Source organism: Vicugna pacos, chromosome X, assembly GCF_048564905.1.
Source record: "Vicugna pacos chromosome X, VicPac4, whole genome shotgun sequence".
NCBI classification, from domain to species: domain Eukaryota; kingdom Metazoa; phylum Chordata; class Mammalia; order Artiodactyla; family Camelidae; genus Vicugna; species Vicugna pacos.
In genome coordinates, this window is record NC_133023.1 from 56631766 (window position 1) to 56703854 (window position 72089).

The following is a 72089-nucleotide window of genomic DNA, read 5'->3' on the forward strand; positions in this document are numbered from 1 at the left end:
GAAGACTGTATTCCAGCAATAGGGGAGCAGACTCTGCCCCTGTCCAGACTGAGACAACCACAGAACAAAAAAGGAAGCCCTACTCAACAAGAACAATCAAGGTAGGCTGTGATGACCATAACACCAACCGCACTCCCAATCAAAGGGATAACAGCTAACACACATGGAATAAAGATGTGGCTACCATCCATACTAAGAACAGCCATTGCAACAAAACTATTAGATGCACACAGTCTACACAGGAATGTTTCCACTTTAAATAAAAACAAAGAAACAAACATGAAAAACAGCCCTTCAAGACTACAGTAGATATAGACTGGGATTTTAAAATTGTAGAATAGACAAACAAGATTACACTGTATAGCACAGGGAAATATACACAAAATGTTATAACTCACAGAGAAAAAAATGTGACAATGAGTGTGTATATGTCCATGAATGACTGAAAAATTGTGCTAAACACTGGAATTTGACACAACATTGTAAAATGATTATAAATCAATAAAAAATGTTTTAAAAAAAGACTACAGTAGATAACTGATACTCCTAAATCCATAGAGCCAGAGAAATATAAGTAAAATGAAGAAGCAGAGGAATCATTCCCAATTAAAAGAACAAGAGAAGTCCCCTGAAAAAATAATGAGATTGATCTTGACAGTCTACTAGATCATGACTTCAAAAAGGGGGTGATGAAAGCACTGAAGGAAATAAGAGAGGCTATGAATAGAGATGAGAATACTATAAAAAGGAAATAGAAACTATAAAGAGGGGCCAATGAAAAACAGAAAACTCAATCACTGAGATAAAAGTGAAGCTAAAGACAGTCAAAAGCAGACCAGATAATAAAGAAGAACAAATAAGTGACTTAGAAGTCAAGATAACAGAAGTCACCCAATCAGAACAGCAGATGGAAAACCAAGTAAAAACCAATGAAAGCAATATAAGGGACCTGTGGGATAATATAAAGCATGCCAACCTATGCATAATAGGGGTCCAAGAAGGAAAAAAAAGAGAAAAGGGGATTGAAAAGGTATTTGAAGAAATCATGACTGAAAACTTTCCACATCTAAAGAAGGAAACAGATATCCAGGTACAGGAAGCACAGAGGGTCCCAAACAAGAAGAATCCAAACAAACCTACACCAAGACATGTTATAATTAAGATGGCCAAAGTTAAAGATAAAGAAATGATTCCAAAGGCAGCAAGACAAAAACAAAGGGTTAGTTATAAGGGAACCCCCATAAGACTCTCGGTTGATTTCTGTACACAACACTGCAGGCCAGAAGAGAGCAGCAAGATATATTCAAAGTCCTGAATCAGAAGAAGCTGCAAACCAGGATACTCTATCCGGCAAGATTATCTTTTAGAGTAGGAGAGATAAATAATTTCATAGACAAGCAAAACTAAAAGAATTCAGCAATAATAAACCTATGCTAAAAGCAATATTGAATGGTATACTCTAAATAGAAAAAAATGGGAAGTTAGAAATGAGGAAACCATAATTGGAAATGTGATAACTATGAGTTGCAAGAGAATAAACATGAAGATTAAAAAATCAAAATCATAGAAAATGGAAGAGGGAAGCAAGAAAATATAGATTTTTTCTCTCTCTTTTCTTTATTTTTTTCTTCATTCATTTTAGGATGTATTTGAGCCTACATGACTACCAGTCTAAAGCAATTAGATATAGTAAGGGGTAAACATACTTGAAAATCAGGGTAACCACAAATCAAAAGCATACAACAGAGTCACACAAACCAAAAGAACCAAGCTAATACAAAAGAAAATTATCAAACCACAAAAAGAAAAACAAAAAGGGAAAGAAAGGAACAAAGAAGAAATACCAAATCAACTGGAAAACAAAGATCAAAATGGCAATGAACACACATCTATCAATAATTACTATCAATGTCAATGGACTAAATGCTCCAATCAAAAGAGCCAGAATGACAGATTGGATAATAAAACAAAAGCCTACAATATGCTGCCTACAAGAGACCAACTTTAGAGTGAAGGACATACATAGATTGAAAGTGAGAGGATGGGAAAAGATATTCCATGCAAATGGAAATAACAAGAAAGCAGGAGTAGCAATACTCACCTCGTACAAAATAGATGTTAAAACAAGGTCATAAAGAAAGATAAAAAAGGACATTATATAATGACCAAAGGAGAAATGCAAGATGAAGATATTACACTCATTAACACATATGCATTCAATATAGGAGCAGCTAAACATATGAAACAAATACTAATAGAAATAAAGGGAGAAATTGATGGGAACACAATAATAGTAGGAGACTTTAACACCTCACTAACATCATTGGACAGGTCTTTCAGACAGAAAATCAATATGGCAAAGGAGATACTAAATTACACAATAACACAGTTGGACTTGGTTGATATTTTTAGGGCAATACATCCCCCCAAAGCAGAATATACATTCCTTTCAAGAGCTCATGGAACGTTCTCTAGGATAGACCACATGCTCAGGCACAAAAGAAGCCTCAACAAGTTTAAGAGGACAGAAGTTATTTCAAGCATCGTTTCTGACCACAATGGCATGAAACTAGAAATCAACCACAAAAAAAAAAGAGAAAAAAATAACAGAATGGAGACAAAACAACATGCTACTAAAAAACCAATGGGTCAATGATGAAATCTAAGAAATTTAAGAGTATCTTGAGATAAACAACAACAAAAAAAAACACAACCACACAAAATCTATGAGATGCAGCAAAAGCAGTATTAGGAGGGAAGATCACAGCGATACAGGCCTTCCTCTAAAAAGAAGGAGAATCTCAAATAAACAACCTAAACTACCACCTAAAAGAATTAGAAAAAGAAGAACTAACGAAACCTAAAGTAGAAGAAAGAAAGAAATAAAAAAAGTTCAGGGAGGAAATAAAAACAGAGATTAAAAAACAATAGAAAAATCAATCAAACCAAGATCTGGTTTTGTGAAAGAGTAAACAAAATTGACAAATCTCTGGCTAGGCTCACCAAGGGAAAAAAAAAAGAGCAACACAGGTAAACAAAATAAGAAATGAAAATGGAGAGATTACAACCAACACCGCAGAAATTTAAAAAATCATAAGAGAATACTATGAACAAATATATGGCAATAAATTGGACAACTTAGAAGAAATGGACAAGTTTCTAGAAACATACAGTCTTCCAAAACTGAATCAAGAAGAAATAGATCACTTGAACAAAGCAATCACTAGAAGTGAAATAGAATCAGCTATAAAAAAGAAAAAAAAAAACCTACCTGCATACAAAAGTCCAGGACTTGATAGCCTTACTGCAGAATTCTATCAAACATACAAAGAAGAGCTCATACTAATCCTTCTCAAACTCTTCCAAAAGATTAAAGAGGGAATCTTTGAGGGAATACCCCCAAACTTATTCTATGAAGCCATCATCACCCTGATACCAAAGACAGACAAAGACACTATCAAAAAAGAAAGCTATAGGCCAATTATCATCGATGAACATAAATGCAAAAATCCTCAACAAAAAATTTGCAAACAGATTCCAACAACACATAAAAAAGATCATATACCATGATCAAGTGGGGTTCATCCCAGGGACACAAAGATGGTTCAACATATGCAGACCAAACCAATCAACATCATAACCCACATCAACAAGAGAAAGGATAAAAATCACATGATCTTCTCCGTAGATGCAGAAAAAGCATTTGATAAAACTCCACATCCATTCATGATAAAAAAAAAAACTCTTACAAAAGTGGGTATATAGGAAACATATCTCAACATAATAAAAGCTGTTTATGACAAACCTACAGCCAGCATAATACTCAATGGTGAAAAGCTGAAAGCCTTTCCCCTAAAATCTGGAACAAGACAAGGATGCCCACTTTCACCATTTCTATTCAATATAGTATTGGAAGTCCTATCCATAGCAATTAGACAAGAAAAAGAAATAAAAGGAATCAAAATTGGAAGAGAAGGGGTAAAAACTGTCATTATATGAGGAGGATATGATACTACACATAAAAAACCATAAATGCTCCACACAAAAACTACTAGAGCTAATAAAAGAATTCAGCAAGGTAGCAGGATACAAGATTAACATACAGAAATCAGTGGCATTTCCTTATGCTAACAATGAAATATCAGAAAAGAAAAGTAAAGAAACAATCCTTTTTAAAATTGCATCCAAAAAAAAATAAACTGAGCAATAAATCTGACCAAGGAATTGAAAGGGTTTTATGTGAAGAAATACAAAACACTGACTAAGGAAATTAAAGATGACTTTTCCATGTCTCCATTTTCATTTTTCTAAAGTTTTCCTCTTTGGTTTCTTCACTGACCTATTGATTGTTTAGTCTCTATGTGTTTGTAGGGGTGTTTTCCTTGTAGTTGACTTCTAATATTATAGCACTGTGGTCAGAAAAGATGCTTGACATGATTTCAATCTTCTTAAATTTATTGAGATGTATTTGTAGCTAGCATGTGATCTATCCTTGAGAATGTTCCATGTGCACTTGAAAAGAACTTGTATTCTGTTGTTTTTCAATCGGAAGTTCTGTATATATCTATTAAGTCTATTTGGTCTAATGTGCCGTTTAAGCCAGTGTTTCTTTTTTGGCTTTCTGTCTGGATGATCTATCCATTACAGTAAATAAGGCATTAAATTTCCATATTATTATTGTATTGCCTTTCTATTTCTCCCTTTATTTCTCTTAATATTTCCTTTATATATGCAGGTGTTCCTATTTTGTGTGCATAAATGTTTCCAAATGCTATATTCTCTTGTACGACTGACCCCTTTATCATTGTGTAATCTTCTTTGTATTTTGTTACAGTGTTTGTTTTAAAATCTATTTTGTCTGATATGAGATTGCTATCTCAGCTATCTTTTTTCCCATTTGCTTGGAATATCTTTTTCTATTTCTTTACTTTCAATCTATGTGTGTCTTTAGATCTGTGATGAGTCTCTTGTAGGAAGCATATACATGGATCTTTTTTCCCATTCAGCAACCTCATATCTTTTAATTGTAACATTTAGTCCATTTACATTTAAAGTGATTATTGATAAATATGTACTTATTACCATTTTGTTAATTGTTTTCTGGTTGTTTTGTGGTTCTTCTCTGTTTCTGTCTTCTTCTCTTCGTTTCTTCCCTTATTGTCTTAGCGTATATGTCTTAGACTTAGTGTCTTCCCTTTAGTGTTATGTTTGTACTCATTTCTCTTTGCTTTTGTGTATCCATTGTAGGTTTTTAGTTTGTGTTTACCATGAGGTTCATATATATCATCCTGTGGATACAGCCATCTATTTTAAGCTAGTAGCCACTTAAGTTTGTATGCATTCTAATAATACTGGATTTTTACTCCCCAACCCATGTTTTATATTTTTCATGGCATATTTTGCATCCTTTGATTTTGTATCTCCCTTAACTAATTATTTTAGTTATAGTTGATTGTACTACTTTTGTCTTTTATTCTTTATACTATTGTTTTAAGTGGCTGATCTACTGCCTTCCCTTTCCTTTATCAGTGAGATATTTTCTTTCATATATTTTATTTCTAGTAGTGGCCTTTTCCTTTACACTTAAAGATATCCCTTTAACTTTTCTTGTAAGGCCAGGTGATAAACTACTCTAGTTTTTGTTTGTCTGGGAAACTCTATCTGTCCTTCAATTCTGAATGATAACCTTTCTGAACAGATTATTATAGGTTGTTAGTTTTTTTTCCTTTCATCACTTTAAATATATCCTGTCACCCTCCTATGACCTGTAAAATTTCTTCTGAAAATTCAGCTAATAGTCTTATTGAGTTTCCCTTGTATGTAATTAGTTCTTTTTCTTTCACTGCTTTTAAGATTCTCTCTTTATCTTTAAATGTTGCCATTTTAATTGTGATATGAATTGGTGTGGATCTCTTTGGATTCATCTTTTGGGGGCTCTCTGTGCTTCCTGTACCTGGATGTCTGTTTCCTTCCCCAAGTTAAGGATGTTTTCATTCACTAGTTCTTCAAATAAGTCCTTTGTCCCTTTCTCTCTCTCTCTTCTCCATCTGGAACTCCTATAATGTAAATGTTAGTAAGCCTGATGTCCTAGAGGTCCCTTAAACTCTCCTCATTTAAAAAAATTCTTTCTTTTTCTTTTCTTCTGTTCTGACTGAGTGATTTCCACTATTCTATCTTCTTGATTGCTTATTCATTCTTCTGTATCACTTAATCTGCTGTTGTATTTTTTATTTCAGTCATTCTAGTCTTAAATTTTAATTGGTTCTGTCCTCTATTTTTAAAGATTTTGTTGAAGTCCTCACTGAGTTCGTCCATTCTTCTGAGTTCAGTGAGCACCTTTATTATTGTTTCTTTGAATACTTTATCAGGTAAATTACTTATCTCCATTTAACTAGGGCTTTTTTCTGGGCTTTTATTTTCTTCCTCTGTTTGGAACATATTCCTCTAACTCTTCATTTTGTTTGACTTTTGATTTTTGCTTCCATGAATTAAGTGAAACAGCTGTCTTGAAGGAGTGGCCTTGTGTGAGAGCATCCCCTGTGTAGACTGCTTACAGCTAAAAGCTTTGGCAGACTGGTAGAACTGGATTGGGCATGAGCCAGGGGAAGTGCCTGGGGAGTGCCACACTGAGGGAGACTTGGCAGGGTGGCTTGATCTGGAGTGAGCCTGGACTGGTGGCAGTCCCTGGAGAGTTCTATGCTTGAGGCCACTTTGATGGGAAGGCTGGAGCTGGAGTGGGTCTGGGCCAGAGTAACACCCTGGGGAGTGACACAGTGGGGCAACCTTGGCAGGACAGCTGGGGCTGGGGAGGGCTTGGGTTGGGGGAAGTCTGAGGAAGTGCTGTACCAAGGCCTCCATAGTGGAACAGCTGAAGCTGGATCAAGCATAGGTCCAGTAGTATCTGGGGGTGTACTTCATCTGAGGCTGCCTTGGTGGGATAGCTGGAGTTTGAGTGAGCATGGGCCCAAGCGAGTGCCTAGGGAACTCAAACAATGGCATTTACTGATACTGATACGAACCCTAGAGAGGGCTCTAGCATTTCCCTGACTATTTGGCAGAAGCTCTAGGATTAGTGAGTAGATTTCCTTCCCTTATAGTCTAGATGCCCTTTAAATTGTTGTTTTTTTCATTGTGTCCCAGGGTGGGTGAGTTTGTGCTTGGATGCCTCAGTAATATACTTCCCTACTACAGATATCCATATCAGGGGTGGATCCCTGTGAATGTCATGTCTCCATCTCTCCTACCCATTTCTGTGTGGTCCTTCTCTGTGCAGTAGCTGTTCAATCAGCCCTCAGTTCTTCTTCAGGATGAATTGCTCTATATGTCAGTATATCTCTGGCATCTCCAGGCAAGGAGGTGAGCTCAGGGTCTTCCTATGCTGTCATTTTGGAATCCTCTTTCAGAAATTTTGCACTTCTTTCATTAAATTGGTTCCTAAATATTTTATTATTTTTGATGCCATTGTAAATAGAATTTTCTAGTGGATTTTATTGCTAGTGTACAGAAATACAATTCATTTTTGTATGTTGATTTTCATAACTTTACTGAAATTGTTTATTACTTGTAATGTGTTTTTATTGGATTCTTTAGGATATTCTAAATATAAAATCATGTCATCTGCAAATACAGATTTACCACTTTTTTCCATTGGGATAACTTTAAATTCTTTTTCTTGCCTATATGCCTTGCCTAGAGCCGACAATAAAGTGTTGAATGAAAGTAGCAAGGGCGTATATCTTTTCGTTAGTTTTTCAGAACACATTTAATCTTTCAGCACTGAATATGATATAAGTTGTGGGTTTTATGTAGACACCCTTTGTCAGGTTGAGGAAGTTCCTCTCTCCTTAGTTTTTTTTTTTTAATCATGGAAGAATGCTGGTTTTATTAAATGCTTTTTCTGCATCAGTTGTGATTATCATGTAGTTTTTTCCCCTTCATTCAATTAGTGTGATGTATTACATTTATTGATTTTTCATGTAATAAACCAACATTACATCATTGAATAAATCCCTGTTGGTCATAGGCTATATTTTGTTAAGGTTATTGGATTCAGTTTGCTAGTACTGTGTCCAAACTGTTTACCTCTAGATTCATGTGGTCTGTAGTTTTTCTTTGCTTGAGAACCCTTTGTCTGGTTTTGGACGTAATAAGGGTAACAATGACCTTGTAGAATGAGTTTGGAAGTGTTAACTCTTCTATATTTTGGAACAGTTTGTAAAGATTGCTACTAATTCCACTTTTTTAACATTTTTTATTGATTTATAATCATTTTACAATGTTGTGTCAAATTCCAGTATAGAGCAAAATTTTTCAGTTATACATGAACATATATATATTCATTGTCACATTTTTTCTCCATGGGCTACCATAAGACCTTGTATATATTTCCCTGTGCTATACAGTATAATCTTGTTTATCTATTCTACAATTTTGAAATACCAGTCTATCCCTTCCCACCCTCCATCCCCTTGGAAACCACAAGTTTGTATTCTATGTCTATTAGTCTATTTCTATTTTGTATTTATGCTTTGTTTGTGGGTGTGTTTTTTTTTTTAGATTCCACATATGAGTGATCTCATATGGTATTTTTCTTTCTCTTTCTGGCTTACTTCACTTAGAACGACATTCTCCAGGAACATCCATGTTGCTGCAAATAACGTTATGTTGTTGGTTTTTATGACTGAGTAGTGTTCCATTGTATAAATACACCACCACTTCTTTATCCAGTCATCCGTTGGTCGACCTTTAGGCTGTTTCCATGTCTTGGCTATTGTAAATAGTGCTGCTATGAACATTGGGGTACAGGTGTCATTTTGAAGTAGGGTTCCTTCTGGATATATACCCAGGAGCGGGATTCCTGGGTCTTATGGTAAATCTGTTCCTAGTGTTCTGAGGAATCTCCATACTGTTTTCCACAGTGGCTGCACCAAACTGCATTCCCACCAGCAGTGTAGGAGGGTTCCCCTTTCTCCACAGCCTCTCCAGCATTCGTCATTTGTGGATTTTTGAATGATGACCATTCTGACTGGTGTGAGGTGATACCTCATTGTAGTTTTTTTAAAACATTTTTTATTGATTTATAATCATTTTACAATGTTGTGTCAAATTCCAGTGTTCAGCACAATTTTTCAGTCATTCATGGACATATACACACTCATTGTCACATTTTTTTCTCTGTGATTTATCATAACATTTTGTGTATATTTCCCTGTGCTATACAGTGTAATCTTGTTTATCTATTCTACAATTTTGAAATCCCAGTCTATCCCTTCCCACCCTCTACCCCCCTGGTAACCACAAGTCTGTATTCTCTGTCCATGAGTCTATTTCTGTCCTGTATTTATGCTTTGTTTTTGTTTGTTTGTTTTTGTTTTTGTTTTTTAGATTCCACATATGAGCGATCTCATATGGTATTTTTCTTTCTCTTTCTGGCTTACTTCACTTAGAATGACATTCTCCAGGAGCATCCATGTTGCTGCAAATGGCATTATGTTGTCGGTTTTTATGGCTGAGTAGTATTCCATTGTATAAATATACCACTTCTTCTTTATCCAGTCACCTGTTTATGGGCATTTAGGCTGTTTCCATGATTTGGCTATTGTAAATAGTGCTGCTATGAACATTGGGGTGCAGGTGTCATCCTGAAGTAGATTTCCTTCTGGATACAAGCCCAGGAGTGGGATTTCTGGGTCATATGGTAAGTGTATTCCTAGTCTTTTGAGGAATCTCCACACTGTTTTCCATAGTGGCTGCACCAAACTGCATTCCCACCAGCAGTGTAGGAGGGTTCCCCTTTCTCCACAGCCTCTCCAGCATTTGTCATTTGTGGATTTTTGAATGATGGCCATTCTGACTGGTGTGAGGTGATACCTCATTGTAGTTTTGAAGCTAGAACACTCCCTTACACCATATACAAAAATCAACTCAAAATGGATCAAAGACTTAAACATAAGACAAGATACAATAAACCTCCTAGAGGAAAACATAGGCAAAACATTATCTGACATACATTTCAAAAATTTTCTCCTAGAAGAAATAAAAGCAAGAATAAACAAATGGGACCTAATGAAACTTACAAGCTTCTGCACAGTGAAGGAAACCAGAAGGAAAACAAGAAGAAAACCTACGGAATGGGAGAAAATTTTTGCAAGTGAAACCGACAAAGGCTTGATCTCCAGAATATATAAGCACCTCATATGACTCAATAAGAAAAAACTAAACAACCCAATCCAAAAATGGGCAGAAGACCTAAACAAGCAATTCTCCAAGGAAGACATACAAATGATCAAAAAGCACATGAAAAAATGCTCAATATCACTAAGTATCAGAGAAATTTTTGCTTTTATTTCTATTGCTTGGGTAGACTGCTCCATGAGAACATTGTTGAGATTTATGTCAGATATTTTTTGCCTATGTTTTCTTCTAAGAGGTTTATAGTGCCTTGTCTTATGTTTAAGTCTTTAAGCCATTTTGAGTTTATTTTTGTATATGGTGTGAGGGAGTGTTCTAAATTAATTGATTGACATACTGCTGTCCAGTTTTCTCAACACTACTTGCTGAAGAGACTGTCTTTCTCCATGGTATTTTCTTGCATTCTTTGTCAAAGATTAATTGACCATAGGTTTTTGGATTTAATTCTGGACTCTATTCTGTTCCATTGATCCATACGTCTGCTTTTGTGCCAATACCACACTATATTGATTACTCTTGCTTTGTAGTATTGTCTGAATTCTGGGAGGGTCGTTTCTCCAGCTTCATTCTTTTTCTTCAGTATTGCTTTGGCAATTTGGGGTCTTTTGTTATTTCATATAAATTTTAAGATTATTTGTCCTAGTTCTGTGAAAAATGTCCTGGGTAATTTGATAAGGATCACATTAAATCTGTAGACTGCTTTGGGCAGTGTGGCCATTTTAATAGTATTTATTCTTTCAATCAAAGAACATGGGATGTGTTTCCATTTCTTTAAGTCATCTTTAATTTTCTTAGTCAATGTTTTGTAGTTCTCCATGTATAAATCTTTCACCTCTTTGGTCAGATTTATCCCTAAGTATTTTATTATTTTGGATGTGATTTTAAAAAGGATTGTTTCTTTTCTTTCTTTTCCTGATATTCCATTGTTAGTGTAAAGAAATGCAACTGATTTCTGTATGTTAATCTTGTATCCTGCTACCTTGCCAAATTCTTTTTATCATTTCTAGTAGTTTTCATGTGGAGTTTTTAGGGTTTTCTATGTATAGCATTTCTACTTTAAATGTTTGGTGGAATTACCAGAGAAGTCATATGGGCATGGGGTTTGTGAATTGTTTTCGATTTCTAATTCAATCTCTTTAGTTTTTTGGGTCTATTTCTGTTTCTCTTTGACTTGGTTTTGATACTTTCTGACTCTCTAGTAATTTGTTCACCTCACATGTTATTAACTTGTTGAAATACAGTTTATAATATTTCCTGATAATTATTTTTATTTCTGTAGTGTTGGTAGTGATGTCTTCAGTTTTATTACTTATTTTCCGCTCTCCTTTCTTAATTGCTAAGTCTAGCTAAATGTTCATCAATTTAGTTGATGTTCTCAAAGAACAAACTTTTGGTGTCATTGATGTTCCCTATTAATTTTTTTTCTATATCATTAATTTTTCCTAAAATCTTTAATATTTTCTTTCTTCTGCTTGCTTTAGGCTATTTTGCTCTTCTCTTTCCAGTATCTTAAGGTGGAATTTAGGTTACTAGCTTTAAATCTTTCTTCTTTCATAATATAGGTGTTTTCAGTTACAAATTTCCCTCTAATCACTGCTTTCACTGAATTTCATTAGTTTTGTTATGTTGTGTACTCATTTTCATTCATCTCAATGTATCTTCTAATTTTTCTTGTGATTTCTCCATTGGCCCACTAATTATTCAGAGTAGTGTTGTTTATTACCCACATAGCTCTGAATTTCCAAAAGTTCTTTCTGTTGTTGATTTCTAATTTCATACCATTGTCGCTGAAGAACATACATTGAATGATTTTAGTTTCTTAAAATTCATTGAGATTTATTTTATGCCCTATATTATGATCTTGGAGACTGTTCCACATGCACTTCAGAAGGGTTTTTGTTTTGTTGTTGAGTTCTATTGTTCTGTAGATATCTATTATGTCTAGTTGATTTACACTGTTGTTTGATTCTTCTATTTCCTTGTTGATATTCAGCCTAATTGTTCTAACCATTTTTTAAAGTGTGGTATTGAAAACCCCAACTATTATCATTAAATTGCTCACTTTTTCCTTCATTGTTATCACTGATTGTTTCATGTATTTTGAAACTCTCTTGTTATGTGCATATACGTTTATAATATCTTCCTGATGTATTGACCTGTTTATCATTATAGAATGTTCCTTTTTATCTTAGTAACAGTCTATTTGTTTGTTTGTTTTAAAGCCACTCCAGGTTTCTTATGATTACTGTTTGCATGATATAACTTTTTCTGCCCTTTATCTTCAGCCTATTTGTATCTTTGAATCTATTTTGTCTACTGTAGACAGCATACAGTAGGTTCTTGTTTTTTCCCAGCCTAACAATCTCTTGATTGGATTGTTTAACTCATTTGCATTTAATGTTATGTTTCATATAGTTGAGTTCACTTCTGCCATTTTACTTTTTGTTTTCTATATGTCCCATTTTGTTTTTTGTTCCTGTTTCTCCTTTACTGCATTATTTTGCATTGGGTAAATAGTTTCTAATGTAACATTTAAAGTCTTTTAACAATTTATGTACTGTACTTTTTACTTGTTTTCTCCAGGTTTGCCTTACGGCTTACAATATGCATCTGAAATTACGGAAATCTATTTTATACTTATATTAACTTATTTCCAGTGAGATACACAAATGATATGCTTATGTAGCTCAACTCTCTTGTCTCTTTTTGCATCCTATTATTGTTATAAATATTGCATCAGTATATTTTACAAAAACAATATTTTGTTATAAGTTGTATCTTCTGTAATTTCATGTCTTTTCAAAAGCTGAGAACAGAAAGGAGAAGAAACATATATTTATACTTTCTTATATCAACTTTCTTATTTATCATTTCTGGTTCTCTTTATTTGTTCCTGTGGATTTGAGTTACAATCTGATATCATTTAATTACTTAAATGCAGCTTAGTTCTTATTCACTTCCCTTATATTGTTATTGCCAAAAATATTTCTATATAGAATCAACAATACAGTTATATAAAAATTGTTTTATACAATTGATGTTAAATCAGTTAAGAGAAGAAACAAGTGGAAATATTTAATTACACTGTCTCTTCAAATTACTAACATAATTACTTTTACTGCACTTTTTAAAATGTGAATTTGAATCATGTCTGGGTTTTCTTGTATTAGTTTCCTACTGCTGCTGTAACAAATCACCACAAATTTAGTGACTTAAAACAATACAAATTTATTCTCATAATTCTGGAGGTCAGAATTCTAAGATCAAGGTTTCAGCAGGGCTCTGTTCCTTCTGGAACTCAGGAGATAATTATTTATTTTATCTTCTTAAGCCTGTTTGTATCCTAGATTCATGACTCCTTCCTCATATTACTGCACCTTCTTTCTTCCACTGTCACATCTCCTATTACCTTTGACTTTCCTGACTTCCTCTTATAAGGACTCTTATGATTATGTCTGGCTTACCCATATATTCCTGAATAATTTCCCCATCTCAAGATCATTAACTTAATCACACTTATAAAGTATCTTTTACCATGTAACCTAACATATTAATAGAGTCTGGGAATTAGGACATGAAAATACTTGGGGAGCCCATTATTCAGCCTATCATATTTGCTTTCAGCATGAAGAGTTTCCTTTATTATTTCTTATAAGGTGGGTCTGCTGTCAGCGAGTTCTCTCAGACTGTTTTCTAGGACTGTCCTTATTTCACCTTCACTTTTAAAAGATAGTTTTGAGAGTTATACGATTATTGTTTGATGGTTTTTCTCTTTCAGGACTGTGAATATGTCATCCCACTGCCTCCTAATCTCCATTGTTTCTGATTACTAGACAGCTGTTATTGTTATCGTGGTTACACATTGTACATAACAAGTTGTTTTTCTCTTGCTCCTTTCAAAATTTTCTCTCCATTTTATGCTTTCAACATTTTTACTGTGATGTGTCTGGATGTATATTTTTGTGTTTATCTTACTTAGAGTGATAAAAATAGTGTCCTATATTTTAATTTTTGATCTATCAGCTTAACAAACCAAACTACTTTTCCATTAATTGTAGGAATATTCAGTGCATTTGTTTATTCAGGTAAATTTTACATAACACAAAATTCACCATTTTTACCATTTTAAAGTCAACAAATCAGTGGTTTTTAGAACATTTACATTGTTGTAGAATTATCAGCACAGTCTAATTTCAGAGCATTTTTATTACAGCCCCCCCAAAATATAACTCATACTCATTAAGCAGTTACTACCTATTTACCCTTTCCTCCAGTCCCCGACAACCATTAATCCTACTTTGTCTTTATTAATTTGACCTATTCTGAACATTTAATGTATGAATGAAACCATACATGGGCTTTTGTGTCTGGCTTCTTTCACTTACCATAAAGTATTTGGGGTTTATTGTTGTTGTACCATATATCAGTATTTCATTTCTTTCATGACAATTATATTCCACTGTATGGATTTATATTTTGTTTATCCATTCATCAGTGGATGGACATATGGATTGTTTTCAACTTTTGCTAATGTGAATACTGCTACTATGAACATTTTTCTACAACTATTTCTTTGAACATCAGTCTTCAATTCAGGGTATATATGTAGGAGTAGAATTTCTGAGTCATCTGATCATGCTATGTTTAACTTTTTGAGGAACAACTAAAATGTTTTCCACAACAGTGGCAATATTTAACATGCCTACCAGCAATTTACAAAGGTATAAATTCTGTCATATTCTTGTCAACATTTTTTTTCTGTTTTCTTTACTATAACCATCCTAGTATGTGTGAAGTACCATCTCATTGTGGTTTTGATTTGCATTTCCCTAGTGCCTAATGATGTGGAGCATGTTTTCATGTGCTTATTGGTCATTTGTGTATCTTCTTTAGAGAAATGTTTATTCAATTCCTTTGCTCGTTTTTTAATTGAGCTGTCTTTTTTTTAAGTTGTGTTTATTATATATACACCAGATACTAAACCCTTGTCAAATGTAGGGTTTACAAATATTTCCACCTTATCTATAGGTTTTATTTTTTCTTGATAGTGTCCATTAATACACATTCTTTTTTTAACTGTTTATTTTTGATATAATTTTTAAAGATTACACTCCATTTACAGTTATTACAAAATATTGGCTATAGTCCCCATGTTGTACAATACATCATTGTAGCCTATCATATACCCAATAATTTGTACCTCCCACTCCCCAACCCCTATATGACCTTACACCCCTCCCCACTGGTAGCCACTGGTTTGTTCTCTATATCTGTGAGTCTGCTTCTATTTTTGTTATATTCACTAGTTTGTTGTATTTTGCTTATTTCACTTAGCGTAACACCCTCCAAGTCCATCCATGTTGCTGCAAATGGCAAAAATTTTGTTCTTTTTTATGGTTGAATAGTATTTCATTGTGTGTGTGTGTATCTCACATATTCTTTCCATTCATCTGTTAATTGACACTTAGTTTGCTTCCATATCTTGGCAATTGTAAATAATACTGCTATGAACATAGAGTTGCATGTATCTTTTGGTATTAGTGTTTTTGGTTTTTTCAGATATATACCCAGGGGTAGAATTGCTGGGTCATATGGTAGTTCTATTTTTAGTTTTTTGACAAACCACCACACTGTTTTCCACAGTGGCTGCACCAATTTACATTCGCACCAACAGTGTGTGAGAGTTCCCTTTTCTCCACATCCTCACCAACATTTGTTATTTGTGTTCTTTTTGATGATGACCGTTCTGACAGGTGTGAGGTGATATATCACTGTGATTTTGATTCACATTTCCCTGATGATTAGTGATGTTAAGCATCTGTTTCCTCTTTGAAAAAATGTCTATTCAGTTTGTCTGACTATTTTTTAATCATGTTGTTTTTTTGTTGTTGAGTTGTATGTGCTGTTTATACATGTTGGATATTAACCCCTTATCAGTCATATCCTTTGCAAATATTTTCTCCCATTCAGTAGGTTGTCTTTGTTTTGTTGATGGTTTCCTTTGTTGCGCAAAAGCAATGGTATATTTTAACAAATAGGATTTTATTTTTGGTGAAATCCAATTCAACAATGTTTTCTTTTATGATTACTGCAGAATGAGTTCTTTGAGGTCTTTATTCCTCTAACATTGTGAATACATTCTCTTATATTTTTATCGATAATCTTATATTTTTAATTTTTATGTTTAGATAATAACCCACCTCAGATTAATGTGTGTGTCATTTAATGTGGGAATCAAAGTACTTCTTTTTCTATTTGGATACAGATTGTTCCAGCAACGTTTGATGAAAAGACTTTCTTTTTCCCATTAAATTACTTTGGTATTATTGACAAAATCATTTGACTGCATATGTGTGGGTCTGTTCATGAACTCATCATTCTGTTCCATTGAGCTCAATTGATATTTTTCTGCTCATGAATATCAAAGTGATTGATTATTTTGATTACTAGGTTTATAGTTAGTTTTAAAGTTAGGTAAAGTACTCTATATTTGTTCCTCTATTTGAAGGTTGTTATGAATATTCTAGGTCTTTTGCATGTCCACATAAATTTTAAAATCATTTTCATTATTTGTACAAAAGAGCCTGTTGGATTTTTGATTGGGATTGCATTTAATCTACAGCTTATTTTAGGGGAATCTGACAATAGTGAGTCTTCCAATTCAAGAATTAATGTATCTTTTACTGATTTAAACTTTCTTTAACCTCTGTCAACAATGTGGTATAATTTTAGGATGTTTTATACATTTTATTATTAAATTTATCCCTAATATTTTATTTTTACAGATATTATTATAAATGGTATTGTACTTTAATTTCATATTATTAAGTACCATTCAATTTTTTTGGTTCTTTTTTTGCAGTAAATTATGTAAATAAGGAAACTCAAAGTGGTACTCTTCAATCAGTTTTTTACAGATGAATATACTGATGCAGCATGAACCTTTATCAAGATAGAGAACATTACTGTCACCCCTACAAGTTCTCTCATGACCCTTCTAATTGCTAAATCTACTCTGATAGAGTAACCACTGGTCTGATTTTTTCCCCCACTATGTATTAGTTTTTGTGTGCATATATGTTTATATTCAAATTCTACACTTTTAAATGGATACAGATGAATGTATGTAACCATACATCAATAAAATTCACAAAACTTACACCGACTTAAAGAAAATTTACATAAGAATGAGTAATATATTATTCCATTGAATTTGGGGAAATGTGACATTGTTCAACAATATTGATTTTTCCAATTCCTGATGACTATATCCTTCTCCACTTATTTTACTGCCTTTAATCAGTATATTTTTAGGTTTCAACATATAGATCTTACACATATTTTCTAAGATTATATCAAAGCAGCTCAAGTTTTTGGTTACTATGCAGTTTCAGTTCATTCAGTACTATTTGCAGACATAAACTTACTATGTGTGAGTCTTGTATCCTATTACCTTGACATATTTTCTTATTAGAGCTAGTAGCTCCATGTAATTTCTATGGGAATTTCTACATTGATGATCATGTCATATGATCATAGAGAATATTTAAATTTTTTCCTTTACTGTATATTCTTTTTATTTTTCTTGCCTTGTTGCACTAGCTGGGATGGCTAGTAAAATGTGCATGAGGACTGATCTGAAATGACATCACTACCATTAATTTTCTTTAAGAGTGATAAAATGAATAAAAGTACCTTTTAAATTTGCCTTCACTATATTCATTTCTAGAGATTTTATTTTCTTTATGTAAATTCAAGGTTCTGCCTGGTATCCTAGCCCTTCTTCCTGAAAAAAAAAATTCATTTACTATTTCTTATAGTGCAGTATTTATGGCAGTGGATTTTCTCAGCTTTTTTTTTTTTTTTTTTAGATTTCTCTATCATGTTTGAAAGACTGTTTCACTGTGTAGAAAATTCTGGCCTGACACGTTCTTTCTTTTTGTGCTTTAAATATTCCACTCCACTGTTTTCCTGGCTTAAATAATGTCTGATTAGTCTGCTATAATTCTTTTGTTTTTCCATATACAATGTCACTTTTTTCCTGAATGCTTTCAAATATTCTCTTAACCTTTGATTTTTAGCAATTTGAATATAATGTGTCTAGACTTTTAAAAAAATCTTCTTGGGTCCTTTGTCTGTTTCTTTCTTTCTTTTTGTTTTAGTCTTTTGGTTCTGTGGGTTAGTGTATTTTATTCTTAAGGGGAAAACTTTTAACCATGTGTTAAGCTGTTTTTGGGTTCATGTTTCTGTGAGTTTTGTTGCTGTTGTTGTTACTACATTTTCTTTTTCTGTTTCAGCTTCTATAATTTTCTGCTTACCTATATTCAAATTACTGAATTTTACTTCTTTTTTGCCTGTGTCTAGTCTATTGATGAGCTCATAAAAGGCATTCTTCACCTCTGTTCCCATCTTTGTTTCTAGTATTATTAGAAACGTTCTAATAGCTTCCAGTTGCCTCCTAAAATTCTCCTTTTGTTTATGTTTCATCTTCCTTGTCTACCAGATCCTTTAACATATTAATTTAATACTTCTTAGATTCTGGGTAATCTCTGAGTCAAGTTCTGTTGGGAGATTTGTCTCTTGAGTTGTTTCTCTTGCTTTTTTTGGGTACATCTTGTAGTTTAAATTGATTGCTGTAAATAGTATATAGAACAATAGAGATAGAAGTAAAGATTATCAAGAAATTGACATAACCCTTCTGTTAGGCCATTGGTGTAATGTGCTGACTCAATTTAATTTGGAGTTGAATTTTTTGTTACTATTTTAGTCACCTTCAGTTCACCACCAGATGCAGATTTCTCTAGCATTACATTGTGCCAAGGGTGGTAATTGGTTTACCAGAAGATTTTTCTCAGTGCTCCTACTCCTTCAGCTTTAAGGCCTTCTCTGTGTGTCTTTCCCAATGTGAGGTCTCTTGCATATATTTTCCCTTCCACCAGTGGTAGACTGTGGTTTCTTGCTGTCCAGTGTTTCCTATTCTGTTGAGGCTAGAGAGTGAGGGGTTTTCCACTTTCCTGGTTCAGCCATAGTGTTAACATTAGCAGATACTGTATCCCTTTTTCTCAAAGGTGGTAACTTGATGGTAATCTCCATTAGTAGGAAAAACCTCTCGTGCTTTGGTCCTAGGAACATTTCTTGGCCCTCCTCAGGAGTAGAGGTTTTTTTTCCTCCTGAACTTGCAATGGGTCTTCACCTGTGACCCGAAAGCAATAGTTTACTCTCCTCCCCCAGTGTCATAAAGACTTTTCTTTCTTGCGGGAAAAAGGATTTTGGTGAGGCTTTCTCATAAACATGTCTGCTATTCTTCTCCAAGCCTTTACCCAAGGGTGATTATTTCCACACATTTGCCCACTCCCCAATTCTTCTCATAAGTTTTCAGTGAAGTCTACAGAGAAGAATCTGCAAGGGTATGAATTTGCCTTGTGCTTGTGGCTTCTAGAGGCTCTGTTTTCATACTAGCACATCCTTCACCTTTAGAAATTTGTTGAAACTTTTAGTCAAATTCTTATAACCTGCTTATGTGGAGGCTTCATCTTTTTCCCATTGTCAGAGGTCAGCCAGTGTTCATGTTGTCTTTTCTTGTAAGCACAAATCTTTCCTCACGAATTGTGGGGCTAGTTTGTTGCCTTGTAATCTCAGCTTTCTAATGGATTCAAGGTATGATTTTATAGTTTAGCTGGCTGTTTCTTATTGTTATTGTGGGAGTGACACCTTTTCAGCTTTCTGTGTCCTATGTGGAATCTAGAAATTCCTGATATCTGTTTGTATTTTGTTTGTTTAGGTTATTTTTTTCTAGTTGTTATGGCGGGAATGATGGTCTTTCACTGTCTCCTACATTATGATTTAAAATCAAATGTCATAATAATCTTTCTAAAGTGTAGATTGAATCTTGACACTCCTTTCTAAACTCTTGCTTCCTATCTTTCAATGGTTTGGCACTGTACAGAAAAATTTTAAAAGTAATACAATACAAACTAATTAATTCATTCTCTCTCTCTCTCTTTATCCTATGAGGTCCTGCATGATCTTGTTATTTCCTACCTTTACAACCTTATCTCATGCCATTATCCTTACTTTCCAAAGTCTAGCTCAGGGGTTGGCAAGTATTTTTTAAAAAGGCCAGATGGTGATTATTCCAATCTTTTGGGCCATATGGTTTCAGCTACAACTATTCAACCATGCTTTTGTAACATCAAGCAGCTATAGCCAATACACAAATAAAATAGCTTGGCTGTATTTGAAAAAAACTTTATATATGGACACTGATATTTGAATTTCATATAGTTTTGACATGTCATGAAATGTTATTTGTTTTTAGTTTTTTTCTTTTAAACTATCTAAAAATGTACAAGTGTACTCTTCAGATTCAAGCCATGCAAAAAATATGTAGCAGATCAGATTTGTAACATGAGCTATAGTTTGCTGATCATAGTTTACTTATGTTACATGGCAAGTACAATCCATTCCCTTTGGACTTATTTCTTTACCCTTAGGTTTGGCTTTAAATATGACTTTTTCACAGATTCCTTCTCTAATCACTCTTTCTAAAGTAAATTCTAAAGTAAATATGCCCCTCTCCCTTATCACTGTGTTCTATTTCCCCTTAATATTCTTATCACAATATATAACTATATTTATGTTTCTTTGGTTATTGTCTGTGTACTCCAATAAATTTTAAGTTCTATTTGGTCAGGGACAATGTCTATTGGAGTTTTAATCACCAGTGCCTAGCACTATCATTTAGTAAGAAACAAATATTTGTTAAATGTACTACTCGGTCTCCTTCTGCCCTTTTGGACTTTGATTGCTTATTTGAAGGTGCTGATTCATCTGTCTGTTTTAATTATGGATTTACTGAAGACACATAGAGGGCTTAATTATGTCAAGCAGTGCCAAATTTATGGCTTGATGAATCTAGATCCATTTGCTTTCCCTTTCCATACCATAGACAAAAACTTGATGGTAGGTCTATGACCTGTAAAAGTTACCATATCTGAGTTCTGGAATTTCTCTGATTTTCTTGGGAAACAAAGTGGAAAACTTAGTAATTGGCCTCAGCAGCACAGCTAAAATCTTATATAACTTGAAGAAAACAGAATGAAGAAGAAAAGACTTTGTTATAAGGTCATAGCTGAAAGTTTATTAAGTTTTTATTAGTAGCTAGCCACCTGTAATGCTGTATAAAGGATTGAGGGGCTTCATCCAGTTGTTTTTAGTTATGGGAAAAAGAATAAGCTACTGTAAGAATGAAAATTAGCATTCAGTGGTTTAAAGAAATATTATTTCTTCCTTACAAGACAGTCTCAATGTAAAAAGTTCAGGTCAGAAGGGCATCTCTGTTTCTTAGAGGCATTCAGTTTTCTTTCCAAGTCATTGTACTTCCATCTCAGAAGGAATGATTTGCCATGTTTAAGGTTGAAGGTGGATAGCCATCATGTCTAGGTTGCAGCTGGTGGGAAGGGATTAGTGAGTGGAGAGGTGATCATACCCTAAGCCAGGTTCATAAATGACATCAATCACTTCCACTCATGTTTCATTGGTTATAATCATCTGGCTACACTTAACTGCAAAGAAGGCTGGAAAATGTACTCTAGCTGAGCAGCCACATGTTAATCAAGGGGAGAATATATTTTGGTGGGCAACTAGCATTCTCTGGGGACAAGACTTAGCAGGAATAAGTGCTAGCATTGTTTAATACCATCTGCCATGGATTGGTTGAAAGAAATAGTGATATATTAGCTGTTCTTGCCTTATGTGTGGAATGTCACATTTACTCTCCTAGAGGGTTATGAAATTTAAGGCTAATTCAACAGGTATTTGTTGAGCATCTTGTACAGGCAAGGCACTATTGTTAGTTTCCATGCAGGTACAAAAATAAAATAAGCATAGTCCCTGTTTTATCATATATTAAAGAATGAGAGACTCAACTCTAGATGATGGAGTATCAGACATCAGCTACCAAGAAAGGGAAATATAGGCTTGAGAAATAAGGTCCTCTTATACCTTGGAAATACCACACAGGCACTATACGGCTCTACCTATATATAAGTTTAGCTTTATGAAAGTGAGAATGTGGTGTTTCAGAGGTATTATTAGGAAATGGACAGAGAGCACTTGGCAGGATAACAGTTGTAAATACTAAGGTAAGAAGGGATCAGTATATAGGCATTTTCTTATTTTTTTTATTCATAGACTATATTTTTTTAGAGAAGTTTCAGGTTTACAGCAGAATTGAGCAGAAAATACAGAGTTTGCACATAGCCCTCCCCACCCACACATATATACTCCCCTCCCCTCAACATCCCTCATCAGTGTGGCATATTTGGTACAATTGGAGAACCAACATGGACACATTATTATCAACCAAAGTCAATAGTTTACATTAGGATTCACTCTTGATGTTGTACATTCCATGGGCTTTGACAAATGCATAATGACATGTAGCCACCACTATAGTATCATACAGAGTAATTTCATTGCCCTAAAAATCCCTTGTGCTCCATCTATTCATTCCTCCCTCCCTCCCTCTCCTCAAACCCCTGGAAACCACAATCTTTTTATTGTTTTTGTAGCTGTGCCTTTTCCAGAATGTCATTTGGTTGGGATCATACAGTTTGTAACCTTTTCAGACTGGTTTTTTTCATTTAGTAATATGTCTTCCAAGTTTCTTCCATGTCTTTCATCGTTTGATAGCTGATTTCTTTTTTGTTTTTAACTGCACGTGTATTTTCTAATTTAAGTATATGTACTGTTCATTGTTTCTAACAATGTTTAGAACTTTAGCATTTTAAAACTACATAGTTATCAAAGGAATAAAACCAACCACAAAAAAATTAATTCAAAAAGATACATACACCCTGCTATTAACAGCAACATTATTTATAATTACCAAGATACAGAAGCATCCTAAGTTCACATCAATAGCTGAATAGATAATGAAGATGCAGTGTGTGTGTGTGTGTGTGTGTGTAATGGAATACAACTCATCCATAAGAAAGAAAGATATTTTGCCATTTGTGGCCCTTCATTCACTTTTTTTTTCATTTCAAAAACCAGAATTTTATAACCAGCATAAACATTTCCATTACATCAAAAACATCAAAATACCTAGAAATAAACTTAACCAAGAAGGTTACCTATACTCGGAAAACCGAAATGACACAAAGAAATGAAAAGCTTTCTTGTGCTCTTGGATTGGAAGAATCAACACTATCAAAACGGCCACACTACCCAAAGCAATCCACAGATCCAATGCAACCCTCGTCAAAATACACACAACATTCCTCACAGAACTAGAACAAACAATTCTAAAATTTATAAGGAACCACAAAAGACCCTGAGCAGCCAAAGCAGTCTTTTGTAGGTCTTTTTCCCCCCCTCTTCTTCTTTTTGTTCTCTTTTCTTATGGTTTGATGACTAGAGAAGTTCCTTTAACATTTGTTGTAAAGCTGGTTTGGTGGTGCTGAACTGTTTTAGTTTTTGTTTATCTGTGAAGCTTTTGATTTCTCCATCAAGCCTGAATGAGAGCTTTGCTGGATAGAGCATTCTTGGTTGTAAGTTTCCCCCTTGTATAACTTTAAATATATTATGCCACTCCCTTCTGGCCTGTAGAATTTCTGCTGAAAAATCAGCTGATAACCTTATGGGAGTTCCCTTGTATGTTATTTGTTGCTTTTCTCTTGCTAATTTCAATATTTTTTCCTTATCCTTAATTGTTGTCAATTTGATGACTATGTGCCTTGGTATGTTCCTCTTTGGGTTGATTCTATGTGGTACTCTCTGTGCTTCCTGGACTTGGGTGACCGTTTCCTTTCCCAATTTGGGGAATTTTTCAGTTATTATTGCTCCAAAAATTTTCTCAGATCCTTTCTCTCCCTTCTCATTATGGGACCCCCTATAATGTGAATATTAGCATGCTGAATGTTGTCCCAGAGTTCTCTTAAACTATTCTCATTTCTTTTTATTCTTTTTCTTTTTTCTGTTCTGCAGTAGTGATTTCCACTAATCTGTCTTCTAGCTCATTGATCTGTTCTTCTGCCTCATTTAGTCTATTCTTGGTTCCTTCTAGTGTGCTATTCATTTCAGTGATTTTATTCTTCAACTCTGTTTGGGTATTCTTTATATTTTCCAACTCTTTGCTAAAAACTTCACTCTGTGTATCTGTACTCCTCTTGAGTTCTCTGAACATCTTGGCCATCATTACTTTAAACTGTTTCTCAGATAAATTACGTATCTACTCATCACTTACTTCTTCCTCTGGGATTTTATCTTGTGCCTTGGCCTGGGAGAGGTTCCTTTGCCACTTCATATTGTCTATCTTTCTATGTGTTTGTGTATTCCTTCCACAGGCTTTGGGATTGCTGTTTTCTTATTTCTAGTATCTGCCCTTGGTGGATGAGGCTGGACTAAAGGCTTATGCAGGTTTCCTGGCAGGAGGAGCTGGTGCCTGCCAGCCGCTGGGTGAAGCTTGGTCCTGGACCATTGGTAGAGCTGTGTCTAGATGCCTTTGTGGCTTAGGAAGTCTGATGATGGTTGGGGCTGTGTAACCACCCTGTATGTTGTTTGGCCTGAGGCTTCCCTACAGGCTCTTTGGTAGGGCTAGGTCTTGGTGCTAATGATCCAATCAAGATGTCAGCCTCCAGGAAAGCTCATGTAGATGGACACTCCCAGAATGTTTGCCATCAGCTTTTATGTCCCCTGGGTGAGTCTCAGCCATCTACCACGTCCCCAGGAGACCCTCCAAATCCAGGAGGCAGGTCTGGCCCAGGTTCCTATGAGATCACTGCCTCTGCCCTTGGACATTGCCCACACGAGTTTCTGTGTATGCTTCCCAAGTGAATGGAGTCTCCTTTTCCCCCAGTCCCATGGGACTCCCGGAGCCAAGCCCCACAGACTTTCAAAACCAGATGTCCTGGGGTCTCCTTCTCTTCCCAATGCCAGAACCTGGGCTAGGGAGCCTGACATGGGGCTTAGAGCTCTCTCTCCTGTGAGAGAGTCTCTGAGAATTTATTCTTCAGCATGTGGTTCACCCACCCAGGGGGTATGGGGCCCAATGATATCGCAAGCCCGCCCCTCCTACCATCCTGCTGTGGTTCCCTCTTTATGTTTCCAGTTGCAGATCTTTTTTGCTAAGTTCCAGTCTTTTTATCGATGGTTGTTTAGCCATCAGTTGTGGTTTCATTGTAGTCATGAGAAGAGGCCAGCTTGTGGTCCTAATACTCAGACATCTTGACTGGAAATCCTAGGCAAGATTTTAGAAACAACTAAATGGCATTGGCATCTGGTTAATCAGCCTATCAAATAAATCTATAGACCCTCCTCTCTACCAAATTAACATCTGTTTTGGGACTCTAAGATATGGGAGCTCTTGCTTGATAACAGGGTCCGTCTGTGCCTTGCTATGCTAAATCCTGTTGCTTCTTCTGTGCCTTCCCTTACAGGCTTGTTTCCTCAAACAATGGCCATTACTCCAGCATGTCTTATTCCAAAGATGGACAGGTTAAAAAAAAATTTTGATGGAGGAAAAAGTGCATAGAGTTTGGCACTGGAAGGGAGTTAAGAGCTGTCTCTGGCTCAGTTAAGAATGGCATGAGACGAGACAAGTGTCTGACTTACCATAACCTTGATATTGACTAGAAGAGGCTATTTTATTTCTTTTTTTTTCCCACCTGATGAATTTGTTAACTACTTAATATAGGCCATCCACACTTTCTTCTGGCAATTGTACTTAGCAATGTAGGGAAAAGAAATCACAGTTGTTTGGGGGCTTTTTTTTTTTTTTTGCTTTGCTTTTTTTTTTTTTCTGCTTTTGCTTATCCTTTCCAGAATAGCTAATGGTATGACTATTGTACCTTTGGGAACTGGTAACCAATTAGTGCCTAATGGGTCTGTTGCTACTAGAGTTGTTTTCTGTGAATCTTGTAGAATTTCAGCAGACTCTCTTCTGCTGAAAATGGGGGGATTTACTATTTATTCTGGGTTCTCGCCAAAGTCAACTTACTATCTATAGTAATCAGTGGTTATTTCCATGTGACTCTAGTTCAATCTCAGTCCCATATCTCCTGTCCTGCTTCTCAACCCTTAGCTGCCCTTGGTCAGAGCCCTCATCTTAGAACCCAACAGTATATTTCTAGTTGTTTTTTCAAAAGACAGGTTGTAACATCTGCATAAAATCTCTTCTCTCAGAGGGGGATTGAGTCAATATTAGTCAGTGACAACTATATTTTTTATTCTGTTCCCTTTGGAGGCAACAGCTTAGAATGGGGAGGACAGCCAGAATTCATTTTTTCCATCTTTTCCCCACTTCTTATAGCTCAAGAGTAACTTATTTCCTGGCTAAGACCATTCTTTCCAATGATTATTCAAGAAAGAAAGGAGTGACAGTGACAAGGTGAATTTAGGATCATAAAATGATATCATCCAAGGTACTCTGACAACTGTCTTTCTCTCATGATCATACTATCTTCCTGCAGACTCAGGTTTCAACTATCCTCCTATGTATACACACAAATACCATGGATTACTTTGCCAGACAAGGCTTCCTTTTCCTCAGGCAATAGAACCTGTGAGTACTCAGGTCATGGTTAGAACAGCACAATGACAGGACTCCAGGCTTCAGCAACTACAAGTAAGGGTTTATTTCAGACTGGCTGCTCCACAGTTCAATCCTTGCTTATCCCCAGACACTACTTGTTCTATTATGTAGTGATACAGTAACAGGCACAAAATGGATATAAAAAGGGAGGTAATAATGGGAAGAGGGAGGCAAAAAGTACTTTGGTAGTTTCTGAAGACTAGTAGTGATAGAAGAAAAATTGTTGCTTTATTTCTTCAGACCCTACTCTTTGAGCTAGGGGAGGTATGAGGCCAGGGTTGGGTGGAGAAGGATGTATGGAATATTTTCCTATCTTCTGTCAAGCTGTTCAGATTGCTTTAAGCACCAAATTTGAGCCACAACCAGCCCCACTTGGGTGGGGCATGAGGCATCATTTGCAGGATCCTTTAATGTCTGGGAGACCAAAGCTTAGATTCTCTTGAAGGAGAGACTTACTCATCCTTTTTTGGCTGTATTTAAGGTTAGAAATTTATTAATATCAGTAACAAAAGATCTCTCATGACCCCTTCACTTTCAATTCTAGGTTCAATCCTCTTCCAATATTGAAAGATTCATCTTAACTAGACGTGCTTCAACCTCATAGTGATTTGAAGGTCGCTGCGTTTGTTTTCTAGTTGATCTGTAACAGGATTTTCTGCATCTGCTTTGAGTTGACCTAAAATGTGTTTCATGCATTGAGGGGATTTTTTTTTTTAAAAATGCAAGTTTCAAATCCTGTTCTTGATAGGAAGGCTGAGATATTTTTCACAATTCTCACTTGAATAGATTTTCTCCCCTTTGGAACCATGTAGCTGCAAACAATAAAAAATGGCGAGTTCTTCCCTTTGAATCCAAGGTGACCACGTGCATTAAAATAGCCTTAAGATTATGGGCAAACTGTGGCTCCTCCAAGGCTTTCTAGCCTATTATTTAGGAAAATGCTCATGTCTTCCAACCCCCAAACCCAATAGGAATTCATTTATAATGAGACTGGGTAAGTCACCAAAGGTTGGTCAAACCCACTTCAACCTTAGTTGTAATGTCTAGCATTCATTTGCTTTCTGTGTAACACTGTTGTGCTTACATGCATTTTCTAATTTAAAACCCAGTACACCTCTTTGAGTTAGGTACTGTCATCATTCCCATTTTATTGATGAGGAGGAGGCAAACTTCTCATGACCACAGGTAGAATAGTAACCTGACAATAGACACAAGGTAATATGTGGGCATGGCTTGGCCTGGAAGAAAACAAACATAACTAGGAGCACAGTGATCACTCTATCCTTGTCACATAGAAAATACAAAAGTTGAAAACTAACATCATATACTTTTTTTCTAAATATTCCTGCTGCCTCTTTAAAACTGCTATGTCTGAACTTCCCTCACTAATTGAGACACAGTGAATTTCCTTTCCATTAGGATTACAACAGAATGTGAACTCTAAAAACCAAAGGTACCACAAAGCCAAAAGTGCAAATATGGCAAGAAGACTGGTGAAGTTAGCCCCTGAAGGAACAGAGCTGCCAAAGGAGTCAGAGCCACAGAAGACATCCAAGAATAACTTCAGGAAGAACTCTTTCCTAACCCATTTCCCTTACCGACTCTCCCCTCCACACCCCACTACCCTGACCCTCACTTCCCTGTCCCACACGCCTGGCCTTGCAGGGAAATAGATGTAAGCAACAAAGGCTACCTAGGCCCATTGCCTTTCAGAAGCAACACACCAGGATATGGGTCAGTTTTAGCAACTCACACTCTACTCATTTATAATCACAAAATATGACATATGGCAAGAGTTCTTCAGGCATCAGTATAAAAAGCACAGGTACTGAATAGTTACTTGGCCTGTAACAGCTTAAGGCTTCCTTCCAAAGACATTACTTGCTAGTTTAATTGCCGACAAAGGAGTAGAAACTCTTGTCTATAAACACTGCATTGAGTCATATGCCTCTTTAGTCACCAATCTAATATTTAACCATTCAGAATTCTAGGAACACCAAAGATCCTTTTACCTACTCAAGGATGGGACCTGTTACCTTCTTTAATTATAGTGATTACCTTCCTAAATACATTCTAATTCCCACAACCTTAATATTTTTGTGCCTTGTTCCTATCCCACCCCTGTTCAATAGTTTTTTGCTTCTCATATTTTTTACTGGGTTTGTTTCTCAGTATCCCTGATCAAAGCAACTGAAGCTGGAAAAAATGAGACCTTAAATCATTAACCTAAGTTGAGTGGCATTGGTGGTATAGTGGTGAGCATAGGTGCCCTCCTAAGTTGGGTGATTAAGATATTAAAAAATAAAAATCTGAGGCAACTAGTATGGTTAAGAAAGGATAGTGAGGTAGAACTTGTTACATCAAATTACAAAGTTTTCAAAACAGTACTTTATTTGACATTAAACAACAAACTCCCCAACTTGTCTCAGCTGTGACATATAGATGCTTTTAGATTGCTTTTTGGTGGTCACCCACGCTGAACAAGATTTTTCATTCTTTAAAACACCCAAGGCTCAGAGATTGTGCGTTTCACATCAGTTCACAATTCCAAGTGTGTCTTCCATTCATCGGAGCATTTTGGCATAGAGTCCCTTTGAAGCAGAAGGGTAGAGATGAAGCCATTCTCTTTAAAAGAATGTATTGTTCACCACTTCATTTATGCCACAAAAATCAGATGATAGCATGTTTTCGTATTCTTATTTATCAGTAGTGATAGTCTTGGGATGCCAGAAACTGTGAAAGGAAGGCTTTTAATTACTTTCTCCTTTCCATTTTCCAATAATGCACCCCCACCCCGACCTGAAGAGAGGGGAGTTACTGAATCGAGCTGATACCATGTATCAAATGCTAAATATTAATGTCAGATGTACCTGATGCCTAAATCAAAATGTACAAAGCAAAAACTAGAAACATCACTCTCAAATCCTCTTCAACTTTGCTCCCTCCAGCAGCTATCCTTTACCATTCATCTATTTCCTTATCAAATTACAGATGTCATTGTTGGAAGCCATGTAAACTAAAGTTTAGATGCTTTGAGTATGTATGAATTACAGTGAACAATAGTGTCCTCTTCCTTTGCAGTGAATTTTGACATTAGCTTTAAGACCACCTTATGATTTATTAACTATCACATTGATTTAATACATTCCTTAATTATCTAACCCAAGGCTTACCATTCAGCCAAAAATTCTTTCTCAAAAACTTATAGAAATGAGTGGAGACAAACAGCTTTGTCCTCATAACAGCAATGACCAGTTATTGAAATTGCATTAAACTAAAAACAGCAATCCCAAACTTAGAGCTGGAGGTAGTAATGCTTTTAAGACCAATCCAGTACAAAGGCAGGCTGCCCTTAGAACCAGGTTTGACCTTTTCTTTCACTCTTCCTCCTATCCCACCCTCTGTGAGTGATTTAAAAATAGAAAAGGCCAAAGCCCATTTGGGCCTAGATTTAGATTTTTTTGTTTTTTTTTCTCCAATTTTTGCCAATTAATTCCAGTTTTTATTATTCTTAAAACTTGAGCAAGGTAGAATTGTTAAGCCATTTTTCATTCACTGACATAAGTCCTTTCTTAAGCAGGTTTTTGATGGTGAGGAGATGCTCTCTAAGTTGTAAGTTGAGAAACTGTTGCAAAAAAAGAAATCATGTCTCCATCTCCAAACCTGCTATGTACTATCTGAAGATTGTTTTTTAAAGAGATTTATATAGGCAGTTTATATTTGTCAGAACATAAAAGGTAAAGAACTGAAAACAGACAAAACTGGTATGTTTCAAAACCAATTGCGGCTTCAGTACAAGTGGTTCCCCAAGGCTGGCACCAGTGAGGCTGAGATTTGGAAATCAGTTGTTTCTCATCCCTCCATCTGCCCACCAATGGTCACAGCCATTTTTCATGAGGGATAGGTTAGGAAAACGAAGTGCTTATTATAAGACGGGTTCCTGCAACTTAAGGAGCAAGCTCATTAGAAAACCCTGCTTATGGTAGTGGCCAGAGTGGGAGAAGAAACATAGAGTAGGAATTAAACCACACAATATTATTAAGGAACTAAGCTATGTCTCTAGCCAGAAAACAGGCCAAAAGGCAAATTTTAGAAGTTCTCTGGAAAGACATTCATTTTTTCATGTCTCTGGGGCCAACTGAGAACCTAGTTCAGGAGCTTATACACAACAGGCAGTCAAATATACTTGTAGAATGAATGAATAAATGAAAAACATGAATGAACAGTAATCTCTCCTCTTATATTAACTTGCTAGTTTCCAAGTCAAGTGAGTGTCTTCCAGCCAAAATCCTTGTTTTTTGTCTAGGAATTAATGCAATGTCTTAAAATACACACTTCTGTTTATAATGAAGAGTTTCACTCCATTTCTTGTTTTTTTTTAAAATTATATTTCTAAGATAGACTAACTGCATTTGTACCAGATCTATTTCATTTAGCATCACCTTCTTCAACATTTATATGAATGAATACATAAAAAGCTTTCTTATTTCTACTCTATCAAACATGCCAAAGAGGTGATCAATTTAATCATTTCATCTCAGAGTCTTAGTATCACAGCTGCTCAATGAAGTTTTTACAACTAATGAAAGAACTGTGGTCTCTTATTAAATTTGTTGTTGTGTTTCCTCCATAAGCTAGTGAGATTAAAGTATATTTTGATCTAGGTCTTTGAAATCTCTTCATTCTCCTCAGCACTTAAGAACAGTACTTCATTAAAGTGAATGATTTTTTTTGTAAAATATGGAACATCTAGGAAGATTTTTGTTGTTGTTGTTAAGTGGCTTCCTGACTTTATGCCAGGCCAATGAGCAAATACTTTTAAAACTAGTTGTTTCATCTTAATTTTCTTCATAAACCATTTAATTATAATAAAAGCAGAATGTTAAATTAAAGAATTAAGGACAAAGGCTGAGTCCTTTTATCAGCCTTCTGGCTTCAATTTTGATAATGAGCAAGTGACAGTGGGACTTTCTAAAGCTAGGAAAAATGTCACTTTATATTGGAAGAACTGAATCTTTTTTTTCCTATTTTTTCAATCTCCAAGGTAAGTCAACAGGTTTTCTGGACCAGACCTAACAACTAATTCATCCAGAGAACAGGCACTCAAATATTTACTCAAAAATCAATGATGATTTTGGACCTTCAGCTATGATCTGTGATCTATGTCCTTTAGACTAGGCCCATTTCTCTGTCTGAGCATACTCAGGACTGAGAATGTTGTATTCCACATAAAGGATGCTCTGTTTATCAAATTAATATAAAAGTCAACCTGAGCTACTTATTTTTACTCCTTTAATGTCTCTAAGCCAGGCCAGGGTGGATCTCATTCACCTCCATCTTTAGCATTCAGCGTTTAAGAGACTGATGGAGAACCACAACACCTTGCTTTAAAAAAAAAAAATCCCATTTCTTTGGTCAGGCCAGGGAGTAAGCAGCCTTCTGGTCTGGATTTTATCTTCCCACTTAGCTCAGCATTCAGCATGCTGCCTTGCACAATTCCACTTTCTCCATGTTTTCATCATCAAATAAGCTTGGCAGTGGTTAAGTAACTTTTAGTCTGGATTCCCACACCTATTACCTCATTTCCTCCTGTGAGCATCTCATAAGGATAGTCATTTTTATAGCCTAGGGTATGCACAGTTCTGGGCCTCTAAGAAAGTAATCAGTAATCATTCATTAAGCCAACAGTTAATTCCTTATGTCTGTATAGAACAGTAGGTTTTGTAAATTCAGACACAGATCTTTGTTGCAGGTTCAATAATAATGACAATGAATTTTTGCATCCCCATTTGCTATCTCTGGGGATAAGAGAGAGTAAGTAATCAAAGTTCATTTGGCAGCTATGGCTTATATATGTATGCCAGTTTAAGACTTAAATTGATTTTATATATTACTTTTTGCTACCCAGAACACAATAAAGATGGATTATCTTCATATTCCTGATGCCGATCAAGGAAATTGGCACATAATAGATGATTATTAACCAGTCTTCCATTCATTGGACATTTAATCCTTTACATGTCATATTCAAAGTGTTCAATAGTTAACAATTTTTCTTCAAATTTTTTTCTGATTTTTTTCATAGTATAATTAACTGTGATACAATTTTGTAAGCCTAGTACTAGGCACACCAAATAAGAAAATCAATAGGTACATTTATATGGTGTTTTAAAATTCACATAATGCTAACATATGCATTGCCTTATTCTCAGCTATAGGCATAATAAAATGATAAATCTGTGTATCTCTTTAGTGCCTCTAACAGTGAGTTCACATAGTAGGCAACTAATATTAATAATTCATTCATTTAACAGGTATTTAAACCTCCAGTTTGTATAACTATTTATACTGCCTTTCTCATAGTGGGTCAAACACACAGTGAGAATTTTGTAGAGACAATGTCTATCTCACATAAGTTTTATTCACACAGAAAACATCTAATGTCTTAAATTTATATAGCACTTTGCAGTTTAAAAAGCTCAATCTCAATCATTATATTTTCCTTGGGAAAATTTATTACTTGGGAAATACATTCATTGCTTGGGGAAATATACTGGTAATAATTAAATTTGGCATCACCAGTAAATTTTTGATCGATTAAAATAAGCAATATCTAATTCCTTACATCTGAATAGTATAAGACATAAACCTCCCTCATTACTAGAGAGCATTATCCTGGATTTCACAGTACCTGAAAAACAATAGCTGGCACATATAAGGCAATTAATATTTATTAATTCATTCAGAAACATATAGCCCATTGGTATTTATAAAGTGCTTTAGTTTACAAAGCACTTTAATATGTACTTCCTATCTAAATTTTTAAATTCTATAATGAGAACTTTTTTTCCTTTGACATCTGCAGTGCCTAGTATGGTATCTGGCACATTATATGTGATCACATTAGCTTAATCCCTTGTGTTTGCTGTATATTTTATAGTTTAAAAGTAGTTTTTATGTTTCCTTTTCTGCTACATGAAATACTCTATTTTTACTCAAAATCACCATAGCCACAGAAACATTATAGCCACAAACACATGAATTATTTGTTTATCAAACACTTAATTCCTAATACCTTTATAGCATTACATGCTTTTGACAAAGCACTTTATTCATGCTTCTTTTATGCTTTTGCATCCACAGTGCCTAGCAGAGTAGAATGCATATACTATGTAATCAATATTCATTCATCAACCCTAAAACTTGTAAGTCATTAAGTGCTTTATACTTTACAAAGCACATTCATGTATTTTTCTTCAGTTCACCTGGACAGGGTCATAAATAATCACTGAATCTTTAATGCCTAATACAAGGACGAGCATACAGAAGGAAATTAATATTGTTCAGCACACAGTCCCTGGCAATTACATTATGGCATTACTGTGGTCCATAGACCAAATTCAGTTGGTTCATGAGCTAAGAATAGTTTTTCTTTTTTGAAGCATTGTTAAAAGAGGCAACAGAGACCATATGGCCTGCAAAGCCTAAAATATTTACCATCTGACCCTTTACAGAAAGGGTGTGACACTGATTGACATAGTGGTTTACAACTGACAGTGAATTTTTAAATATTAGCTGCACATGGATGCCAATACACTATTAATGAGAATGCCTTGCTTTTTTGTTTTATAGTACTTTCATATAGATTCTCAATCATTTAAATTATCTTCCATTATGATAAGGGAAAAGAAATCAAGGAAAGGATTAAACCTACTGAATAATCCCAAGTTTTCTCACCTTTAAGCCTAGACGTGGGTATTAAACCCAGGGGCAGGACTGGTGCAGTTTATCAAATTATTAGGCCACTACTATGAGCAGGGAGTTCAGACTATCTCCTCAGAGCTCACTCTGTCCCAGGCCTAATCATCTTTTTTCATAACCATCACTAGGAATCCCAAACCTCAGGAATCCTGCTCACCCAAGCTCAAAGAAGTAAGGTGTTGCTGGCTGGTGCTTCTCAGCAGGATGGCACATCTGCTTATTTCTTGTCTAATTCTTCTCATTGGCCTGGAGCATCTCTTCACATTTTCTCTAGATAGCCTGGCACTTCCCCCACCCCAACAGCCTGATGCTTTCCTCTTCTCATCAGCCTAGAGCTTCTGAGGAAAATGGAGGATTGAAATACAATGTAACCAACCTATGTGTGTCTCTTTCAATTGGAGCGGAGGTGAAGAGAAATGAAAATTTAAAAAACACCAAAAACTGAATAAATGGCAGAAAAGTGTAATAAAACTGGCTTAAGACTGGCCAGGCATAATATTCCAAATCTAAAGATATGTTTTTGGAAATAGACATCTCAAAGAAAGTGGGTTTAAATGGAGATATGAGAACAAGAAAGGGAGAACTAAAAAATATCCAAGAGTAGAGTAGAACTGGGGTTTAAGGTTCTCATCTTGGAATTTCCTTTGGTCTTGGGGCTTCTATCCTTCCTGGATGCTGGGTCATGGGCCTCCAGCTTCCCACCTACTTTAGTCTTGAGATATCTATCTCTCTCAGGCCTTCTGTCCATACAGACAGGCTTGAGTCCTGGATCCTTATGTGAGCCTGGGGCCTTCCATCCGTTGCGTCATAGGGCTGCAAGCTAAGGCTTTTTAATCCCGTCCTGGGTCTTTGGCCTTCTGTCTCACTCGAGATTTGAGTCTTCCTTACAACTCCAGTCAAAACCCTTGGGCTTTCTTTTGGTCTTGGATCATCTCATGAGGCAGTGTGGCATGAAGAACAGCTCTGCCATGCTTATTTTGATGGCTGACACTCTGCACCTATTGGGAAGGGGTCAGGAAGCCCCCTTCTTTACAAACACACACACAAGAGCACAGACACAAATGCACAAAAATTATGCAAGGAGAGAGGACTGAATGAAATCAAAGACGGGGAGACACAGACTCAAGAAGAGGTTGAAACACTCAGAGGTGAGTAGAAAGGGAAAAGCAGAGAAGAAACAAGAGAACAAAGAGATTAATGCTGAAATGGAAAATCACAAAGAGCAAAGAAACACTGGGGCACACAGAGCAGGAAAAAAAAGAAAGAAAATGGCCCAAGAGAGGCAGTAAGAATATGTAGAAAAGAGAAAGGTGAGATAAGGAGTAGAAACAGCCAAAGGGTGGCCAGTATTAGAAAAGGTGAAATGTGAAACCAACAAGAAGGGGAGGGGGTGACGAACAATTACAGTTCACAGAGAGAAAAAGAAGAGAAAAAAGCATAACAAGAAATAAGAAAAAGGCACACGGCACATGACTCAAGAGACACAAAGGGAAGAACAAAAGAAGGGCCAGATCCAGGAAAGCAAGGAGAATCAGTAACAAAATGAAAACTAGAAGTAGAGAGAGACATCTAAGACAAGACACAGACCACTTAAGAACAAAAAAGAAAATAAGAAAAAGATACACAGAGAAGCAACCAGCGAGAGAATGATGGAAATGGGTAAGACACACTTTAGTTAGACAAGAAAGACCAAAGACATTCAAGCAAGAAATAGACAAGCAGAGAAATACACACTTATGAGTTTAAAAGATAAGCAAAGGCAGACATTCAGTGGAAGAGGGTGAGAAATAAAAGAGACATAACACAATGAGGAGCACAATAGGCATGAGAAGGAGCACAATAGGCATGAGAAGCAGCACAAAGAGAAGACAACAAAAGAAAACAAAAAAGTACATTAATAATTATAATAATTTATTAGTAGTACCAACACTATTTATATGACTACTACTAGTAATAATAATAGCAACAATAGTCACCACCAACACACACACTCTTCTACTTACAAACTTTTAACTTAGGAATTTCTTACATAGAACTAGAACACACCAACTCTGTGCCACCAGATGATATTAGTGGGCACTTATATTGTGTCACATGAACCTACGAAGCTTCTTAGGCTACCTTTAACCTAGCATGTGCCAGGTAATGTACTAAGCTCTGTACATACATGATTTCATTTAATCTTCACAGACAAGTCTAGTCATAGACTGTTCACCTGGTGAGTAGCAGAGGATTTAAACACAGAATGTGTGCCTCTTAACATTCTGCTACAACTGTTTCCTAGGATTTTTAGAAGAGCCAAACAAGGTGCCACAGAAGAGTGAATATTATAATAAAGGACACTTAGAGAGCACCGAGTCAATCCCCTCATTATCTATCTTCACTATTCCCCATCCCTTTAGAAAACTAACTTGATTTTCACACCCTTCACAATTATAATGGCAGCTTCCAGGACTGGGTTTTCTTTCTTCTTTTTTTAAATGTATATTTTTAATTGAAGTATAGTGAATTGTATACTTCGTTGTAATGTTGTGTTAGTTTCTGGTGCACAGCATAGTGATTCAGTTATACTATATATATATATATCCTTTATCATGTTCTTTTTCATTGTAGGCTATTACCAACAACGTTTTAACACTAAAACTTAACTGTAGATACTCTCACAAGAGGAAGTAAGAAAGGGCCACCCTTTCAGCAAAAACCAAAAAACTTTTTTTGGTTTAAGTTTCTATATGTTTAGGCCTCTAAGGGTGGCCAAAGATCTATGCAGTGAAGATAAGGAACAGACAAGGTGGGAATTACTTTGTGATAAATTGGTATGCAGATTGTATTATCTTTGAGTTGCTTCAGGGCACCCAGTTGATAATATAGGTTACTGGTCATCCTCCCATCTCACATTCTGCTCCCTTTCCACATTAGGTCACCATACACCATCCCACACAAACCTTCAACAAACAGCTATTAGCTCTAAAGTGATCCTCACAGGATTACACCACCAACAACTTACTTCATTCTGCTATTCTAAAATGCTAGAGTGCCAGGCATGTTGATCTCCTTTGGTGTGTTCAAGTTTCTTGCTCTCTGCACTGCTTCTGGGAAGGATACTGACTTGGCAGACATGAAGGGACTAATCAGGAGCTACAAAAAACAATAATGAAACTGTGTAAACATAAAGTATTAACTGGGTACTGTGATAGAGTTATGGGAAGAGTCAAATTAAAGAGCTATCTCTACAGAGCTTAGAAAAGTATAAAGTTGAAACTTTTAGGTCCTTAGAAATAAAACTAATACAACTGCTCCATTCAAAAGAATAGGAAATTGTGGCATAAATAGGAAAATGTCTTGCCTAACAACACTCGGTGAGCCACTGGAAATACCACCATTAATCACAGCCTTATTCCTTTAGCTGGATACTAATCTGTACAAAGCTGGTACAATCAGGACTTACTACACTGAATGGTTACCTCTATCTCCCAAAGTGCATCCCCTTAATAAGCCTCTCTCATCACTGACCTAGAGTACGCAGGGTGCTGTTTCTTTAGATTGAGCCTGATGATAACTCTGTGCCATCTCCACTCAGGTTCCCATTCGTAGTTGGAAGGCTTCTGTCAATTAGTAAGCACAGCATAAAAAAATACAGCTCTGTTTTATCTTCTCAAACAGGTTGTTTTTTGTTTTGTCCCACAGCTATCCCAAGGCATTTGAAGTATGTAAATAATTGGTGAAGTTCTCCAACAGGGCCTCAAGGGAGATGTTGAGGTTCAGAGGGTCCAGAATGATGACCTGTCCATGATCAATGTCACAGATGTGGCAGTTTTGTTGGTGTTCTCCTAAAAGAAAGAAAATTTTAGCTGTAAGCCTCTATCACATACTACAGTCCCACCCTAAACATTCTAACTCACGCAGCCTGCTCTTCACATCATTGTTTTCACCTATCATCTTAACACCAGTTGCTTTCCAGGTTAATTAGGAAGCAGTTTTTACCAAAGCAGACATTGTTGACAATAATAAAAAACAATCTAAATGGAAAACTAAGTGCAATATATACTGAAAAACAAGATCAAAATTAAAGACTACTATGCTTTTACGGACAGCCTACCCACCTCTGATGTGTGGTGTTTGTCTTGACGCTTCAATCTTCCTATCTGGGCCCAGATAAGAATCTTGGTAGAGCCTCCTGGCCTAGGGTTGTTGCCCAGTGGTAGTGAGCTTTTCCCCTGGAGGATCCTCATGCCCCATCTCCACCCAGGGAATCGTCAAAGGGAATGGGTCACTAACACTGTAAAGCAACAAGCCTATTCTTCTGAGGAAGATCTGGAGAAGAGATAAAAGAAAAATAAATTACTGAAATGCAGTATATTGTGAAAGTCTGTCTCAATGAGCAACTAGTGATTAAATTAAACTATGTCTCTCCTTTTTTGGGGGATGGATTGAGGAGTGGAGATTTAGAAACATACAGAGCTCTGAATTCTAGCTACCAGCTTAGCAACATGCAGATCATTCTATTCATTCCAACTCCATTCCTTGGACTTCCCTTCATCCCCAAGAGCAGACTGGAGCTGAATAATTACCAAAGTTCCCATACTGTGTTTCTTCTCCAGTCTCCACTGATGAATAACCCTCTAGAGTGTGAATTTTTAATATCCTGGTGTTCTCATAAAATATAGTGGGGGTCAAGATATTAAAGGGTTGAAAATAATAAAAGGAGAAGCTAAAGCTTTCTCAACCAAGAGAGCCATCAAGCCACTTTAGAAAAGCTCCAATGTGGTCTGACCATATAAGTTCTGTAAAAATTCTTCACATTGCCTCAGGCTTCTTTTTCTTATAAACCACTGTTTTAAAAATTGAGCAATCTACCCCAACCAAAGTGCCTCTCTCTCACATAGTTTTGCAGCATTCCCCTCTTTTAATTTGTATATAAAGTAGTAAGATGCTGGAGCATTGCCAAGTTAAACAGAATTGTTTTTTACTCAACCTACATGGTATATTTCTTGAACAGCTTACATAAACAGGTTGCCACCAGAGTGCCAGAATATTCAGAAAAATCACGAATGGCTTACAAGCATGTAAAACCCCAATTATTACAACAGCTAAGCAAATCAGTGTGAAAGGAAAAACAAGGTACAGAAGGCGAGGGATCCAGTAAATAGTTTACACAGGCCCTTGGGTCTCTATTATTCTACCCTTTGGCAATTTCATGGGGAAAAAACCCTTCAACTTCTTAAAACAAGGCAATAACAGTATCCATGGAATCAGTCCGGCCAAAACAGGGCTGTGACACAGATCTTTGGTAGTACTCATTAAGAAATCTTCTGCACTTACTAACAATCTGCCTGAGGAAGGTGGAAATAATTTCAAGGCCCACTAATCAGAAGGCATAGGTTCGCATGCTCTCTCTCCTTAGTAGCTATGAGATGTAAAAGGAAATAATTTGTTGATTTGAATCTCTCATTCTTCATTTATGAATGAGGATCAAGTATGCATACCCTTAACAGACCTCACTGGAGCCAAGCTCTGAGGAACAATTAAAATAGGTCAAATTCATTCTGGAAAGTTAAAGTGTATATCTATATGCCCCCCCCAAAAACTCTGTAGGAACTGATGAAAACTAGCTCACATTCTGTTTTAAAAAGAAGAGCTATAGGAAGTTAAAGACCTTAAACCCCAAAACAGAATTCACACAACAATGAGCTCCCTAAACTACCTTTTTCTCCAGGTAGTGTGCAAGCCATCCTCTTAAGATTGTTTGGAGCTTATCCAGATTCTCAAAAGGAAAGACCTGCTGAAAAGTGGAGCTTCTTAGAGCTGCTTGCAGTCCTCAGGTCTCACATGCTTGGAATGTCCTTGAGAAGAAAGACAGGGCTCAGTAACATACCAAAACTGTTGAGAAAACCTCAACAACAAGAAAAAAACTAAGAAGCGTTCACCTGAAGCATTAGATATAGATGTCTCCCATCTCTCCTCTCTAGCCTGTTGTCTCCCTAAGGTCCTGTAATGCTAAGCACTGGCAGTATCACAGAAGGACTAGGCAAGTATAGAAAAAGAACTAAATGAAAATATGGGTCAAACCGATAACCACCATAGGGCTGACTAAATTTGTGGCCTAAAGATCATCTTCTTGCTGAAAATACTTCAAGAGGCAAGGTAGCAGAGCAATCAGTACTACTGGCTGGAAGTGTAATTGCCTTGAGCAGTTTTAATAATTGGCTAACTGCCCTTACTATACACTGAAGCAAATCTAAGCCAGGTTTGTAATCTTGTAAGCACTTTGTAGGGTATGGTATGGTGTGGAAAGAGCCAGGTAGGGCTTCCAGAGTCCTGATCAAGAACTGCCATATTTTAAGGACCTTTATGGCAATATCAAACAAATTCTAGTATGTGAAAGATCACTTACTCCACTCTATTCTTTAGCTAAGATGTCCAGTAAAGCCAAACTCGTGTTCTATGATGTTCTCAATATGAGAACAAGCTTCAAAGTCTTTCAGCAACACCCTTCCCCATCCTTATTTAACCTAAGATTAGATACTTCATCCCTAAATATAGACTTCCAGCTGAACATGGCAGTTCATACGTATTTATACATATTTACTCTGCTCCTTCCTGAAACCCCATTAATGATGGCAAATGGATACTTCATATGCAATCAAATTCACCCAGAGAATTTTTAAATTGATGAATCTAAGCGCAAATTCATTTATACACTGCCTAGTTAAGGTACCTAACAGGAAACAACTATTTCAGTCTCCTCAGATCTTCTGAGTCACTCTGAGCCATACTTACTGAGCATGGCTCTTTAGCATGAAAGCCCCCTGGTTTGTTAAATTCAGCAGTTCAGCTCAGTTTCATACAACTACTTGAGATTCGATTTGATTTGGATTTTGAAGGACACCAGTATTAAGTGCTATGTGTCTGTAGCCAAAAACATGGGCGTGGGAAAATAAAGTTTTCTTCCAATCCAGTCTTTAACACTTGAAGCAGAGGACGGCATTAGCTCTGTTTAGTCATACACATTGGTACTCTTTGCTGTCTAAGCTTATAATGTTTGGGGAAACAGTTATTTCAGTTGAGATATCGGTTTCCTTCTCTTTAAGCTGGTAAAAAGTTTTGCAGGATGTTTTCACATATAAGAATATTTTAGCAGCCACCATAGATCAACTGTTAATTCTTTACTTCAAGTCACAAACTCCCATCCAGGTGTACATCTAATGATCAGGGCCCAGATACCCTGAAAAGGAATTATTAATGCTTAATCATAGCAGCCATGGGTCTTAAGATCTTTTGTAATTTAGAGAAATGGTTAGAGAAATGTGTAGATAAGTTATAGAAATATAGTACAAAAGCTCATGGGGGATATGGAAAAAGGTGCACAAAACCCAGGGCCAGAAAACTCCCTCCAATCCTAGATATTAAAATTCTATAATGAGAAAACTCAGAAAAGAAATCACAATAATCATTTAGAGAAATGCCAAAAAAAATTTTAAGTGCTTTCTTTGACACTTTGAAAATAACAAAATATCATTTTCAGGGGTTGATTTATTCAGTTCTAGTCCCTGTCAGTTCATCAGCAGTCCCTAGACACTAAAATTGAGATGGATGGTAATTTGATCCAAGGGCAGAGCCAGGACCAAAGGCTAAGTGTTCTTATTTCCAGTTCAGAAATTTTTAAATAATTTTGCCAGCATCTCACTCCTTCTGCTCCCAAACCCATGAAAAAGAATAGTGATTCATTCACTCCATCTAAGAAAACTAGTGCTTCATTAAAATACATTTGCAAAAAACAAGGAATACTACAGGAGTGCTTGTAAACCCTCAGCTTACATAGCCCCTGAGCTGACTGATCAAAGTGCTCCCTAGGCACACCCTGCATTTTCCCTTTGCCATCACTTTGCTTAGTAAGAGCATTTTCCCCCCACTCTTCTTCCTCTTTGCCCCACAGAACTTCTCAAAAATTTTATCATCAAATTGCCCAGCACCATAATGATCTGTTCAATTCTACATCCTCCATAAGATAGCAAATTCCTTGACAGGAACCAAGTGTTTTATTATTTACTCCAGTGCCTGGTCCAATAAATATTTGTTGAACTAACACAAGGATTATCTCAGTTTTGAAGATGCTCACATTCCCAGAGCATTCTTTTTGCAACTGCTAGAGATTTTATTTCAAGCAATGAACTGAAATACAATTCCAAGATTCACCTTTGTATGCTGTCCAGTGCAGGCTTCAATCCACCTAAAACTGATCCATCTTTCCTCTTGAGTGGGGGTACAGAACCAGCTCAAAATTCATCCCTTTAAAACAAATTCCAATAGTTATAGTTGTACATTAATATTGAATGATAATTTGATTGGTAGCAATAAAAGATTTCATAAGCATAGACCAGTGTTTCTCAAATTGGGGTGATAAGAACCCTGGGGGTTTGTGGATATATTCTCATGGATTCCCCAAGTTCTACTATATAAGATACCACATATCTTTGACAAAGATAGCTTGAAATTGGAAAACATGTTTACATTTCAAATAACTTCCTTAAGTCAGCATTCCTCAAAGCACATATTCCTTAGGATCTCAAAAAGTTTTGTTTCTTTAAAAGGTGTTGCATCCTGACAAATTACTTCAGTTTGAGAAACAATGGCATTGACCACGTTTCCAAGAAGGCTCAGGACCATTCATATATTACCCTCAGTCAGTCAGACAAATAATGTCTTCAGGCATTGTGGCGGGGTTGGGGTGGGGGGGTAACTGTGAGGAAATATGGATATGAATTAAAATGGTCAGTAAGAGAAGCCCAGCTCATTAATATGATTCTTCTTGCCCCTGCTAGGATACATGGTTATGCAACAAAAAAAGTTTCAAATTTGATACTAATATTGTTTCAGCTGGACCTTTGTGTTCTTTTTACAACTAGGAGGCTAAGCTTTTTAGCTTACCAAAATATCTGTTGAAAAAGGTGAAGGAGAAGAGGTATATCAACTTCATCATAAAGTAGGCAAGGTCACAGTTTTCTTATAAAACATACTTCTCCTTTGCCCTATTGCCCAATAGTTTCCACAAATATTTCAAACTAAAAAGGCATTGCTATGCTATTCTGTACTTGGGAAGAGACAGGATAAAAGGGGTACAAAGATCTAACCTATCAGATTTATACCCCTAATCTTTGAAGCTTGAAAAGCTCAAGCTTAAGAGAATTAACAATCAACAATTTGCCAGTCTTGGCATATAGTCAAGCACAATGGCTAAGCCTTATCTCTAATTGTTTTCCATGCCTCCATAGAGGTAAAAACCAAATGACATTAAAATAAACCAACTGTACTACACAGATGGCTGCAGTATTAATCATATCTTGGACCAAAGACAAAAACCCACTTCCTTTAGGTTTACCCTATCATCTTCAAACCCTAGTGAGCTACCTTTTTAAAATTTTATAATTCACACAGGACAGCACTTGATTATCATTTCCTAAAGTTATTTCAAGTATGGTTATATTAGCTTCTAAACAATACAATCATCTTGGGGATGAAATTATATAAAACTGTATCATTTCTAGCCTTCACTTCAGCGTAACCTAGCATAGGGCCAGGTACACAATATTAACTCTATAATTTTGTTGATAAACTCATATGGTGGTATATAAATTGCAGATGAGGTAGAAACAGGGAAGACTTATAGGACCCTCTGACTTTTCTATGGGTAGTATCTAAGAGAAAGAAAATAGAACAGGAAAAGATTACTTAATAGCTACAAAGTAGTACTTACAGTATTCTAAAGAGCCAGAGACTCTTCTTACAGCGGTCCAAGGAGCTAGTACTGCACCCTGAGCTGGGACGATCTTTTGACATCCTTCTCAGAGAAGAGTATCCTTTTTCAGTGGTTACAAAGGACTGCTGTAGTGATAACTAGTTATTTGCTTCAGCAGTTCCACATTAAATACTTCTCTGCCACCAAACACCCTGTACACTAGAGGCTGGGATATTATTCATTTTTACCAGACAACTATCCCACTGTTGAAATTTATATCCAAAAGAATGATTAGATCATGGGTTATTTTTCTTTTAATATAAAACGGCGAAACCGATCCCATCATTTCTAACTCTTCACTTTGGTGTGGTGCTTTAGGCTACTTTAAATTAGCAGAATTAAACAGGGTGAGTTTTATGTAATAGATTACTCAATTAAGGTGATCTATGGTTTTCAAAAGCACCTCAGCTTATGTTCTGTCATTTTATCCTTTTATAGCAATCTTCTTGCAATAAAGGAGGGGCTGGTTGGTGCTCCAGTTGGAAGAAACTTAAGATTAGGAAGTTTAGGTAGTTTTTCTGAAAGTGAATAGTGGTAAAGCCCAAACAAGGAATGGTTTGAAAATGGTTGTAGAGCCCAAAGATACAGATCTTAAGAATTCCATTCTAGAACTCCTTTGGTAATAATAAAATATCAAACTCACAGTGGTCTATCCACAGACCCACCACCCTTAGTAAAATGAGAGACACTGATCATCAGGTACACGGTATAAATGGGGTTTTAGACTTCAAAAATTCAATGACCAGTTTATTAATTCCACCTTGCAATCCCAATGTCTTTCTTAAAAAATAAATTAACAGCAACTTTTTAGTTGTATTCTGGCAATTGGCACTGTATAACAGCAATATACAAGAGAGGAGCAATTCTTAGCCAGGCAATCTGCTCTGGAAGGAAGAATGCAGAGACAGCACTAACCTTCCTTCCTAGGGAGACAATTTTCAATTGATACTTTATGTAATGAAAATCCAAAATAAAGGGTAGGAGTCCAGTTCCCTTAGGTCTGACTTGCCTTGAACATTTTGCCTAGTGAAGCAGTAACAGAGAGGGGGGCAAGAATGGTTCTTGTCCCCAGAATGTGACAATAATTGGAACTGGGATCATCAACAAATGCAGGAAAAGGAGTGAAGGCCCAGCTACCTAGTTCAGGCCTACTTTTGATAGTCAATGCTGCACAAATACAATATCAAAGTGGTAGGGAGATCTTGGGCTGATGGGCTGAAAAATGGGACAATCAATATTGTGTTAATTAATAACACAGAAGGGGCTTTGGGTGGTCAGCACTTCTCAGAAGAAATGCAAAGAAGGAAGTGGAAGTGTCCGTGTCTGATGGGTGGGACCAAGGAAAGTGCAACTGAGGCATCACAGTAATTCAAAGTGGGCAAAACAATGACATCTGGGATTGTTATCATTTTAAGTCCAAGACAAAAGAGGCTTGCCCAGTCAATATTTCCCAGCAACAACGCAAAAGGGGCAGGGCAGGGGTTGGCGGCTGGGGTGGGAGGGGCAAGGGAGCGCAATCTTATCTGGATACATGGACACCTGAAATTGTGAGCATTAATAGTCCCTAAGAAGGGTCCAAGGGCAAGCAACGGGTGTGGAGAGGGAAGATATGGGTAAGACCATTTGATACATTGGAGCCAATGCAAAACGAGTGGGACTATGGGTCACTGTTTGGTGGACAAGTTCATTGCATACTGCAGTGTTTATACTTTATTCTGCCATGGGAAATTGGGGCTGGGAGTGCTTGTCTAACAAAGCCAGGGAGGAAAAACCCATTGCTAATTGCCATTGTGCCCATTAACAGTCCCAGTAGAAGCTTTCTGTGGTCAGCAACCCCTGCAATAATGCAAAGAGGGTGCAAGGGGATGGTGTGTTACTCTAATAGAAGGGGGAATAGATAATTGCAAACATTCATATTAATAGTTAAAAAAAGGGCCTTAGTACCCTTGAAGTATGCGAGGAGGGTACAGGAGTCCTATCTAATGGTCAGTACTTTTGATATGTTATTGATGCATATTAATTGTCCAAAAGCTGAGGTTATAATAATTAGCTGAGAGGTATGACCATAGTCTACTGATGGAGAACAATTTCAATTATGTATATTAAAAGTCCACTAGAAGGGACTTTGGGGGGAAACAGTATCCTCTGCAGTAGTGCAAGGGAGGTACAAAAGTCCTGCAAGTAATAGGGTTGTGGAAAACTGCAATTCTGCATATAACTGCCCAAATGTAAAGATCTTAGCAGGGGACACTATGTACTGGAAGGCACAGGAAGTATGTCTGGGCAGGGGTCCTTGTCTAGTGTACAAGAACCTGGACAAATGAAATTATGCACATTATCAGGACAAGAAAAGGGGATTTAGGGGCCAGCAACCCTGGTATACTGCAAATGGAGGGCAATAGGGTTAGATGAACTAAGCTGCAATTATGTATATTAATGTCCAAGGGACATGATGTGGTCAATTAAAATCATGTACCCTGTACAAATGTAAGGATCTTGAAGTAGTAGGCACTCCTTGCTAAAAAGCAAAGAGAATGGGGAGAGGATGGTCCTCATCTAGTGTACAGGAACATGTACAAATGCAGTTATGCACAACAGCAAGCCATGAAAAGAGGCCTTAGTGATCAGTACCCCTGCTGTACTACAGAAGGGGTCTGAGAGGGTAGGATCTTATTCATACAGGATGAGCCATGTGCAATCATACACATTAATGTGCAAGGTGCCTGGCTGTGGTCAATTACAGTTGTGCACCTTGACTGTCCAAATGTAAGTCTTGTGGAGTGGGCCCTTCCTGCTGCAACAGAAAGGGAATGAGGAGTGGAGGTGGACTTGTATAGTGCACCGGAACCCAGACAAATACAATCACATATATTAATGGGATAAGAAATGGGACCTTAGGGGTCAGAATCCTTGTGGTACTTCAAAGGGAGTATGTAGGAGAAGGATCCTAATATAATTTTCATTACATATATTAACTGTTTGTGACTGAAGCCTTAAGTGGACAGTACTCCATGCAGTAAAGCAGAGTGTGAAAAGAGCCAGGGACACAAGTTAGCTCAAGGGGCAATGGACAATTGCAATTACACATATTCACAGCCCCACAGCTTTAAGGTGGTCAGTAACCTGTTTTATGAATAGAATGGGGAGGGTCCTTACCTGGTGTATAAGTATGGGAATAAATAAGTATGTCCAAGAAAGTGAATCTTGACTGGTCACAAGCCCCTGCAGTAATGCAAATGGTGTAAGGAAATGGGATCCTAGTCTAACATAATGGAGCATAGATTACTGTAATTGTGCACATTTAAACTGTACAAGAGAAGCAGCCATAGTTGGTCAACACCCCTATGCAAGGGAGGTGAGATGGGATCCTTGCCATAATTCTGCACATTAGCTGTCCAAAAGACTTTATGTAGTCAGTAATCCCTGCTATAATACTAAGAACTCAAGATATTAGCTTATCACAAGGGCACATGCACATTAAGAGTCCCAAGAGAAGGACACAGCATCACTAAAATCCCCTGATGTAAGATAAGAAGGGAGGGATGTTAATTTAAAGAGAGGGACAATGAACACTGGAATTTTGCGTGTAAATACTCCCAGAAAAAGTAACTGAGGTAATTAATATATTTTCTTGTAAAACAAAGAGAGTACAGGGACTTAAGCAAAAGAGTCATTTGTGGTCAATTACTATAGTTCACCCTAGTATAAGTCTTGAATAAAGGGTATCCATAGCTGAATACGAGGAAAGTGAGTGGGGTCTTTATATACTGCAGAGGAATAGGGACAAATGTAGTTGTGCATTAACAGTGCAAAAGAAGGGGCCTTGGCATTCGGGACCCTCTGCTGTAATGTTAACAGGGTACAAGAGGATGGGATGCACCACAACAGTCCCAAGTACCCTCTGTGGTAATGCAAAGGGAGTAAAAGGGATTGGAAACTAGACTAACAGAAGGGACCATAGCTGCAGGTAAAGCACCTTAAGACTCTCCAAAACCCTCCCATGTAATAGCAAGGGAGTAGGAGGGAATGGAATCGTAGACCAACAGAAGGGAACACAGGTGCAATTACCACTTTGACAATACCAAATGACCTCCCAGGTAATGTCGAGAGAGTCATGGGATCCTAAACTAACAAAAGGAACCACATTTGCATTTAAGCAAATGCACAGTTCCAAGTACCCTCTGTAGTAATGCAAACAAAGCTGGAGGGCATGAAGCCCAGACAAAGAGAATGGACCACAGCTGCAATTAGATACTTTTAACAGTCCCAAATACCCTCTGCTGTAATGCAAAGGGAGTTGGAGGGCATGGGAAATGAAACTAACAGAAGGGGCCATAGCTGCACGTAAGAACTTCACAATCCCAAATACACTCCCAGGTTATGTAAAGGGAGTTAGAGGGCATGGGATCCTAGATTAACAAAGGGGACCACAGCTGCATTTAAACACCTTTCTGTCCCAAATACCAATAATACAAAAGCGTAGAAAGGGATGAGATCCTAGAATTACAGAAGGACCACAGTTAAAAATGAACACGATAACAGTCCCAAATATACTCCCAGGTAAAGGGAGTTGGAGTACTTGGGAAAGTAGACTTATCAGAAGGGACTATAGGTGCCATTAACAACTTTAAAAGTCTCAAATACCTCTGCAGTCATGCAAAGTGAGACAGTCAGGAATGGGATCCTAGGTGAACATAAGGGACTGTACTTGCATTTAATAAGCACATTAACGGTCGCATGTGGTCTCTGTGGAAATGCAAATCAAGTAGGGAGGGATGGGATCATAGACTAACAGAAAGGAGAGTAGTTCAATTAAGCCAATTAACAAGTCCCAAGCAATCTCCACAATAATACAAAGGGAGTTAGGTGGGGATGGGATCCTAGGTTTAAAAAGGGACCATACCTTCGTTTAAGCAAATTAACAGTCCATTGTACATTGTGGTAATGCAAACCGGGTAGGAGGGAATGGGAATCTAGAGCAACAGAAGGGACAGTAGCTTCAATTAAGCCCATTAACAGTCCCAAGTATCCTCTGCAGTCACGAAAAGCTTGTTAGGTTGGAATGGCATCCTATGTAACATAAGGGACTGTTGCATCACTTAAGCACATTAATAGACCCTTGTACCCTTTGTGGTAATGCAAATCCAGCAGGAAGGGATGGGAATCAAGACTAACAGAAGGGACTGTAGCTGAAATAAAGTCTATTAACAGTTCCAATTACAAAGGAAGTTAGGTGGAAAGAGATTTCGAGGTTAATAAGGCACTGGACCTAATTTAAACACATTCACAGTACCTTGTAGCGTCTTTGGTAATGCAAAAGGAGCTAGGTGGGAATAGGATCCTATGTTAAAAAGGAACTCTACCAACATTTAGATAGGAATAGGATCCTACGTTTAAAAGGAACTCTACCAACATTTAAGCACTTTTACAGTCCCTTATATCCTCTGTGGTAATGTAAACTGTGTAGGAGGGGATGAAAGGCTAGACTAAGAAAAGGGACTGCAGCTGCATTTAAGCACATCAACAGTCCCTTGTAGCATCTGTGGTAATGCAAATCAAGTAGGAGGGGATGGGATTCTAGACTAACAGAAGGACTGTAGCTGCAATCAAGCCCATTAACAGTACCAGGTACCCTCTGCACTCATGAAGATGGAGTTAGGTGGGAATGAAATGCCAGCTAACATAAGGGACTGAAGTGCCATTTAAGCATGCAAACAGTCCCTTTGTACCTTCTGTGGTAATGCAAAGGGAGTTAGGTGGCGACAGGATCCTAAATTAACAGAAGAGACCATAACTACATTTAAGCACAACAACAGTGCCAAGTACCCTCTGTGGTAATGCAAATCACGTAGGAAGCAAAGGGAATCTAGACTAACCGAAGGGACTGTAGCTGATATAAAGCCCATTAACAGTCCCAAGTACCCTCTGCAATCATGCAAAGGGAGTTAGGTGGCAATGGAGTCCTAGGTTTACATAAGGGACTGCAGCTGTATTTAAGTACACAACAGTCCCTTGTAGCCTCCATGGTAATGTAAAGTGAATTAGGTGGGGATGGGATCTTAGACAAACAGAAGGGACTGTCATTTCATTTAAGCACATTAACAGTCCCCTGTACCTTGTGTGGTATCACAAGTAGAGTAGGGGGATGGACTCTTAGACTAAAGAAGGGACAGCAGAGCAATTAAGCCCATAAAAAGTCCCAACTACCTTCTGCAGTCACGCAAGGGGAGTTAGGTGGGAATGGGATCCTAGGTGAAAAAAAAAAAGGGAACTGTGCCTGCATTTAAGAATAGTAACAGTCCCTTGTATGCTTTGTGGTGATGTAAAGGGAATTTTAAGTGGGAATGGAATCCTAGACTAAGGAAGGGACAATAGTGCAATTAAGGCAATTAACAAGTCCTATGTAGGTTCTGCAGTAATACAAAGGGAGTAGGGTGGGAATGGGATCTTAGGTTATCATAAAGGGACGGTAGCTCCATTTAAGGTCATTTACAGTCCCCTGTACCTTGTGTGGTAATGCAAATCAAGAAGGTAGGAAATGGCTGCTAGAATAACAGAAAGGACTGTAATTGCAATAAAGCCCATCAACAGTCCAAAGTACCCTGTGCAGTCATGCAAAGGGCGTTAGGTGGGTATGGCATCCTAGACAAATATATGGGACTGTAGCTGCATTTCAACACACTAACAGTCCCTTGTACAGACCGTGGTAATGCATCACGTAGGAGGGCATGGGAATCTAGACTAAGAGAAGGGACTGTAGCTTCAGTAAAGCTCGTAAGACTCCCATGTACGCTCTACAGTCATGAAAAGGCAGTTAGGTGGGAATGGGGTCCTAGGTAGGTAAACATAAGTGACTGTAGTTGCTTTTAAGTACAGTAACAGTCCCAAGTACCCTCTGCAGTAATGCAAAGGGACTTAGTTTGGGATGGGAGCCTAAGTTAACCTATGGTTGTAGATGCATTTATACACATAACAGTCCTTTGTACCCCCTTTAGTAATGCAAATAGGGTAGGAGGGCATGGGAATCTAGACTAATTTAAGGGACTGTAGCTCTGCAACTATTAACTATCCTAAGTACCCTCTGTAGTGATGCAAAGGGATTTACATGGGGATGGGATTTTAGGTAAACATAAAGGACTGTAGATGCATATAAGCACATTAAAAGTCCCTTACACAATCTGAGGTAATGCAAACCCAGTGAGAGGAATGAGATCTAGACCAATAGAAGGGCCAGCGGTGCAATTAAGCCAATTACACGTCCTATATAGGCTCTGTATTAATGAAAAGAGAGTTAGGTGGGAATGAGATCCTCGGATAAGGAATCTTAAGGGACTATAACTCCATTAAGCACATTAACAGTCCCTCTGTGGTAATACAGTTTGAGTAGGAAGGGATGGGAATCTAGACTAAGTGAAGGGACTGTAAGTGCAATAAAGCCTGTTAACAGTCCCAATTACCTTCTGCCATCATACAAAGGGAGTTAGTTGAGGATGGGATCCTAGGTTAACATAAGGAACTGTAGGTGTATTTAAGTCCATTAACAGTCCCCTGCGGAGTCTATGGTAATTCAAATCAAGTAGGAGGTCATGGGAATCTAGACTAACAGAAGGGACTGTAGCTGCAATCAAGCCCATTAACTATCCCAAGTACTCTCTGCAGTCATGCAAAGAGGTTTAGGTCGATCATAGGTAAACAGAAGAGACTGTAGATGCATTAAGCACATTAACAGTCCCTTGTGGCATCTGTGGTATAATGCAAATTGAGTAGGAAAGTAACAGATGCTAGATTAACAGAAGGGACTATAGCTGCAATAAGGCCCATTAACAATCCCAAGTACCTTCTAAAGTCATGAAAAGGGAGTTAGGTGGGAAAAGGATCATGGGTAACATAAGGGACTGTAGGGCATTTAAGCACACTAACAGTTCCTGATACACTCATGGGTAATGGGTAATGCAAATGTAGAAGGGATGGGAATCTAGACTAACAGAAGGTACAGGAGTACAGTAGCCCATTAGCAAGTCCTACTTAGGCTCTGCAGTAATGAATGAGGACTCAGGTGGGAAAGGGAACCCAGGTTAACATATGAGACTGTAACTGCAGTTAAGACCCCAAACAATTGCCCTCTGCAGTCAGGCAAAGGGATTTAGGTGGGAATAGGATCATAAGTAAATGTAAGAGATGACAGATGCATTTAAGCACCATTACCAGTCTCTTTTACACTCTGGGGTAATGCAAATTGAGTAGCAGGGATTGGCTCCTAGTCTAAGAGAAGGGACAGCAGTGCAGTTAAGACCATTAAAGTCCCATGTAGGCTCTGCAGTAATGAAAAGGGTGTAGCTGGGGATGGGATTCTAGGTCGACATAAGGGACTATAGCTCCATTTAAGCACATTAACAGTTCCTTTAGCCTCTGCAGTCACCCAAAAGGAGTTATGTGGGAATGGGGTCCTAGGTAAATATGTGACTGTAGCTGCTTTTAATTTTAAGCATAGTAACAGTCCCCCGTACCCTCTGTGGTGTCCCAAAGGGAGTTAGGTGGGAATGGGATCCTAGGTTTAAAAAAAGGGACTGTACCTACATTTAAGCAAATTAACAGCCCCTTGTATCATCTGTGGTTGAAAAGGCAATTAGGTGGGGATGGGGGTCCTAGACTAACAGAGGGGACAGTAGTGCAATTAAGCCCATTACAAGTCCTACATAGGCTCTGCATTAATGAAAAGGGAGACAGTTGGAAATAGGATCCTGGGTAACATAAGCGACCATAGCTGCATTTAAGCCCATTAACAGTCCCTTATACCCCAATTGATAGTGCAGTCAAGCAGGACAGCAGGGAAATATAGACTAACCAGAAGCGACTGCACCTCTAACAGATTCCACTAACTATCCCAAGCCCCATCTGCAGTCAGGCAGAGATTTAGGTGGGACTAGGGTAACAGGTAAACATAAGATACCGTAGATGCATTTAAGCACATTAATCTGTTGTATACTCTGGGGTAATGAACAATGGGTAGCAGGGATGGGCTCCTAGACTAAGACAAAGGACAACAGTGCCATTAAGCCCATTAACAAGTCCCATGCAGGTTCTGTAGTAATGAACAGAGTTAGGTGAGAACGGGATCCTAGGTAAACACAAGGTACTGTAGCTCCATTTGCTTAAATTAACAGTCTACAAGTACCTTCTGTGGTCACACAAAGGGAGTTAGGAATGGGATCTTAGGTTAACATAAGGAACTGTAGCTGCATTTAAGCCTAGTAACAGCCCCTTGTATCCTCTGTGATCATGCAAATAGCATAGGAAGGGAAGAGAAGGAACTGTAGGTTCAATTAAGCCCATTAACAGTCCCAAGTACCCTCTGCAGTCATGCAAAGGGAGTTAGGTGGGAATGGGATCCTAGGCTAAGAAAAGGGACTGCAGCTGCATTTAAGCACATCAACAGTCCCTTGTAGCATCTGTGGTAATGCAAATCAAGTAGGAGGGGATGGGATTCTAGACTAACAGAAGGACTGTAGCTGCAATCAAGCCCATTAACAGTACCAGGTACCCTCTGCACTCATGAAGATGGAGTTAGGTGGGAATGAAATGCCAGCTAACATAAGGGACTGAAGTGCCATTTAAGCATGCAAACAGTCCCTTTGTACCTTCTGTGGTAATGCAAAGGGAGTTAGGTGGCGACAGGATCCTAAATTAACAGAAGTGACCATAACTACATTTAAGCACAACAACAGTGCCAAGTACCCTCTGTGGTAATGCAAATCACGTAGGAAGCAAAGGGAATCTAGACTAACCGAAGGGACTGTAGCTGATATAAAGCCCATTAACAGTCCCAAGTACCCTCTGCAATCATGCAAAGGGAGTTAGGTGGCAATGGAGTCCTAGGTTTACATAAGGGACTGCAGCTGTATTTAAGTACACAACAGTCCCTTGTAGCCTCCATGGTAATGTAAAGTGAATTAGGTGGGGATGGGATCTTAGACAAACAGAAGGGACTGTCATTTCATTTAAGCACATTAACAGTCCCCTGTACCTTGTGTGGTATCACAAGTAGAGTAGGGGGATGGACTCTTAGACTAAAGAAGGGACAGCAGAGCAATTAAGCCCATAAAAAGTCCCAACTACCTTCTGCAGTCACGCAAGGGGAGTTAGGTGGGAATGGGATCCTAGGTGAAAAAAAAAAAGGGAACTGTGCCTGCATTTAAGAATAGTAACAGTCCCTTGTATGCTTTGTGGTGATGTAAAGGGAATTTTAAGTGGGAATGGAATCCTAGACTAAGGAAGGGACAATAGTGCAATTAAGGCAATTAACAAGTCCTATGTAGGTTCTGCAGTAATACAAAGGGAGTAGGGTGGGAATGGGATCTTAGGTTATCATAAAGGGACGGTAGCTCCATTTAAGGTCATTTACAGTCCCCTGTACCTTGTGTGGTAATGCAAATCAAGAAGGTAGGAAATGGCTGCTAGAATAACAGAAAGGACTGTAATTGCAATAAAGCCCATCAACAGTCCAAAGTACCCTGTGCAGTCATGCAAAGGGCGTTAGGTGGGTATGGCATCCTAGACAAATATATGGGACTGTAGCTGCATTTCAACACACTAACAGTCCCTTGTACAGACCGTGGTAATGCATCACGTAGGAGGGCATGGGAATCTAGACTAAGAGAAGGGACTGTAGCTTCAGTAAAGCTCGTAAGACTCCCATGTACGCTCTGCAGTCATGAAAAGGCAGTTAGGTGGGAATGGGGTCCTAGGTAGGTAAACATAAGTGACTGTAGCTGCTTTTAAGCACGGTAACAGTCCCTTGTACCTGCTGTGGTATTGCAAAGGAGTTAGTTGGGAATAGGATGCTAGGTTAAAAAAGGACTGTCCTTACATTTAAGCACATTAACAGTCCCTTGCATCCTGCATGGTAATGTTCCGCAGTAATAAAAAGGGAGACACTTGGGGAAGGGATGCTAGGTTAACATAAGGGATTGTAGCTGTACTTAAGGTCATTAACAGTCCCCTGTACCTTCTGTGGCAATGTAAATGGAGTAGGGGGATGGACTCTTAGACTAAAGAAGGGACAGCAGAGCAATTAAGCCCATAAAAAGTCCCAACTACCTTCTGCAGTCACGCAAGGGGAGTTAGGTGGGAATGGGATCCTAGGTGAAAAAAAAAAAGGGAACTGTGCCTGCATTTAAGAATAGTAACAGTCCCTTGTATGCTTTGTGGTGATGTAAAGGGAATTTTAAGTGGGAATGGAATCCTAGACTAAGGAAGGGACAATAGTGCAATTAAGGCAATTAACAAGTCCTATGTAGGTTCTGCAGTAATACAAAGGGAGTAGGGTGGGAATGGGATCTTAGGTTATCATAAAGGGACGGTAGCTCCATTTAAGGTCATTTACAGTCCCCTGTACCTTCTGTGGTAATGCAAATCAAGAAGGTAGGAAATGGCTGCTAGAATAACAGAAAGGACTGTAATTGCAATAAAGCCCATCAACAGTCCAAAGTACCCTGTGCAGTCATGCAAAGGGCGTTAGGTGGGTATGGCATCCTAGACAAATATATGGGACTGTAGCTGCATTTCAACACACTAACAGTCCCTTGTACAGACCGTGGTAATGCATCACGTAGGAGGGCATGGGAATCTAGACTAAGAGAAGGGACTGTAGCTTCAGTAAAGCTCGTAAGACTCCCATGTACGCTCTGCAGTCATGAAAAGGCAGTTAGGTGGGAATGGGGTCCTAGGTAGGTAAACATAAGTGACTGTAGCTGCTTTTAAGCACGGTAACAGTCCCTTGTACCTGCTGTGGTATTGCAAAGGAGTTAGTTGGGAATAGGATGCTAGGTTAAAAAAGGACTGTCCTTACATTTAAGCACATTAACAGTCCCTTGCATCCTGCATGGTAATGTAAAGGAAATTAGGTGGGGATGGGATCCTCGACTAACAGAAGTGACAGTGGGTAGTTAAGCTCCATTAACAGGTCCTAAGCATGTTCCGCAGTAATAAAAAGGGAGACACTTGGGGAAGGGATGCTAGGTTAACATAAGGGATTGTAGCTGTACTTAAGGTCATTAACAGTCCCCTGTACCTTCTGTGGCAATGTAAATGGAGTAGGGGGATGGACTCTTAGACTAAAGAAGGGACAGCAGAGCAATTAAGCCCATAAAAAGTCCCAACTACCTTCTGCAGTCACGCAAGGGGAGTTAGGTGGGAATGGGATCCTAGGTGAAAAAAAAAAAGGGAACTGTGCCTGCATTTAAGAATAGTAACAGTCCCTTGTATGCTTTGTGGTGATGTAAAGGGAATTTTAAGTGGGAATGGAATCCTAGACTAAGGAAGGGACAATAGTGCAATTAAGGCAATTAACAAGTCCTATGTAGGTTCTGCAGTAATACAAAGGGAGTAGGGTGGGAATGGGATCTTAGGTTATCATAAAGGGACGGTAGCTCCATTTAAGGTCATTTACAGTCCCCTGTACCTTGTGTGGTAATGCAAATCAAGAAGGTAGGAAATGGCTGCTAGAATAACAGAAAGGACTGTAATTGCAATAAAGCCCATCAACAGTCCAAAGTACCCTGTGCAGTCATGCAAAGGGCGTTAGGTGGGTATGGCATCCTAGACAAATATATGGGACTGTAGCTGCATTTCAACACACTAACAGTCCCTTGTACAGACCGTGGTAATGCATCACGTAGGAGGGCATGGGAATCTAGACTAAGAGAAGGGACTGTAGCTTCAGTAAAGCTCGTAAGACTCCCATGTACGCTCTGCAGTCATGAAAAGGCAGTTAGGTGGGAATGGGGTCCTAGGTAGGTAAAGTGACTGTAGCTGCTTTTAAGCACGGTAACAGTCCCTTGTACCCGCTGTGGTATTGCAAAGGAGTTAGGTGGGAATGGGATGCTAGGTTAAAAAGGGACTGTCCTTACATTTAAGCACATTAACAGTCCCTTGCATCCTGCATGGTAATGTAAAGGAAATTAGGTGGGGATGGGATCCTCGACTAACAGAAGTGACAGTGGGGCAGTTAAGCTCGATTAACAAGTCCTAAGTATGCTCTGCAGTAATAAAAAGGGAGACACTTGGGGAAGGGATGCTAGGTTAACATAAGGGACTGCAGCTGCATTTAAGCACATTAACAGTCCCTTATACCCTCTTTGGCAATGCTAATAGAGTAGGATGGGATGGGAATCTAACAGAAGGGACTGTAGCTCTAATTGAGCCCATTAACTATCCCAAGTACCCCCTGCAGTCATGCAAAGAGGTTTAGGTGGAACGGGATCATAGGTAAACAGAAGAAACTGTAGATGCATTAAGCACATTATCAGTCTCTTGTAAACTCTGGGGTAATGCAAATCAAGTAGCAGGGATGGGCTCCTAGACTAAGAGAAGGGACAGCAGTGCATAAGACCATTAGCAAGTCCCACGCAGGCTCTACAGTGATGAACACGGAGTTAGGTCGGAACCGGAGCCTAGGTTGACATAAGGGACTGTAGCCCCATTTAAGCACACTAACAGTCCCTTGAACCTTCTGTGGTAATACAGAGTCAGAAGGGAACAGATTCTAGATTAACAGAAAGGACTACAGCTGCAATTAAAACCATTAATAGTCCGAGTACCCTCTGCCGTAATGCAAAGGGAGTTAGTTGGAATGGGATCCTAGGTTAACATAAGGGACTGCAGCTGCATTTAAGCACATTAACAGTCCCAGTTACCCTCTGTGGTAATGCAAATGAAGTAGGACTGGGTGGGAATCTAGACTAACAGAAAGGACTGTAGCTTCATTAACAAGTCCCAGGTAACCTCTGCAGTGATGCAAAGGGAGTGTGGGAATGGGATTCTAGGTTAAAAAAGGGACTGTCTTTACATTTAAGCACATTAACAGTCCCCTGCATCCTCATGGTAATGTAAAGGAAATTAGATGGGGATGGCATCCTAGACTAACAAAAGGGACAGTAGGGCAATTAAACCCACTAATAAGTCCCATGCAGGCTCTGGAGTAATGGAAAGGGAGAGAGATGGGGATGGAATTCTAGGTTAACCTGAGGAACTGTAGCTGTATTTAAGCGCATTAACAGCCCCTCTCTGTGGTAATGCAAATTGTGTAGGAAGGAAATGAATTCTAGACTAACAGGAGGGACTGTAGCTGTAATAAAGCCCATTAACAGTCCCAACTACCCTCTGTAATCATGCAAAGGGAGTTAGTTGGGGATAGAATCCTATGTTTACATAAGGGACTGTAGCTGCATTCAGGCCTATTAAGTCCCTTGTACAGTCTGCGGCAATGCAAATCATCTCAGAGTGGAATGGATGCTAGACTAACAGAAGTGCCTGTAGCTGCAATCAAGCCCATTAACTGTCCTAAGCATCCTCTGTTGTAATGCAAAGGCAGTTTTGTGGAGATGGGATTCTAGTTTAACCTAAGGAGTCACAGGGATTGAAGTTTTGCACATGAACAATTTCAGCAAATGGCATTAGGTGATTAGCACCTTTCAGATGTAAAGATGATGCAGAGTTCCTGATACAAAAGCCTCATGTCTGATCAATTAGGTTTGTGCACATAAGGTATCCTAGTGCATAGTTCTTAAGTAGTAAGGGTCCCCTGCTGTTATACAAACAGGGTTGAGGTGACTAGTTCACAGGACATGGACAAATGCAATTATAGACTCTGTTTTTATTGTATAGCATCATGAATATATGAAATTATGCACACCAATAGAAGGGACTTTGGGAGGATTTGTTCAATAGAAGGGACTTTGGGTAGTCAGAACTCAGAATAAATGGCAGAGGTAAGGGATATCCTAAACTAATGGGTGGAACCATGGGCAATGAGGATTTTACATATTAATGCAAGATGGTAGGTAGTCTGCACTACCTAGGAGCAATGAAAAGAGGTGGGTCTTAACTGTTAGGCAAGACCATGACCAATAATGTTGGCATCAATTAATATTCCAAAGTAACGGACTTTGAGGATGAGCACTTCTGATACAGTGCAAAGAAGTTGCAAAAGACTTGTATAATGAATAATTGGGATTCTATTCATTAATAATTCAAGGCACAGGGTCTAAGGTAGGCAGCACTGCCTCAAGTAATGCAAATGGGATGAAGGGTCATTGATTAATGAGCAAGACAATGTACAATTACAATTTGGTACTTTAATTGTCCAAAAACAGCAGGACTCCCCAGAAGCAGGGCAAAAATAATAGGATGCCTGTGTTTAGTGGACAAATCTATGACAATTGGGACTGAGCACGTTAGCTGCTGAACAAAAAATTTGGGTTTTCTCTGCCCCCTGCTGAATGCAAAATGGACTGGGATCTAATCCAATGGGCAGAATTATAGACAATTAGAATTTCACTCAGTGCAAAGAGTTTAGGTGGTCAGCACAGTATACATGCAGTGTCCATATAATTGGGATTGTGACCACTGAAGCAATGACAAAGGTATTGCTTCTCCCTTAAAGGCAAGGGATTGAGAAGTTGATGAGTAACTAGAATTATGGACAATAATTGTCTGATATGACTCTCACAATTAAAACTTCCTAACATTAATGCAAAGAGTGCATGGATTCTTTGTTCTACCATGGGACAATGGACAAATAGGATTGTGTACATTAATTGAAAATGGTGACTCAGGTAGTTGGCACTTACGATCAGCAATGCTAGAGGCAAATAGGGCATTCCAGTATAAAGGATAAGCAATGGACAACTTATCTTTAGCACAGAATCAATGCAAATTGGACTGGCTTTAGGGAGAAACAGGACTGGGGCTGGGGCTGGGGCAGGGGCTGGGGCTGGGGCTGGGGCTGGGGCAGGGGCAGGGGCTGGGGCAGGGGCAGGGGCAGGGGCAGGGGCAGGGGCTGGGGCTGGGGCTGGGGCTGGGGCTGGGGCAGGGGCTGGGGCTGGGGCTGGGGCTGGGGGTTGATGGGACCAGGGCTGGGGAGCAGCTGGGAGCTGTGGCACCAGAGAAAATTGAAATAACGGGCATTAATACTCCAATATAATAAGTTCGAATAGAAGAAGCAAGTCCACAGCAATTCAAGTTTCCTTCAGATAGGTAGTTCATTAGTCAATTAGTGCAGCATTAAGGGTAGAAATAAAGCAAGGCCTGGATCGGAGTGGACCTTCAAATGTTCCTTTTTACATTCAGCGATAAACTTAAATTTTTAATTTACTATTTCCATGCTGTAAGATTCTTCAGAAATCCAAAGGGAAGGAGTTTATTAAGACAATTTCAAAGTAAAAAGTAAAAAATTTTGAAATGCAGTATTATTTGACTTTGACTACCTAAAGACAAAAATAGTTTAAGCAATTTGTAAAAAAAAAAGAAATTAGAAACTTTAAGGAATTTAAAAGGAACCCCAAAATGAAAACCAATTAAATATAATTGAATTCTACAAATAAGTAAAGCCCCTAAATATATTTCCATTGTAGTCACTTAAAGCTTATATCAAACACTAGCAAACCATATAATCAAACTATAAATGACTGATATCCAAGAAATAAATAGAAATCAAAATCCGACCCCAGCATTAGCCACGGGGTAGGTGTTCCTCTTGAGGAAGACAGGGATTCCTCTTCTGCCACCTGTTGGCCAACGATCATCTGTGATCCATTCTGGTCCTTGCCACGACTCACCGCCATGATCACACTTGGCAGGCATGGAGCACTGCCCCTGGCCACGGTGCAGAAGAGCAGAGGCCGGGGGATTAGTAGACTAGCCTTAGGCCACGGCACCAATGCAGAGGAATGGCGTGCAGTTCAGCCCGCACTGCCTAATATCCAGCACTGCAAGTGGCAATGCTGGAGGGGAGGGAGCAAGTAAGAGGGGAGGGAAGTGGAATGGTCAGATGTCCTTGGAAAGACCTTGGGTACCACCCACTGGGAGTAGTACAAACGTGGCCGGTCCTGACTGGCTGAATAGAGACGGTAGCGAGGTGCTATGCTAACTCGTCTAATTCCATCCTCCACTAACTGGCTGTGACCAATTCTACCACCTTTTCTGATTGGGTGGGTCATGCAGCAATCCAACACAGCCAATCCCTCCTTTCACTTTTCGCGGCAAAGCCCGCCATCTTTAACAATGCGGCAGGCCCTCCTGGTGCAAAGCCCGCCAAGAATGTAACGGTCAAAAAACCCTGCCATGATGTCCACATCACAAACTGCCATGAAAGCCACATGACAAGGTCAGCCATATTGTCCCTGCGGCAAAACCTGTCAGGAAATGCACACGGCAAAGAGAAAGGCCCGCCATGTTTTAGACTGCGGCAAGTACTTAAGCCGCCATCTTTTACTATGTAACAGAACATTTCCACCGCCATGCTGCACACTGTAACAAAGACACCCATGATGTGGCTTCCCGCCACTGGAACACTGCGGCAAAGTGGGTCCGCCATTTTGAACACTCTAACAAAGCAGAGAGCCATGCTAAGCAATGCTGCAAAGTCAAATTCGCCATTTTGAACCCTGCGCCTAAGTTTTCTCCCTCTCATTTTCCATTAGCCCCTTGTAATATGATACAGGAGGATCCTGTTTTTCCACCTCATGATGCCACAATTCATGCAAAGCTCTTAACAAGCCCCAAATCAACTCATTCAAAATATTTAAATCATGCAATGCATATAATTTCCTCTGTCTGTCCCACTATCCATCTTGCTTCCCTAATTTATATTTAGCACAAACAACTAGCCCTCAGCCCAGCTGGGCTAAGGTGACCGCCATCTTTCCTTCCCAGCCTGACTAACCCCTTAGCCTAACTGCAAAGTCATCTCCCAGCCAAAGCCGTAGGTCCACTCACACAAAACCAAACGATTAGCAGCAAAATTTTGTAGACATTCCAGACAGTACAACGAACCACAAAACCCAACACTTCTCCATCCATCAAAAAGCCCCGATGGGCGATGAAAAAAAAAATCTAAGCAGGTATCCGCGGCCCCGATGGGCAAGGAAAAAAAAAATTAAAGCAGGTATCCGAGGCCCCGATGGGCAAGAGGAAAAAAAAATTAAAGCAGGTATCCGAGGCCCCGATGGGCAAAAAAATTTTTTTTTTAAAAAAAGCAGGTATCCGTTGCCCCGATGGGCCAGGAGGTTGGGGAGAAAAGGGGGCCACAGCAGGTATCCGAGGCCCCGATGGGCTAAGGAGGAAAAAAAATTAAAAGCAGGTATCCGCGGCCCCGATGGGCAATTAAAAAAAAAAAAGAATTAAAAAGCAGGTATCCATGGCCCCGTTGGGCAAAAAATACACAAAACAAAAAATATTAAAACCAGGTATCCACAACCCCGATGGGCAAAATATAGAAAAGGAGGGGGGAAAAACTAAACCACAAAAAACACGAGTCAACCAAAAATCATTCCAAAGAAAAACTGCTTTAAAATAGAAAATTGCATTAAAATATCCCAAATACCTGTAAAATAGTGAGAAGATGTCAAGAAAATAGTAGGAGAAAGTTTAGAATTTTTAAAATATTTTATGAAAATTTGATGGATTTTTTAAAAAGAAATACGCCATAAGGGATGGTTGGGGTGGGGGATGGAAAATGTTCCAGAAAGAACCACACGGGCAAAGAGATCCAATATCAGCAAGCTTCCACCCCGGGAAAAGAAGAAATATGGCGGTCGCAGCAAAGTGCAGCGCTTTAAGAAGTGAGAGGGAGGGGACTGGGAGAGGAGGGAGTAGAAGAGGAGTGGCCTAGAAGATTGAAAGCCAGACATATTTGTAGTTTAGCCGGCTCAAAATTTACCCAGTAACAAGAAAAAAAGGAGATTTCAAGAAAACAGCAGCATATTAAAAAGAACATTAGACTGGAAGTAGGCTCCATTTCTGGTCTAAGAGCCACAACTTCAAAGGGTTTTCAATGGCTTCTCATCTGTAAAATAGGGACGTTGAGTAAATCAAATTAGATAACTGATGCTAAAATTTCCCACAAACAGTATAGCAAATGAAAGGGTTTTAGTTTAGTCTGGTCTTGAAATGAGAGGAAGAGGAAGGTAGAGCTTTGATATGTTAATAAAGCATCTAAATACCTCATTTAGCCACAATGTATAACTCCCTCACCAAACTTCTGAACCAAAGAAGCTAGGAAGGGGCAATACTTTAAGGTTAGAACCCTCTTTAAGGGACTTTCCCTTCCATTATCTAATGTGATAGTGAAGGTTTATTCGAAGCAGAGAGCCATAAAAGGTTACAAGACGTGCTTGAAGTCGAACGCCATGATTCTGAGTCACTGTTTTCTACTCGGGCACCCTGCCTTTGCAAGGCCCCTAGCCATAGAAGACTGGAAGTGCTTGTAAATTAATTGGTAAACAAGAGAGAGGAAGGAAAAAGACACTTCACTGAATGCCGATTTAGCCCCTAAATAATCGATATTATTCGTTTGTAATTTTTAAACTGTGAAACCTTCATCTTTAGTATATTTGTACTTCTGTGAATCTGATGACTCTAACATTGAACCAATCATGAGTACAGTAGTGAAGTTCACCCACTGGCAGTAACTGCTAGGAAAAAGCTCACATAAAACCCAAAGCTGCCCCCAGAGAACTGGCTATTTCAGTGAGAAGCAATTAATCTCATAAACTGTCCTATACTGTTTATCAGAGAAACAATAGAGAACCTGAGGGAGACCATGGAAATTGAGTATTACACACAACTCACAGAAACTCAAAGGATACATTGCCCTCCCATTGGCTGAACAGGAAAGTGTAACTGTATACCCAAGTACTATCAGGTGAGCATGCCCTCCAGTCTCCAGATAAGTAGTAAAGTATGCAAAATCTTTTTCCTTAAAGAACACAGTCCATCTTCTAAGTGCCCTTGGTTCACACAAAGAAGTAATCTGACTTGTCATTCCAAATGAGGGATATTGCATTGTAAAAGTAATATGTTTGACAAGACAATGTTTAATATAAAAAGAATCTAATAACAGAATTTCAGTCTGGAAAATACTTTTCCATAAGACCCTTCATGAACACCCAAAAATTAAACTATGAAGCAAACCCCTACTAACAAGATCTGCTATGCTCTCCAGATTTGGGAGATTAATTTGGGAGATTAAATGGGATTTAAATATATATGTATATGTTTATATATTATATATAATATGTTATATATTATATATTCTATATAATGTATTATATTATATATTATGTTTATGTATTATATACAGTATATTTATATACAATATATATTGTATATAATATATGCAATATTATTGTATGTAATATATATTTATATATTTTATATATATATATATTCCTGAAAGTCTTCAAATTAAGATTTCACCCTAATTTAAGTTCACAAATTTCTTATGAAGCAAATAGAGGAAAGAGGAATCTTTCATTGTGTAGAGTAGTAAATTGAGATTAAGAGATGTTGATTTCTTTCCTTTTGGTTTAAAAGCTAGTGGCAGCAAGAGGAACTGGTAGTAAAGGTCCTTGGACTCAGATAATTTTGGTTGCACTTTAGTGAAATATCTCTGTTGGCAAGACTGCCTTGCATATCAAATCTCTCTAGTGAGAATTGTGGGGTTTGAATGGAATTTAAAATTACTGTAATGTCATGTATGACTGAAGCATTATACTGTACACCAGAAATTGACATAACATTGTAAACTGACTATACCTCAATAAAAATTTTTTTAATTACTGTAATGATTATGGTATATTTGAAAAATAACAATCGTACTTGTTTACTGCCTTTTAAGGCAGTAGCTACAACCACTTTTATATCATTCAGTCATCAGAAAAAAATGATTATATAAGCAGTTGTTACATAACACCTGTGATCTCAGCCTTGGCTAACCAACAAGACCTAAAAAGTAAGTCAGCTATCACCAGCAGCAACACTATCAGGACCAGTCTTAAACTCTTTCTCTATAGCCTACAAAGTGACAGTATCATCTGGAATATAACCCCACTTTAGAATTTAACCTGTTTCAGTTCATTGTGTCTTTAGCACAGGATACCAATTATTAGGGTGGCTAGGCCTGTCCAATATAGCTCTGTCCAATAGAATTTTCTACAGTTGTGGAACTGTTCTATACTCTTTAGACCTTGGGTTAGGGAAATTTTTCTTAAACAAGAGCAAAGAGCATCAACTACAAAAGACTGATAAATTTGACTTTTTGAAATCAAAAACTTTTGTTTCACAGAAACACCTTAAAAGGTAAAAAGACAAATTATAAACTGGTTGCCTTGGGATTCTGAAACCAGGCCCTGGATCCAGGAGTGTGACCAAGCTAGCAGATCACTCCCATTGGCTGTCCATAGTAATCTTTCATGGGATCAGGTAAGATTCGGCCCCCAAAACGGTGCTGACATGCTGATTTGGGGTGAATTTCACTCACGTCAAGCACAGGACATTTTCAGGCTCTAGGCTACCAAGGTCCACTGCCAAGACTCAGGCTACAATAACTACAGAGGATACAGTTTCCAAACAGCCATTGCATTGGAAGTAGTAACAATGTTGCTACCTTTTGCTCATACCTTTTGCTCCTCGGAGATATGAAATTACCCAGGTATAGGACACTTGAGAATAAAGAACACGAAGAAATGTATTCTAGGCCTAAAAAGGAAGATTTGGTACTCAGACATTATGGAGAATTTCCACATGAATTGTTAAATAAATAAAAATATAAGTACCTTTTCTCTACCCATCATTCTGAATCTTCATTGCTAAATTACTACACCTCCCATGGGCCCATGACATTTATAATATATTGTAATCAGATTACCTATATAGAAAGGGACTCCCCTGAAATATTTGTCTAGGGCCCAGCATGCCCTGCAGCAGCTCTGCTCTGTCCTGTTTATCACCTTCAGGCTTTACTCATCCCTTTTCTGCCACCCCCCCTCCCCAATTTCAGCCCTCAGTCATCCATTTCGCTTTCTTGCTTTCACAGCCTGACTTTGCCTTCACTTCTGCTTGGCTTCATTTTATAAATCTGTTGGGATCACAAGTACAGAAACTGAGACTCTAGAAGGAAAAGTGACTTGCTGAGAGTCAATTAGCTAGTCAGAGTTGTACCGAAATGGGATGTCCCAGGCATGTTTTCTGTGGCTATACTTTAGTTGTGTCCACATCCTCTACTTTGAACTCCCAAACACATGACATACAACAGGAATTATATGAGGGAAGGGAATCAAGTCCTCTTTTTAAAAGACTCTCACTACTCTTATTTCTAGGCTTGTCATTTTGTTAACTTCCTCTCCTCTGCTCTAACAGTTCAAAAAAAAGGTCAGGAACTACCTGATTTAGCCACCAGATGGCAGCATGAAACAATCAAAGAAACACTGAGCCAGCTGGGGGAAAGGAGCCAACTTCTTATACTGAGCCAAAGATTTGAGTTGAAGCAGAAAACATCTTATTCGCACATGTTCAGTATCAGAAAAAAGAGTGAAAGAAAAGTACTTAACTCCCTCTAATCTGAACAGCCGTCCTTAGCGGGAGTTTGTCCTTGGCTTCAACCCAATGCCTTTTTTTTTTAATGTTCACCTTAAAATGTACTGTTAATTAACAAAAATCAAGGTAATTAATGCCTTTTTTGTACACACAATTCAATAACACAAGTATATCTTGATACACCATTTGTCTAATGTAAATTATCTATTGATGTCTACATGATTACATTTTATTTGGATTTAAAAAGACATTCAGATTGATTTAACAGATAAAATTATAAGTTAATTAAATGATCATATCAAACAGTATATTAGAATGACCTTAACTAATGTACACTTTAGATAATATTCTCCAATGTCATTAATCATTACACGTCCAAATTAAATCATTCTAATAAATGACTAACAAATATTTCAGACTAATCACAGTGTTATATATTGTTAAATTGCTTGTCCCATAAATTGCTAAGTGTAGTGTCAGGAAGGCAATTACAACTTTGCCCTCCTATTTCTCCCTCTCTTAAGGTAACATAACATTCTCATGTTTACTTAATTTTATTCTTGTAATGTTGTAGGTTCTTTTCCTTGCAAGAGGGAAAAAACATTCTTACTACTTAGGTCTCTCATCAGAGAAATTAAAGTTTTTTAAGACAAATTTACATTTTTAAATAGCATTAAATAAAACAGTAAAGTGAGCAGGTGTAAATTAAAAAAAAAAGTAAGTAGTATTCCCAATGCCTTTTAAATGAGGACTTTGCTAAGGCATTCAGAGTTGCATTAGCAGGCTGATGGGGGCACTCCAAGCCATCATTGGTGAAAAGCAGTTAAAGGAACCAGGGCATGTTATGGAGAAGAGAATACCTGGGGAAGGGCTCTTTACTACTCATAAGGACTGTCTGCAGTAGGAGAAAGATATGATTAGTCTTGTTGTGTGTAGCTCTTTATAAACAAGGATGTCTGAATACTTTGAGGCATCTAAAGATAAAATAGACTACCTTTAGAACTGGTAAGATGCCAATCCCTAAAGGTATACAAGCCAATGGTGGATTTTGTTGGGCTGCTATGGAGAGAATCATCAGATAGAAAAGTTGGGTCATATGCCCTGTAAGGATGTTCTAACTAGCTTAAGATCGTATTAACCTCATCAGAGTATTTGGGATGTTCCTCTAATCTTTCCCCACCACACACACACCACTTATGGTGTCCTTCAAGGGTCAGTCAGGATGTTGGGAGAGGTTTTTATGTTTATCAAAAAAGAACATGCAGTTACACATGTCAAAACTCAGTGAGTGTATACTTAATAATTGTTCATTTCATTGTATGTATACCTTACATCACAGTTTAAAATACTAGAGGAAGGAATATTTTTTTTTCAAGAGGGTATTAAATCGTTTATTGATTACACATGATAATGGATGATACACAAGCTTCATTTCCATCTATAACTTTATCTGGTACCATAATTCAATTTAGATATATTGCATAGGATGTGCCAACAAACATATTAATAACTAAAAACTCCGTGACTGCTTGGGTGACCCTTTTAATGGTGAACTCCAGGTCACAACACAGTAACTGTCAGTTCAAGTACACCAAAGTTTCTGAAGACAATGGCCTCTCCACCCAAGCAGATTGTAAATAAATTTTGAATGGAACCTGGCATCACCCTGAAGGAATTCTAACTTCACACTGTTGGGGTAGTTTACCAAAATGGCTTCAGAGTAGACTAACTTTACACAGCACATTTAAAAAAAGACACATTTATTCAGCGTCATGATCAGACTATTACATTTAGCAATCAACAGCATGGGTGCAAAAAAAAATCTACATTAAAACCCTTGGTTGGAATGCTTTACACTTTCCACAGAACAGAAACTAAAATAACCTGTTGTACAATTAGTCACAAATACAGTTCTCGAGTTTTTTTGCCCATACACATGAGTATTGTCTAAAACATGTCTTCTTTGTAGCAGCTAGGCCCTGCCACCACTGTGCTTGGCTGAGTTCACAAATCTGTTGTAACCTGTAGCTTCCCTGTCACTTCTCTGGCTCTCCTCTCCTGCTAAGCTTTGTTTCCTGGCAGTTAATTAAAATCTTCTGCCACTGCCATAGCTACTGCTGCTGCTGGAACCGCCATAGCCACCTTGGTTTCATGGTTTGGCAAAATATTGGCCACCACCACCATAGGGGCCAGAACTTCTGCCTCCGAAGTTTCCTCCTTTCATGGGTCCAAAATTTGAAGATTGATTGTTGTAACTGCCAAAATCATTGTAGCTTCCACCACCTCCAAAATTGCTTCCATCTTTACCAAATCCATTGTAGCCATCCCCACTGCCACCATATCCACCACCACCACGACTGCCACCAAAACCACTTCGACCACTAAAGTTTCCTCCATGACCAAAATTGTCATTCCCACCAAAACCACCTCCACAACCACCACCGAAGTTTCCAGAACCACTTCGACCTCTTTGGCTGGATGAAGCACTAGCCATCTCTTGCTTAGATAGGGCTTTCCTTACTTCACAGTTGTGGCCATTCACAGTATGGTACTTCTGAATGACAATCTTGTCTACGGAGTCATGGTCGTCAAAGGTTACAAAAGCAAAGCCTCTCTTCTTGCCACTGCCCCGGTCAGTCATGTTTTCAATCACTTCAATTTTCCCATACTGTCCAAAATAATCTCTTAGGTGATGTCCCTCCGGGTCTTCTTTAATGCCACCAACAAAAATCTTTTTCACAGTTAAGTGGGCACCAGGTCTTTGAGAATCTTCTCTTGAGACGGCCCTCTTTGGTTCCACAACTCTTCCATCCACCTTGTGTGGCCTTGCATTCATGGCTGCACCCACCTCCTCCACAGTGGCATGTGTGACAAACCCAAAGCCTCTGGAGCGCTTGGTGTTTGGATCCCTCATTATCACACAATCTGTGAGCGTTCCCCATTGCTCAAAGTGGCTCCTCAGACTCTCATCGGTTGTTTCAAAGCTCAAACCTCCGATGAAGAGCTTCCGCAGCTGTTCGGGCTCTTTGGGAGACTCTGACTTCGACATGACGGCAGCTGGGAGGGGACGCTTTAACGATGCTTACTCGGCGGCGTTCACGGGCAGAAAGCTAGAGGAAGGAATATTGAGCTCTTGTTAATGATATACACATGGAAGTGTCAGAAGGTTTATGGAAGTCTGCAATTTACTTTGAAATGCATCAGAGAATAAGATGACTTAATGAATTGATAGAAAGATTCATAGATAAATGGTTATCTGATTAACAAGTATAATAACCTGTCAATGGTAAAATCTATGTGGTAGGTCTTCACTGTATTCTTTCATCTTTGCTGCATGATTGAAAGTTTTCATAATCAAAATGAAATGTTGGGGGAGGATAACATTACTGAGAATGAAGGAGAGGAAGCTTCAAGGATTCATCCATCCACTTAAGCAACCATTAGGCTGGGGGAAAAACTGTCATCAACTTTTTCAGAACTCTGGAATCTAATTTAAAAAAACAACTTAGAGTAACTAAATGAGTGTTTACTGAAGAAACCCTGCCTTAAAAATTCAGTAAGAGAACATTATGGCATTTTTAATTACCCACCTACCATTCCTCATTTCTCAGCTGGGCATCTGCTGTGGGGATGGCAGCCTACACACCTATTATGGCTTTCTCGTGTCAGTCAAAGGGGAGAAAATAGACCTTGTTTTATAATTTTAAAAAAGACATTACTATAGCCTTACAGAAATAAGACCTTATGTTTATTTTTGTAAGGTTTATAATAAGAGGTTACTATTATCACATAATAAATGATTACTGTGATTACATAATAATAAGTAATAATTGTGATCAATTGAAGGCCAAAAAGTTGGATAACCCAGAATATCCATCAACTGACGGATGGATAAACAAAATGTAGTATATCCATACAATGGAATGTTGTTCAATAATAAAAAGTATGAAGTACTAAGACATGCTACAAAAACCTCAGAAACGTTATACTAATTCAAAGAAGCCACACACAGAGAAAAAGGAACTCTCCTCCATTGTTGGTGGGAATGTGACTTGGCACAGTTACTATGGAGGACAGTATGGAGGTTCCTTAAAAAACTAAAAATAGACTGACCATATGATCCAGCAATCTCACTCCTGGGCATATATCTGGAGAAAAATATAATTTGAAAATGCACCTCAGTGTTCATAGCAGCACTATTTACAGTAGCCAAGACATGGAAACAACCTAAATTCCATCAACAGATGACTGGATAAAAAAAATGTGGCATATATAATACATATATATATATAATGGAATATTACTCAGCCATAAAAAGACTGAAATAATGCTATTTGCAGCAGCATGGATGGACCTACATACTCTCATATTGAGTGAAGTAAGTCAGACAGAGAAAGACAAATATGATATCACTTTTATGTGGAATCTAAAAAAAATGATACATATTCTATTTACAAACCAAAAACAGACTCACTGACATGGAAAACAAGCTATGGTTAACAAAGGAGAAAGGGCAGGGAGGGATAAATTAGGGATTGAGAATTACCAGACACATATTACTATATGTAAAATATATAAACAACAAAGACCTATGTATAGCATAGGGAATTGTATTCAATTTCTTATAATAACATATAATGGAAAGGAATCTGAAAAGAAAAAATATATATGTATGCATGTGGATAACTGAATCACTTTGCTGCACACTTAAAACTAACACTGTAAATAAAATAAATTAAAAACCTGTCTCATGGGTGCCAACCACACCAAACTACCACATGAGTCCCTACTGTGGATCTTAAGTCAGGAAGGAAAAGAGGCAGCATAAGAACTTAAATTCAGAGTTGTCAACTCTATCTGTTTAAAACCTAACTCTATCCTAGGTTATCTAAGAATGCTTCTTTAGAGGCCCAAATCAGAATTAATCTCTGATTTTCTCATACTCCTATAAATTTTGTAACATGTGACAAAGCCATCCTAGTTTAACCCTCTGACCCTTTGAGATATTTTTTAATTGAAGTATATTTGATTTACAATGTTGTGTTAGTTTCAGGTGTACAGCAAAGTGGTTTAATTATAGGTATACATATTTATTTTTTTTCATATTCTTTTTCATTACAGGTTATTACAAGATATTGGGTTTAGTTCCCTGTGCTATACAGTAGGTCTTTGTTGAGGAGATTTAAAGTACTGTATGCTCTATATGACAACTCAGTGTAACAGAAAACAAGTGTTATATAAAATTGCTTAAAAAATGCTTTCTCCCTGCCAAATGAAGCTTTCCTCTTATGCTTCCAAAATTCCTATGCACTGTCATCTTCCAAGAAAGTTCAGTGTGAGAATAGCATGGTTTCCTTTTATCTCAGTGAAGAT

At 37.9% G+C, this 72089-nt stretch overlaps 1 protein-coding gene and 1 long non-coding RNA gene across 3 annotated transcripts; both read right to left on the reverse strand.

The window, feature by feature from the left end:
- Positions 1-29154: 29154 nt before the first annotated feature.
- On the reverse strand, positions 29155-60069 carry LOC107034840 (uncharacterized). 2 transcript variants are annotated; one of them, XR_012067626.1, is made up of 8 exons: positions 44301-60069; positions 42743-42835; positions 40251-40389; positions 38650-38860; positions 38060-38376; positions 37554-37684; positions 34704-36279; positions 29155-29518 (listed from the first exon to the last, which is right to left on the reverse strand). It is a non-coding gene; the product is annotated as an uncharacterized lncRNA (long non-coding RNA). The 2 variants fall into 2 exon arrangements; XR_012067625.1 differs by having other exon boundaries at positions 29155-36279; positions 44301-60068.
- Positions 60070-68459: 8390 nt separating this feature from the next.
- On the reverse strand, positions 68460-69826 carry LOC102543192 (heterogeneous nuclear ribonucleoprotein A1-like). The gene has a single exon (XM_015250305.3). The coding sequence runs from the start codon at positions 69763-69765 to the stop codon at positions 68866-68868; it is 900 nt and encodes a 299-aa protein (XP_015105791.1). The 5' UTR covers positions 69766-69826; the 3' UTR covers positions 68460-68865.
- Positions 69827-72089: the final 2263 nt, after the last annotated feature.

Coding starts and splice junctions, on each gene's coding strand:
- LOC102543192 (XM_015250305.3), bottom strand. CDS start 69,765: ATGTCGAAGTCAGAGTCTCCCAAAGAGCCCGAACAGCTGCGGAAGCTC.